A 72,089-nucleotide genomic window follows, 5' to 3' on the forward strand; every position below is an offset into this window, starting at 1 on the left:
AATAGGCGGTTTAGCTCGAGATTTCCAGCCGTTCGTCCTCCGTCATCCGGCCACCATTTCCGGTGATCCAGGTATGGAAACTCATTTATTTCTCGAGCCCTAGCTGCTGGTTGGGTAGGATTTCAGAAATTTCAAGAGGTAGATAACTCGATCTTGGATCCAAAGTGTAGCCGGATTTCGGGTTGAGATTTCGGCCAGTTTTTGGGGTAGGTCCAAGAACAAAAGTGATTCCAAATAGGGTGTTACACCTAGTGTAGGAGTATTGAGCTTGATTTGGAGATTTTTCGGCGAAGCATTATCACTTTAGGAACCACACTCTACCGGCGCGTGTGGCGGTGCGTGGGCAGTATGGTGGGAACCACATTCAGTCCTAGAATAATCCCTTGGTCCTCACAAGCGTGTGGGTACTCGCGGATTCCAATTCGAATAACGTTTGAACCCTGAACGGATCTCGCCTAGGGTGTGATTTTCGGGTTAGCTATGTTTGAGCTTTCGGATCGTAGTTATTTTCAGATATATTGATATAGGTAATTCCAGGATCGTTTAGAATTCGACGGATTGTGAAGCGGAGTCCCGGTTACTCCAGAAATGCCAACTCTAGGGCTAGGTTTATAGTAATTGTCTAATTGTGCGATTAGGGGTAATCCGACCGTCTGATCGAGACCAAACTCCCGAGACATGTGTCCTAGGCATTTTGGAACCTTTAGGGGACTCCTGAGTCATGAGGTGCAAGGTTGCGGCCCGGATAGAAGCAGTATCTCCTAGGCCCGCGAGGAGGGTATTGACGGTATTAGTGAAGTGACGAATCAGAATTAGATGAAAGAATTACGTGTGGCTTGATCCCTCAGTAAGGGTACATAGGCAGCCTGAGGTTACAAGGTGCAGCCACGAGGTTAGGTAGTAAAAGGTAGTCTAGTTAAGTTATTAGGAAATCTAACACTGTTCTGGGGATGTTATAAGAATTGATTTGAGTGTCGTTAAGAGAATGATTTATTCGACTTTTTGAGTCTGGATGCCAGAGTATTAGGTTGTTTGATTTCTTAAATATCTTTAAGTGCATGTTGAACGATTGTGATACATTTATAAATGTTTGTTGACAGGTGGAAACTTTTGGGAAAGGTTCAATTTACAAGGGAGATTTTGCCAAATTTTCAGTAGAAGTCTAGCTAGTAGAAAACTTGGGTTTTTAGTTAGAGGGATAGTTTAGTCATTTGTGCCCGGCATTCGCCAAGTGTCGGACACACACAGAGTTCGGCTCAGATTCTGAAGTGGAATTTGGGTTAGTTCCTTTCATACACACACTACACGGATGCTATGACTCGAACCTAAGACTTTTCTTAGGGGACAATTGCTCCAAACCACTACACTAGTCGGTCCTTTGTATAAATTTCATAAATTAATTTGACAAAACTTGTGATTTGTACTTGATTGCAGACCAAAAGAAACTATAGGATAGACTTGCTGAAATTGAAATGATGACAAGCAAAATGAAAAGGATTTTTAGGTCTAATGGTTCCTGAACTTTGATCTGATTCGTATTTTGGTCCTTCAATTTTCAAAACCATTCCTGTGGTCCTTCAACTTCAATTTCATTAAGACAAATGGTCATGCCATCAATTTTGTTATCTTTTCGGTTAAATGCAGGGGCAAAATGGTTTTGTTTTTTTGGGTATTATTTTTAATTTCCACCATCTGAATATTCCTTTCACCCAAAAAATAAAAAATAAAGGCTAAAAACTAAAAAAATTTATTCTTATCCTCGCCATAGCAGCCACAACCTCTTCAACCCAATCCCACCTAAACACACACAACCCACAACAACCACCAAGGCTTCCTCACCCTCACCATCCCACCCAGTGCCAACCCCTCTTTCCCCATGATGAAATATTCAAAAAAAAAAAAAAAAAAAATTCATCAACAAAATCGAGGATATGATATAGAGTGAGAGGCAGAGAGGGTGGGTATGGTTTAGGCGGGGGTGTGGGTTGTGGGAGCGCCATCAGTTGTTGCCAGGATAGTGGGTTCATTAGCTCAGGGTGAGGTGGAGGTTGACCATGGCTTTGTTGGATTGGAGGAAGGGAGATATATCATTGCTCGATTGTTGGTGGGTTTTCATGGGCTTGGCTTGGGAAAAGAGGGAGGGAGATATATATGTGGGGAGTGCGTGTGGGTTTGGGTGCTCCAGAAACTGCCCATGTACCACAGAAGTGAAGTAGTTTTCAATTTTGACCTTCAACAGTACACCATGTGCCATGCATATGCTCAAATTTAACATTAAAAAGTTAACAAAATTGATGGCAGGACAATTTTTCGTAGCGAAACTGAAATTGAAGGACCACGAGAATGATTTTGGAAATTGAGGAACCAAAATGCGAATTAGGTCAAAGTTCTAGAATCATTGAACGTAAAAGCCTAAATGAAAAATAAGTCAAACTAAAACGTAATTTGCCCAAAACTAAAAATTGCATTGATTGAGCCTTGACAAGGATTTGTGTGGCATAAAGGAAGTGGACTGCATGGATGCTAAATGGGGAATCTTTTTTCATATGGGCTCAAAACTTTAAGGGTATGCAAGATCTAATTCAATCCGTCCAAATCGACCGATTCAATTCAATTTTAATTGGTTTTGATGATTTGGCAGATTGGATTGGATTTGTAATGTTGAAAACTGAAATGATTGGATCAGATAATGGACTTATTTGTGAGAATTCAAACAAATCCAATCTAGTTAGTTTCATTGTTATTTTGCTCGTGTTAGTATTTATAATTGAAAATTTTATGAACATTTTAAGTCATTTGATGGAATTATGTTTAGTATATTATAAAACCAAAATAATTTTCTCTAGTATTTCATTCATATTTTACATTTACATCTATTAATATTTTTGTTAGATTAAATCTAACGATAAATGTTTCATATTTCATTATTGTCTTTTTTCATTATCAAAACTGATCATCCAATCCAATTCAATCTAATATCAATTTAATCATATTGGATTGGATTTAAACCTCTGATACGATTAGATTTGACTGGAAAAATCACAACCAAACTAATCATGCAAGCATCATAAATACATGCAGGCCAACGAGGTTTAGCTCAGTGGAAAAGAATATTGATTTGTTGATCAGTGGTCACAAGTTCAAACTCCTTTGACACTGGTAGTATATGTGAGAAAACTCACTCCCCTTCCTAACCCTTTCTAACTTCGGTATAAAAAATAAAAATAAAAATAAAACTTCTTTATGTTTTTTTACTGAACCAGAAAATAACTTCGTAAAAATAATTGAAAAAGCATGGAGACTTGATGGAACAATTAAACTTAGCTGATTCCATGTGTTCAGTAATTGAAATTTCAGAAGAAAAATACCTTTGTTCTTGGCCAGAATTGCAGCATGCAATGGGGACTTCCCTTCCACCGCCAAGTTCCTAGGCGACCGGTACCGTTGACTTATACACTTCACAATTCGAACATCCCCTGCTCGAATGGCCAGATACAAAGGTGATTTGCCTTCCTTATTTGCAGAAAATGAAACCGGACGGTCATGATCTGGATCGGCCACGATCAAATATGTTGCCACTTCTTTGCGGCCATTAATCAGTGCTTCATGCAAAGCCATGTTTTCCTCATCATTTTTCATCCTCAGCAACCGGATGCGGTCGTTTTCAATATCTGTGGCATTGCTTTCACCTGAACCTGGATTCCTTGATGACATATCATTTTCAATATCCGTTGCTTCTCCTTCACCTGAGCAGAGATATTTTACCATATCTAGATTCCCATCTCTGGCCGCAAGATGGAGCGCAGTGTCTCCTTGAAAGTTTTTCTTGAACAAAAGGGGCTTGTGAAGTTTTACGATCTCAGTTGCTAGAATTTCATGGCCGAAGCTCACAGCTATGTGAAGAAATGTGTTTTTCAAGGGGCTTAGTTCGCAGAGTAGCTGGATGTCAACATTTGCATCATTTGTACTCTCACGCTTGCCCACAGTCACTAGAAATTGATCTAGCCTCCCCTCAGATGCACACTTGTACAGCTTCTGGTACGGGTCTGCTATTTCGTCAAGGTTCTGGAGTTTATGTGCTTCTTTCTTCAATACTCCTGTCCACAGGCTAGCAAATCCGTCCGCCAACAGTATCCATAAGTGTTCGTGATCCAAGAGGAGCGGCGACCCCAAACCCCAGTAGATTTTGCGAACAGCATTACGTACAAGAGTCAGCGCCAATTCGAGGGCGCTTTCGAGAGTCAGCCCCACTTCGAAGAAGGGCTCCGCCATGAATGCCTTCCTAAATATAATTCTTACCTGACGAGTGAGGGCGACACTCCTTAAGTATATAGCTAGAGAACCCTTCAACCTTTGCACGGGGAGGGAGAGGGAGAGACAGAGAGAGTCTCTAACTACTAGGGGCGTTTTCGGGTGCGGTAACCGTCGGTATGTTCACGCTTCTTTCTCTGATTTGTGTTCTGGTACAACTTTTGTCCTTACGTGACCAACACATATATTATTATATTACAGTAATCAACACCCACACCCCCCACCACCACAAGAAAACCCATTTTATTTTGGAAAAAAAATTTGTGGTTAGGTAATTTAATAATATTATATTTAATTTGTTGAATTTTATTTCCTCCCAACCCCCCCACTCCACCACAGGAAAACCCATTTTATTTTGAAAAAAAAATTGGGGGTTAGGTAATTTAATAATAGGGTAAATTACAGTAAACCCCTCAATTTATAGGGTGATTTACGAGTCCATATTTGATTTTAGGGACTTTTATGAGTACATATTTAACGTCAAAAAACCTCAATTTTCCATCCATTAGCGAGATAGTTAGAAAATTCGTTATCTGCCTACATGTGGGACCCATTTTTTAATTGAGTGGGATTCCACGTGAACAAAAAACTAATAAAAAATTTATTGTTTAAATTATTTTTAAAATTTTTAATTAAAATTAAAATTAAAAACCTTACCCAGATTCTCTCTCTCTCTCTCTCTCTCTCTCTCTCTCTCTCCTGATTTCTTCCCCTTCCTCCCAATTTTTTCCCTTCTCAGATTTCTTCCCCGATTTCTTCAACTGATTTTTTCCCCTACCCAAGCAGAAAACAAAATCGTTTGCTTTTTTGTTCGCACTAAAAATCAAAACTTGAAGTCTGAGACTCTCCCATTGAAACTACAAAGAAGCCACCCAAGGATATTGAAAAGCGATGACGAAGAGGAGCAGCGTTGAAAGCCTCAGATTGGACGGTTGTCTTATTCACGCCCTAAACAAGAAGAAAATTTCTTGTTCAGATCAAGCGAAGCCACATAAAGCTCCTCCTTTGATTGAACAAAGCCTGAAATTGGGGCTTTTTAGTGTTCTGCACCTATCCTTTTTTATTCTCCGTTTATGAAACCCTTGTTTGTTTTAATAAAACAGGATTTGGCTCAGGATCGCCCATTTTTAATTTCAGGGTTTCTCTGAATTTGAAAGTTCTATCACTTGGTAGGTTTCCATACCAAGGCTCAATCCAATTAAGTCCGTAGCGTCTACCAATTTCGCCATATCCCTTTTTTTTTTTTTGTGATGTGATTAGGATCACATTATGATGCCGTCACCCTTTTTTCTTTTCTTTCATTTATATTATCTGGAACCGTTGAATTCATTAGATACCGGTTCCTATATTGAAAAGTGTTTTCTACTATTTGATTTCTTGTCTATTTTCTTTGATCTCTATCGGAGACCAGTATTTGGTCCAATCAGAAATGATTCTATCATTTCTATATCAGAAATTCAATATAGATATATACCGCATAACATATATATTATACTATATATAATATATTTATTATACTTAGATATGCCCCTATTTCTATCCGTGCAATTTTGAATACTTGAACGGTCGATTCTTCTTCTTCTTCTTTTTTTCATCTTAGCTTTCGCCTTTTTGAATGAAACCAGAGGAGTGTTTCATTATGATCTGAATTACACTTTTATCTTTCATTTTATTCTTATCCTTTTCTTAGGGCAGACCCTCTATAACATAACAAAAAAAAGGAAAATTTGAGTATTATTAATTTAAAATTTAATTACTAGCCATAACTAATACAATGGCTTTCCGTTAATTTATAATTAGAAGATAATTCTAAATAAAATATATAAAAAAAATTAAAATATATTTCATATATAATATATATGAAATATCAAAAATATCAAAAAAACATAGTACTATAGAATAGTAAAAAAAAAATTCTTACTATTTAATTAAGCTAATTAAAATATTAATTATCGATAAACATATATTTGAGAAATAGATCGAAATTTAATATTCAAATATCCAATATTTTTGGAAATATTCTTTATATATATTTTTTATATCTTTATACATATATTTATTATTTTTATATAAATAATATTTCTTATGAAATAGCTAAGAATGAACAATTAATATCTCAGTAGTTTACTAAATTAGTATATGTGTACAATTTATGTTATGCGAGCCCGCTTAGCTCAGAGGTTAGAGCATCACATTTGTAATGCGATGGTCATCGATTCGATTCCAATAGCTGGCTTTTCTCCATTTGTTTGATTTTTTACACAATTTAATTGATAATGTGAAATCAAAGTGAAAAACTTCTTTCCCTTTTCCCAAGGGTCACTGATCTATTTCTATTATTTTGTAGGAATTTCCAATTATGAATAAAAATTGGATTGGAGGAGTTCGGTCTCTGTAGAACAAATCAATTAAGATAAGAAAAAACCCTAAATTTTTATTATTTTAAATTCTTTTTATTTATATAATACAATTATTTATATACAATAAGGTACGGATATTGATACAATTCCTCTAATTATTTATTCTTTGTAATACTTCAGTAAATTTCGCTTAATTTATCATATTTTAGTTTAGTTTTAATTTTGTTTTATGAAATTTCGTAAAAAATAAGGAGTCTTTATGTCACGTTATAGAGGACCTCGTTTCAAAAAAAAATTCGTCGTCTGGGGCTTTACCGAGGCTAACTAGTAAAAAGCCTAGAGCGAAGGCGATCTTAGAAACCAATCGCGCCCGGCAAAAATCTCAATATCATATTCGTTTAGAAGAAAAAAAAATTGCGCTTTCATTATGGTCTTACAGAACAACAATTACTTAAATACGTTCGGATCGCGGAAAAGCCAAAGGGTCAGCAGTCGGGTTTTACTACAATTACTTGAAATGCGTTTAGATAACATCCTTTTCGATTAGGTATGGCTTGACTATTCCTCAAGCCCGCCAATTAGTTAACCACAGACATATTTTAGTTAATGGTCGTATAGTAGATATACCAAGTTATCGCTGCAAACCCGAGAAATTATTACGGTGAGGGTGAGCAAAATCTCGGGCTCACGATTCAAAATTATCTTGATTCACCCCCGCATGAGGAATTAACAAAACATTTGACTCTTCACCCATTCCAATATGAAGGATTAGTCAATCAAATAATAGACAGTAAATGGGTCGGTTTGAAAATAAATGAATTGCTAGTTGAAGAATATTACTCTCGTCAGACTTAACCATAACTAAAATAACAAGGGTTCGGGCAATTTTGCCCCCTTCATTTTGGCTTAAGTAAAGGGACCCGGGGTAAGTAAGGTAAGGGGTTTCATCTGGGGATTTTTCTCTTATTCATGTATCATAGATCGGTAGGGTATTTTCATTCCTTGTTGATTTTGTCTAGTATTTTTCGTACCACATAAATTCGGGGTAGGAATAGATAATCCATATCAGAGAAAGGTCTAACTGTTGGAGTATCCATTCTTATTTGATGCATTGCAGTCAGTAACATTGGTGAATTAGTTGTGAGTACGGAAGAGAGGATTCAACCCTCGGTAAACAAAAGTCTACATAGCAGTTCCAATGCTACACCTTGAACCACTCGGCCATCTCTCCTACATAATGATTATGGCCCAAAAATCGAGTGAATAGTGAGTCATTCATATTATTTTGGATAGGTATTATGTACATTCAATTTTAACTCTAAAAATAGAAAACTTTTCATCAAAGAAAAATCCTTCCTCCGGTGGGATAAAGATAAATCCTTTTTGGGAAAAATTGTAAAATAAGGATATATATCTATTCATGTTTGCGAAGATGGTGTTTCCGCCCTTTCTAATATTTATACCGGATTAAATCACTCAATTGAAACGAATCAATGATCGATATATATTTTTAGACTGTGTTTAATGGATACCTTTAAATCATGATTCTATTTAGTTTACAATATTATTCAATTTTCATAAAAATTATAAAATTTCTTTCCAGTTTAGATTTTTCAACAACAACTCTTACTCCAACTTCTTAACCCATAAATTTATTCCAAATTCATGAACACTTGGATTTTTTTTATTGATTCCTGTAAAAGAAACAATTTGAGTAAAAGGTCTTCCTTTTTAATGAATCCGTTTTTATGTTATTTAAATCTTGCACAATTCCTTTGTTTATGGGATCATTTTCTCACGAAGGGAATTAAAATAAATTATAGAATGGATTAATACACCTATGTCTAGATCGGGATAAATGGAAATTTTATTGATAAAACTTCTCAATTGTAGCCAATATCTTATTACGAATAATTCCGACAACCGGGAGAAAAAGAGGCATTCACCTATTACGAGAGATGGTGCGATTTGATTATTTTTTATTTTTTTTATTTTACGCTCTCGGTTTTAAGAGAAAGACAACATTATTGGAATAGGAAGAAAAAAATTATGGAAATAAATCTACACTTGTTGAAGGTGAAGTTTGTAAATAAAACAATAACATGCGTGTATCCCGATTAATGCAGCCTCGGATGCTTCAATTGTTGATTCTAGAGTATTGAGCGAAAGGTTACACCTATGGGTTAGGTCAACCCTACTCCACTAGTACCAATAGGGTGCATAGGGGAAGAAGCACTACTACTAGGAATCAACACACGAAAACTTTGTTATAAATTATCCATTTTCCTTATCGGGATCGGGACTAACAATGGTTGGGACAACAAACATCCATCTCGTTCGTATTTTGGATACCCGTATAACCATTGAAGACTGTTGAAGTGACTAATTCCTGCAAATTTAAGGCGTTGAAGACAAAGAAATTGTTGGAGTAACTTTTTTTTATCTAATACCAACATGCTTGATGTTAAGGAAGGATCTTCTACAAGAAGGTTGGCTAGAGATTTCTTGTAAAAACACTAGCCCCGCTTAGTTTATAATGAGAATATTTCAGTCTTTTTGATTCCATGTATTATTATCATTACGCACATAAAGGAGGAGCCGTATGAGATGAAAATCTCATGTACAGTTCTGAAAGCGGAGATTCTTTGAATCGAATGGCCGTAACGGATGTCGGCTGAATCCGAAGAAATTATCGGAAGCTTTCTGAATTATTATGAAGCTATGCGACTAGAAATTGATCCTTATGATCGAAGTTATATACTCTATAACATAGGCCTTATCCACACAAGTAGCAGGGAACATCGAAAGCTTTGGAATATTATTTTGGGCCTAAAGCGAAACCCATTCTTACCACAAGCTTTTAATAATATGGCCGTGATCTGTCATTACGTGCGACTATCTCCACTATAGAAATAAAAAAAGGAAAGAAAGAAAAAATCCGTTAACGTTAATAAATACTAGAAACAAAGAGTAGGCTTTCTACATATGTATCGTTCAAAACAACGATTGTTATCAGCTGTAACAAAGAAATAAACTTCATAAAAGTGAAATATGAATATGAAGAAATAGGTATGCCTAGATACTTTACTTTTATTCTATGGATAAAGGATCTAATTGATAGAGGCGCCGTAAAGATCTATTGAGGTTTTGGTCGATACAATAAGAATTGCTTACTTATGTCATGATATGAGATAAAAGTTAGGAATCCACTTATGTAATAGAGTCGATCCCCTAAGGTATTGAGCAGCAGTGTAGCGTCAGATCCCAAAGATGGTAAGTCTTTTCCTTCTTATGAAGCTGCCTTTTTCAAAGATTCTATATAAATTTATATATGAAACCGAGATAGTTACCTTTCAGAAAATTCGAATAATAGTGAAAACGCTTATGCTTTATTTTTCTGAAGGTGGGAGAAAAGATAAAACTGATTATAATAAAAAATTTAGTTTGAAACTCATGTAATTAACCTCTTTCCTTTGGTTAACTCGAGAAAAAAAAGGGATATATCTATGAGAAATCTCATATAATTAGTATAGGGTAATGAAAAAATAGGACACCAAAAGAATTTGACCGCTGAGCCGTATGAGGTCGGAAACTCTCAAGTACAATTCAAATTTGATCAATAAATTGACCAAGTACAAATTAGGTTTTGAAATTGATTTGAGTTTGGTGGGTTATGGAGACTGCCCTGCTTTTTATTTTTATTTTTATTTTTTTTGTAGGGGAAGATGGGGTAGTCAGCGAAGTTCATGGGGTTGGCTGGGTGTGTGGCGTGGGTTCCTAGAGGAGGGTTTCAAAAGATCAAACTGTGCAATAAATAATTCACTAATTTGGCAGCTGGTTCTACACTTTCTTTCTTTGTTGCAAGTTGCCCAAACATAACAGAAGAAGAGAAAAACAAGAGGCCATTCACGGGCATTATTCTTCTCAGCGAATTGGGGGGCAATTTTGGAAGTGACCCAGCGAGCTTGTTGAAGCTCAGATCGAGCCTTCTCAAATTGGGAGTGAATTCATGGCGTCATCAAATCTCCTCACGAAGTAATCGAAGGATTAGCCTTCGATGCGATTGGCGTAGGTCCATGGAAGATTGGAGGCATTTTCATCGAGGCTCGATGGATCATCTGTAACTTCTTCTTCGTTGTCTGGGACGAACAAGAGCAAAGACTCAAACGTTGGCCCAGATCAACCCAGAGAGAGAGAGAGAGAGAGAAGATGAGTTTTTTTTGTGGTTGGGGTTTTTAGATTTTTTTATTGTTTTTCATTTATTTTATTAATTTTATGTCTTATGTGGAGTCCACGTCAGTTAAAAAAAGTCTCAAATCTGCGTAAGCGGATAACGGATTTTATACGATCTCATTATGAAGCGAGTGTAGGTTTTGCGACGTTGAGTATGTCTTCATAAATGTCATCAAAATCGGATATGGACTCGTCAATGACCCTATAGGTTGGGGGGTTTACTGTAGTTTGCCCTTAATAATATTATATTTAATTTGTTGAATTTTATTTATATTCAAGAATATGAGTAATCTGGATAATAATGCAAGTACTAATGTTAATCTTACTACTGAGAATAATGAAATCAAGGTAGATGATCATGCTTTATTGTAGAAGTATGGTAAAATGCTTGACAAGTTAGGGAAAGGAGCAAAAACTATGTTTGAATCAATTATTATCATAATACTTACAAAGACTCCTATTCTAGAGTCAAATTTCATTTGTTGAAAATGTCGGGAAATTGAATTGCATCTTGCAAAAAGGTTATTGATGAAGTTTTTTCAAAAATTAAAAAACTTGTGAGAGAATGTGAATATCGGTTAAAAAGTGTAGCTCTAAGACAAGTGTCTTTGCCTAATACGGGTTCTGCCTAATATTGCGTGCAGAGGGGAGACGAAACCCATTTTGGAATGGGAGGGATATGGGCTATCATTTTGGAAAATGTAGGAAGGGCGTTATGGGAAAAATGAAAAAATCATTAAAAGGAGCCAGCTGTTTTTTTTCAAAGCAGCTTTGAGAAGTTGGGTCCAACCTGCTTTGAAAAATTGCTTCGGATGACTCGAGATTTTAAAATAAGATGACTTGATTTCTTTCACCAAACACTTTCAGTTGCAAAAATTATTTTTAAAGCCGCTTATTTTTTAAGCACGGCCACCTAAGACTCGTATGATTAATACTCTTTAGTTATAATTTAAGCAAAAATTATGATATTCTTGTTATAATTAATAATTAAAGAGTATTTTAGGAATAATGGCGAGTGGAAAGATAGAATTGTGTTTTTTCAAATTTATATGATAAGTGGGAAAATAGGATATATAAAGGTCTTTTATTGCTCAAAATTATTGTAGCAATGTGGTCTTTTATTGCACAAACACATAGGGAATTAGGTTCTTACATGGGTCCGCATGAGATTTTACGTAGGAAGTAGCTAGCTAGGAAAGACCCTGAGAGAAGTAGAAACTATACAAACAGTAGAGACAGGGCTTTTATATTATGTTCTAAAGAGGTCTGGTAAGGTCTGAATTTTTTGTTGCTCCTTGCCATAAACTGCTGCAGATACAGGGATTTTTATAACAGAACAAGAACATCCTAGAATATGGGAGTAAATGCTAACCACCAACTACTATCTGAGAGAAAACTTAATTACCAGCTGCTATCTTAAACACAAGAGGAATGCTAATCAAAGTAGCTCAAAAGCGACTGTTATCATAATCTCCGCATGAGTTTTTATTATTATTGAACTTTCACATTGGAGTTACAAAATTAATTAGCTCATTACATGGATTCGACGAGAAGTACCATCAACATCAAGACTGAATTATTGAATATGGACAACATTCTACTGCCTTCCCGCTTTGTTGTCAACACTGCATGCATGGACCCAACACTCTCTCTGTCTCTCTCCATAGGGCATCGCTTGAAAATTGGGTTTTTGTTTTTGGCTAACTTTCGAGCGTAAGTTTGGAAATTGTATTGTGCAAGTTTAATTGGGCATCACTTTCTTTCACTTACTTCCTTTACTTGGTTTGATTTCTACCCTTTGTTTTCTTTGTGGCTGGATGGTCACCCTTTCATTTCCTTGTGTGGTTTGGGGTCCTTGTTATGTATTATCTCTTATCTTTCTGTGATGTAAGGTCATCTTCAAGTGGGGAGGGCTATATTTAGCCCTTTAATAAATGATTTTATAAGGAATAGTGTGAGGTTACATTTTAATCATCTCCAGCAACAAAGGGCTAAATTTAATATTTTAATAGTTTTAGTATATTATGTAAATTTATTAGTTAATTTAATTAAACTACTATTTATATCATATTTAAAATACATTTTAGAAGATAAAATTATTTTGGGATAGAATTTTTGACATTCACGTGTTGGCACGTGATTAGCCCCATAGATTTCTTATTATTATTTTTTTCCTTGTTTCAGTCATTCTCTTGTTTTAAAAACAACTTAAAAATTAAATTAAATGGAAAAAGATGAAGGATAGTTTGTAAAAGAATGAAGAGAATGTGAGAAATTATGTAAAAATATGAAATTGATGAAGGATAATATGTAAAATGATGAAGATCTTGTGCGAAATTATGTAAGAATCAAGTAGGTATTTATACAAAAAATTTAGGAATTTTTTAGAATTTTCTTTTTTAAGAATCTTGACATGACCTTTGCTTGATGCTAAATGGATGGAAAGATGCCACGATGATCCACTTGATGAGAATCGGAGAGGTGTCTTTCTAATTAGAAACGAACCCCGTCCAGATAACCAATTGATGCTGCACAATGTATGGTTTAGGGGTCCTTTGTTTCCACGGCCTAGAATTGCACCGTGCAATGAGGACTTGCCAATGACAGGAATTTTTTCCTTACTTGTTTCTTCTTGCATTAGCTTCACAATCTCAGCAAACCCTTTCTCAGTGGCCAGATACAAAGAGGACTTTCCTTCCGTATTACAATCAAAATGAATGAAACGATGGGCCTCTATCAAACACTTTGCTAAAGAGGTCTATCAAACACTTTACCATGAATTTTCTTACTTTTCCAATTTCAACACTCAATATCGGAGAAAAAAAATCCCAACATGCATTTCATATCTTATTTCTTCTTTCTCTTTGTTCTTATTGGTAACTCTATATTATACTATGTTTTTTTTATTTAGTTTTTAAAAATCTATCTATAGTTGAGATGAAGAAGATGACGAAAATAGTTGTGGGAGCAAATATTTCCGTCTCCAATCAGGGCACGCCACGTGGAAAGAAGATTATCTCTTAAATTAATTAATTGAACCAGTTTATCTGGCCAATTAATTAATTGGGATAAATATCTTAATTAATGGGATATTATCTTTATTTAATGAGATAATACCATTAATTAAGATATTATCCTAATAAAGAGAAGATAATATCATTAATTCAGATATTATCTTCATAAAAAGAGATAATATCGTTTAATTCAGATATTATCTTCAATAAAGAGAAGATAATATCATTAAATCAGATATTATCTAAGTCCGACTCGATCTCTACGAAACCCTAGCCCCGAGGCTCCTATAAATAGACTGCTTCATTCATCATTCAAGAACATCTAAACCTACTCCTTATACCCGAGAAAAATACCCGAAGCTCTTTCTCCCTCTCCACTCTCCATATTTTCTCCACACGGCTCCGGCCACCACACACGGCTCCGGCCGCCCGGTTCACATTCTACATAAACACTCGCCCACTTCGTACCCTTTGCTTACGACTGCGGTCGGATCTAGCAACCTCCGTGGCACCGCCACCGAGCATGGTGGAACCTCCCATCAAGGTGGGCTCGTTACCACCACTGACTTAGGCCCGGTCTTGGAGTAACTTCAAGCATTCCCTCCATTGCCTCCACGCTCGATGCATGCTCCTCCATACACATCCAATGAAACCCTAGCCCATGTGCAATTGGGCTCCACACACTTCTCTCCTCCCGATCCACGAAGTCAAGCAGATCTTAATATGAGAGTTAACCAGCTAGGTCAGAGGATGGGACGACCAAACCAATCTGATGAGGCAGCTTCTCTACCAAATAAACTTGGTTCAAAACCTTGACCTTGGACAACCGGGCGAAGAGAGAATGATGGATGAACGCACCTATCGGCAGCTCGATGGGTACCAAGCGGTCGGCGGAATGGGCGGACAAGGAGAGGACAACAAGCGTGATCAACATGCGTCATGTCACAAGCATCGCAAGCCACACACAAAAGCAGCGTGCGAGAAAGACTCGGCCCACGACTTGGCGTTTGCGCTGGGCGAAATGTTCATGAAAGGCTAGGTTCCCGGGAGGTCAAGCGACAATCGCCTGTCGAGATCATGAAGAGGTGCTCCGCTACCCGCTCGAGAAATATTCACGAAGGCTAGGCCCCAAGGAGGTCAACAGTAACCCGCACAATGAAGGCCGTGAAGAAAGGCACTCCAGCGGCCGCTCTAGAAGAACCAATTCTCATCGCCAAGTTCAGAAAATTCACTGCATAAGCATGGTCACCAACCGCGCCGCCTAGCAGCCGCGGCCGAGAAGATCAGCCCTTGCAAACCAGCGAGGAAGTTACTCGGTCTCACCCAAATCATAAAGGTCATCAGCGTGACCGACTAGCCATGTGCGGAAGGCGTTGAAAAGCTTGTGAATAACCGACTTGAGACTTAAAGGTTGGTGGAAATTTGAAGATGCACTCGTGTTGAGGTAGCGAGCAAACTCATCACCTTTCACCGTCGAAATTGAGCGGCTGCTCCCGAAAGCGATTCTCAACGCCCTCTTTTACATGCTTCAAAGCGATTCCGATCCCAAAAGCCATCTGAAGCATTTTAAGAGCCTTATGATCCTCTACAAAGTCGAAGACGTGCTAATGCAAGGTGTTTGCGATGACTTTGCAAGGCGGCTCGGGGCTGGTTCCACACACCGCCATCCGGGTCGATCAGACTTCAAGGAGCTTGCTTATATCTTCACTAAAAATACACTTCTTATCGGTTAATCAAGAAGAATCCTGACCATCTATTCAACCTGCACAAGATGTCAATGAATCCTGCGAGACTACATCAAGAGGTTCAAAGCGGAGAGGGCAAACATTGTAGGATGTGATGACCAAATTGCGTCCTCTGCCTTCAAGAGGGGGTTGTCAAGCGAATATGCTGTATCGATAGCTGACCATTTATCCTCGCCAAACAACGGTAGAAGTCTTCGCTGTGAGCACTACGTATTATGGGATGGCGACCGGATGCCACGAAGAAGGCTGATCAAGTAGTTGGCGAGCAAGCCAAGAAGAGCGGCAAGCGCGGATCACGGACCTCGGAAGGTGCTTGGCGTGAGCTACACCAAGTTCACTATCCGATACACGGATCTGGCCCAAGTAAAGACATGCCTTGGTTGAAGAAACCATCACCTTTAAAGAAACCCAACCAAGAAGGATACTAGTAGATACTGCACATTCCATGAAGGGCATGGTTATTACATAAACGACGCCGGCTTGGAAAAGGCACCTTGAAGATCTAGTCGAGGCGGCCATTGCATGGAATTCATCGCAAGGAGGGCTATCCGAGCAAATCAAGGATTGTGACGCAGACTAACGATGAACCTCCACGAAAAATGTCTTATGGATCAACACGATCCTGGCTGACTCAAAAGCCCAGGCCCGACCACCGGGGGCAAAGAAAGATCAAGCAGGCGACTTCAGTCTCCTAAGCCGTCACTAGCTACCAAGTTGTGGAAGACGAACCTTTCTTCATCTTTCAATGGAAGGAAGTTCTAAGACAATGAAATACCCATCACCTCCAAGGGTACTATCCATGAAGCTCTTCACTTATCAGCTCGGCTCTAAGCAGGCGACCAAGCCTTCCTCACCTCCATTGAAGACAAGTTACTTTTGATGTTACTCATGCACTCATCTTTTTTGTTCGATAAAGCAATGTAGTCACACAGACATCAATACAAGTTCAAGCTTTTCTTTCCAATGAAGTATTCACAAAAGCAATCGACACGTTTACGGGACGTAGGCCAAACGGGCCACTCTCAACGACACGTCTGCGGGCGTAGGACAAGCGGGTCACACACATCGATCGTCTCGGGCGTAGGCCAAATGGGCCACTCTTATCGACACGTCTCGGGCGTAGGCCAAGCGGGCCACACTCATTGACACTTCGGACGTAGGCCAAGCGGGTCACTCTCGCCGACACGTCTCGAGCGTAGGCCAAGCGGGCCACTATCGCCGACACGTCTTAGGGCGTAGGCCAAGCAGGTCACACACGCCGCGTTTTGGGCGTAGGCCAAGCGGGTCACACATGCGACCGTCTGCGGGCGTAGGCCGCGAGCCACTATCGCCGACCGTCTTTGGACGCCGGTCAAGCGGGTCACACATATCGACACGTCTGCGGGCGTAGACCAAGCGAGGCCACTATCGCCGACCGTCTCGGGCGTAGGCCAAGCAGGTCACACACATCGACATGTCTTTGGACGCCAGCCCAAGCAGGCCACTATCATCGACACGTCTTTGGGCGTAAGCCAAGCAGGTCACACCATCGCATCGACCGTCTCGGGCGTAGGCTAAGCGGGCCACACACATCGACCGTCTGCGAGCGTAGGGCACAGGCCCTCTCATCTACATGTCTTGGACGTAGGCTAAACATGCCCGCAGCCAGTGAGCGAGAACACTCCTCCTATCTAGCGGCGGATAATCGGGATCAAGACCATTCTGCTCATCCCTCGACATTCTTAGCAAGGGCGGACCATTGTCTTTTTTCGATACTCGCTCAGCGACAACTAGCGGCCACTCTCGCTCTAACCTTCTTATTTGCCGTCACGATGTCACCAGTGGTCCTTGCCTCGAAAAGAAGCGAAGAAAAATATCGTGCTCAACACCTTGGGATGCACGGCAACTCCTCTCTTCGACAAGCAGTACAAAATTCTCCAAGATCTTTCTCAAGCTAGAAAGTAGAGAAGTTAAGTTTGCAATGTAAGAAAGAGTGAAGAGAAGCCCTGTATTTGTACAAGTTGGACAACTCAGGTCAGAAGAATCCATAAGCTCATTCCTATTGGGAATCCAACTCCAGAACGATTGAAGCCTCGCCAATTAGTAATCCGATCTACAAAAATCCCGAACAGTTGGAGAGCCGAAAAAATAATTTCATCTCCTACATGCCACACAGCGCCATGCAGGTGAGGGCATTTGTAGAAACAAATATTTCCGTCTCCAATCGAGGGCGCCACATGGAAAAGAAGATTATCTCTTAAATTAATTGGTGAACAGTTTATCGGCCAATTAATTAATTGGGATAAATATCTTAATTAATGGGATATTATCTTTATTTAATGAGATAATACCATTAATTAAGATATTATCATAATAAAGAGAAGATAATATCATTAATTCAGATATTATTTTCATAAAAAGAGATAATATCGTTTAATTCAAATATTATCTTCAATAAAGAGAAGATAATATCATTAAATCAGATATTATCTAAGTCCGACTTGATCTCTACGAAACCCTAGCCCCGAGGCTCCTATAAATAGAGTACTTCATTCATCATTCAAGGTACATCTAAACCTACTCCTTATACCCGAGAAAAATACCCGAAGCTCTTTCTCCCTCTCCACTCTCCATATTTTCTCCACACGGCTCCGGCCACTACTCACAGCTCCGGCCACCCGGTTCACACCCTACATAAACACTACTCTGTACCCTTTGCTTAGCTATTATTTTTCTACAAACACTCGAACTAACTTAGGCATCGGAAGGCCTTTGGCCAACACCCCCCGGGTGTGGTCTATTTACTCAATCATTTTACAGGAATTGAGGAAGAGAGAGAAGGAAGATCGAAGGTTGAAGGATCTAGAAGCGAATATTCTCCCGTGAGATTATTTGCACAAACAATAGTGTCAAATAAAAAAACCCAGTTTTGTCCCTTTGCTTTTTCTGTGAGAAATGGTTGTTTCAACTTCATAACATAGTTGATCTGAAGAATAAGAGGAGAGAGAAAACTCTTGAAAGGAAGAAAGGAGCTGCATTCAATGCTCTCCGGAAGAAAAAAGGGTAAAAATGAGAAAAGGGTAAAAAAGGGAAGAAAGGAGACTGCATTCTTTAGCAGACTTTTTTTGAAAATTTAAAATTTCATAATTTTTAAAATTATTTATCAACATACTATGTTAACGAGATAATTATGTCAGATTATTACTAGAGATAAATATGGTCAAATTAATTATCAACATACTATTTGTGCAAATAATCTCGCGGGAGAATATTCGCTTCTAGATCCTTCAACCTTCGATCTTCCTTCTCTCTCTTTCTCAATTCCTGTAAAAAAGATTGGAGTAACAGACCACACCTAGGGGTGTTGGCCAAAGGCCCTTCGATGCCTAAGTTAGTTCAAGTGTTTGTAGGAAAACAATAGCTAAGCAAATGGTACGGAGTTATATGTATGGTGTGAACCGGGCGGGCGGGCGGAGCCGTGTGTGTAGCTGAGTCGTGTGGAGAAAATATGGAGAATGGAGAGGAAGAGAGAGCTTCAGGTATTTTTCTTGGGTTTAGGAGTAGGTTTAGATGTACCTTGAATGATGAATGAAGTAGTTTATTATAGGAGCCTCGGGGCTAGGGTTTAAATAGAAAATATGCTGAGTTTATTCTCTACCCAAATTCGTTGGGATCGAGTCGGACTTAGATAATATCTTATTTAATGATATTATCTTCTCTTTATTGAAGATAATATCTGAATTAAATGATATTATCTCTTTTTATGAAGATAATATCTGAATTAATGATATTATCTTCTCTTTATTAGGATAATATCTAAATTAATGGTATTATCTCATTAAATAAAGATAATATCTCATTAATTAAGATATTTATCCCAATTAATTAATTGGCTAGATAAACTGGTTCAATTAATTAATTTAAGAGATAATCTTCTTTTCACATATTTTGAGATTAAACTCACTTAATTCCAATATTTTCATCAAACCAAATTCATAAAGTACCCAATAAAGTCACACAACTTAATAAGATTTTCCACAAACATAATAAAACAAAGATTATTTTTGAGGTTATTACATAATTAGATTGTAATACGTTTTAAAAAATAATAAGTATCAAAAGGATATATTTTTTTAAAGGATGGTATAAATAAATATGTAAATGTTTGGTGATGTGTTCAAGAAAAACATGATTATATTTGGTGGTAGTAGTACGATTATGTTCGTGATATGATTATATTTAGTGATATGATATATTGTTCATCTTATTTATATATATATAATTGTTGTATTAATAATTGACACAAATTAATGTGCTAATCATCCAATTATAAACTAGGAATGAGTAAAGAAAAGTAAATGAAATGAAACAAATTATATATGTGATTTAAGTGATATAATCCTAATCCTAAACTCTTATTTATACATAATTATATATGTATGCAGGCCTAAGGCCGGGCTTTTATGGGTGGGCGGGTCGGGCTTTCTTGGGCTTAATTGGGTGAGGCCTATAGGGCAGACCAGACTTGACAAGCCCAAGTCTAGCCCAGGCCTAAAGGCGGGCGAGACCATCTCAAAGCCCATAGCGGGCGGGCAGGCTTTTTCCAATGGGCAGGCGGGCCCCATCGACCCATGAGCCCACAGCCAAATGATGAGGCCTATCTCCAGCTAACTTGTACAACACACGCAACCAACACCAATGTATAATGAGTAGCATTTTTACTCATCTAACCACCAATTTCAAGAGACTTGACATATCAAGGGACGCATTTACATTCTGGGCTGTATGGGGTGTAGCGACAATTTTTAATTTTTATTTTTATAACATTTCAAATATCCATGTAGTCTTGAAAAAAAAATCTCAACCCATCCCATTTGAAACCAGTCACTCAATGAAACTTTATGCAAATGACAAAATTCACCTTATTGAATGTATTTGCAATATAATATTAGGGGCAAATTTTGTCATTTGAATAAATTTTTTTATAAATAAAATCATTAATTTTTAGACGAAAAATCAACGAAAAAGAATTTTGTTAAAACAATTTAGAGAGAGAGATATATAGCTTGGTTCAAGTCAATGTTGGGTACGTGCATGATGCATGCAATGTCGAAGGCAAAACAACGTGTTTCTCGTGTATGTCCAATAATTCAGTCTTGACGTTTAAGCTTATCAACTTATGTTGTACCAATATTCAGTCAAGTGATAAGTAATTTATATTGTAATTAAGGTCTCCACCAATGTATAATGGGTAGCATTTTTACTCATCTAACTACCATATGTTTAAGGCCTGACATATTCAGGGATGCATCTACATTCTGGGCTATATCAGTTGTAGCTACATTTTTTTTTTTTTTAAAACATTTCAAATATCCATGTAGTCTTGAAAAAAAACTCTTGTAACCATGTAGACACAACCCATCCCATTTGAAACTAGTCCACTCAATGAAACTTTATGCAAATGATGAATGTATTGCAATATAATACTGGGGGCAAACTTTGTCATTTGAAGGAATTTTTTTTATAAATAAAATCATTAATTTTTTGACAAAAAAAAAAAGAAAAAGAATTTTGTTAAACCAATTTAAAATCTCAAAGGTTGTTGGTGTAATTCTTATTGCTGAGGCATACCAATACATGCTTCGGTGGAGAGAGAGAGAGAGAGAGAGAGAGAGAGAGGGTAATAGCTTGGTTCAAGTCAATGTTGGGTCCATGCATGCAGTGTTTATCGAGTATATCCAAAAATTCAGTCTTGATGTCAATGCTTATCAACTTACGTTGTACCAATATTCAGTCAAGCGATAAGGTAATTAATATTGTTATTAAGGTCTCCAGCTAACTTGTACGGCACACTTAACCCCAAAGGGTAAGGGTAAGGCAAAGGTAAGACAAAGTTTTTCACTATTTATGTGAATAGTGGCAACCTTGTCTTCTTTGGTTCCACCCAAAAGGCAATGGCGAGAGTAATTACTATTCACTTTAATTTATTTTCTATTTTTATACTTAAACCATTAATTTTGATGAGCTTTTCGGATAAGATTTTCAATTGCCACGTGTCAATATTTATTATAAAATTCTCACCTGAAAATTCAGATAACATTTTCGGATAAATTTTCAAATTAAATTTTTGGATAAGATTTTCGGTTGCCACGTGTCCATATTTATTATAAAATTCACATCTCACTCATCATACAATTGAAATACCTACTCACTCATCATACAATTAAAATACTCCCGATCCTCATAGTTCGACACAATCGAGTATAAGGGCGACTCAACCATTGGCGAGAAGCGGTTCCACGGATCATGATGTGGGCGAGTTTGGAGGTATATGAGGGCTGAAGGGGCCTGGCCCCCCCAAAAGTTTCATAATATTTGATTTGTGGTCTTCTGTTCCTACAGATTTTAGAAAGTAAATATGATAATTTTGCTTATGGCCCCCTCAAGATGTGTTTCTCTTTCCAATTAAATATATATAATAATAACCACTTGCCACTTGACTGAAGGTTGTGAATGTTTCTATCCTCACGCCATAATTTTGGTTTTTTAAAAAGTAGAATCTCATGTCCATCAATATATTAATAAAAAAAATTAAAACAGCCAATCAAATAAAGTTTCAAAAAATTTCCTTTATCAAATAGGAAATAGACTTTTACCCAAATAAAAAAGGATTGAGATTTTAATTTTTGTTCCTATATAAAGCAACATGAACTTAGTTCAAAGCAGCCGCACACAACAAAAGAAAATATTGAATTTGGTTGTTTGCTCTCCAACCTCCTACTTCAGAATTTCTAATTCCAGGTTAGATAACTTTACATAGTCATATATTTTTTTTCCTTTGTTTATTTACTTTTTATGAGAATATATTTGTATATGTTCTATGCATAGAATATGATTTTATTTTTTTATTTTGGTTTGTGGTATAATTTATCATGTCCTTAATAAAATTTGTAATTGGTTTGTAGATGAAGAAACAACCTAAAATTGATGGATTTTTCAAAATAAAACATATTGAAGTTACCTCATCTGTACCTGATTATAATATTGAGACAATAGCGTATGAAAATCGTTCTGGATCTCCAAGAATTGAGACTACTGATAATGAAGTTGATATTAGTATTTTAGGCGCGACCCGAGGCTACGTCCGCAAATATGGAATTATCCTGTTAATCAAGCGTGACGAAATTCGACGAGCTTACATTAATGTCGGTCCATACCAACCTATACTTTCCAAGTATCCAAAATCTGGATCATTAACTCATTAGCGTAGCTTTCAAAGTTCATGGTTCAAATTATTTCCTTTGTGGTTAGAATATTCACCTGTGAAAGATGCAGCTTTTTGTCTACCGTGCTATCTTTTTAACAAACCATCTGGACATTCTGTAAAAAATGCTTTCACTCTTGAGGGATTTCAAAGTTAGAAGAAAGTTAGAGATGAAAAAATTGTTCTTTTCTAAATTACGAGGGGAAAGATCCTAACTCCCCCCATAAGATTGCTGAAATATCATGTTTGGATTTGATGAATCAATCCCAGCATATACAGAAATCGTTGAGAATTATTCTTCCCAACAAATTGCAGACAATCGACTACGACTTAAGGCAACAATTGAAGCAGTCAGGTGGCTTGCATTCCAAGGATGTGCTTCTAGAGGCCATGATGAAAAAAAGAATTCAATCAATCGTGAAAATTTTCTTCAAATGTTAGAAATATTGGCTGCATATAATGAAAAAGTTGTTGGAGTTATCTTAGATAAAGCTCCCAAAAATGCCTTTTACACATCACCACAGATCCAAAAAGAAATTTTACATGTTTTTTCAACTAAAGTGAAGAAAGCAATCTATGAAGAAATTGGGGAATCAAAGTTTTGTATAATTGTTGATGAAGCACATGATGAATCCAAAGAGAGCAAATGGCTATAGTGTTGCGATTTGTTGACAAAGAAGGTCTTATTCAGGAGCGCTTTTTTGGGCTTGTTCATGTGTCAGACACTGAGGCATTAACTCTGGAAAAAGGTATATACTCTATATTGTCTCATAATTCACTAAATATTCAAAATATTAGAGGACAAGGATATGATGGTGCAAGTAACATGCGAGGTGAATGGAATGGGTTACAAGCTTTGATTTTGAATGATTGCCCATATGCTTACTATGTTCATTGTTTAGCACATTGATTACAATTGGCATTAATTGCATCATCAAGAGAAGTTATTCATGTTCACCACTTTTTCACTAAATTGACTTCTATTGTCAATATTGTTGGTGCTTCATGCAAGCGTAATGATGAACTGAAAAATGCTCAAGCTGCTGAAATTGAGCACATGATTGCAATTGATGAGCTTAAGACTGGGAAAGGAATGAACCAAATTGGCACCTTACAACATGCTGGTGATACTCGTTGGGGTTCTCATTTGAAATCAATTACTAGCTTGGTAAATATGTTTAGTGCAACATGCATAGTTCTAATTAATATAATTGATAACGGAACTACTTATTCTCAACGAGGAGATGCTGATGCAGCTTATGAGGCAATGACTTCATATGAATTTATCTTTATCTTACATCTTATGAAAGAACTTATGGAGATCACTAATGATCTTTGTCAAGCTTTGCAATGTCAATCCCAAGACATCATAAATGCCATGAATCTTGTTTCTTCCACTAAAGCACTCATCCAAGAATTAAGAGATGATGGATGGGATTCTTTGCTTACCAAGGTGAATTCTTTTTGTGAAGCATGGAACATAGATATCCTAGATATGAATGCTCGTTATGTTGCAAGGCGAGTGTAGAGCTAGCCATCAACAAGATGATTTTACGATTAAGCATTATTATATGATAGATATTTTTTATGCTACAATAGATTCTCAACTTCAAGAATTAAATAGCAGATTTAGTGATCAAACAACATAGCTGCTTATTATGGGGTCGGCTTTGGATCCTCGTGAAGTGAATAAATCTTTTAGGATTGATGATATTTGTCAATTGGTAGATAAGTTCTATCCACAAGACTTTGAAGATCATGAGAAGATAGGTTTGAGAAGACAACTTCGACATTTTGAGAGTGGCGTCGTTAGACTTCCAGAGTTCAAAAACTTGTCAACAATTTCTGATCTATCTCAATGGATGGTAATGACTAGAAGATCAACGACATATCCACTTGTTTATAGAGTGGTTGTTCTTGTGCTTACTCTTCCTGTTTCTACAGCAACTACAGAGCAATCATTTTCTGTTATGCGTATAGTAAAAACTAAGCTCCATAACAAGATGGAAGACGAATTTCTCACAGACTCTTTGATTATGTACATCGAAAGGGAAATTGCAGAAAAGTTTAGCGTTGACTCAATCATAGATGGTTTTCGAGATATGAAAGAACAACGAGTGTTATTTTGATACCTAATTGAATAAACAATTATTTTTTGCCTTTAATTTTTCCAAACATTGTTAAGGTTGAAAATTTGAATTTTTTTAATGTCTTGTTTGGTTTATATATTGGCCCCCCAACACATAAATTCCAGCTCCGCCCTTGCATGTGGGAGTATTTTCCTTCGGATGACGTAATAGTGCCATTATTTCTGACACGGAATGCACCACTGGAACCGACTATGGGCAAGAAATGAAATTGGAAATTCAAGAAATATATATTAAAAATGACATTAAATTGAATAAAACGGTAACTAATCTTTTTTACCTTGTTGCCTAGATTTGACCTCTTCGAATGTTTGTCCACGACCCTCCGGCTTCGATGGAAGAAACCATTTGTATTTTTGCACAAATAGAATTTTGTAGTAGAAAATTTGGTGTAGAAAGTGAAAAATATTGGAAGGAGATGAATTTATATATGAAGATTTAGTATGGAAAGTGAATAATTGGTAGGTATTTATAGAAAAAATTTCAAAATTTTTTTTTATATTTTTTTTAAAATTGTTTGATATTTTTTTTCAGCCTTTGGATTGGGCAAGACTTTTTGATTTGAGGCTCCAGGAGAAGCCACATGGCTTGTTGCCATTGGGCTATGTGGGTTGGTGGGTCAGTGCTAACATCACGCTAGTGGGTCCCATGCCTTGCTCGGGCTGGGTTTAGTGCTTGTTGTAGGTGGGCATTGCTAGGGCAAGGCCCTAGTGCTGCACTTGCTCTAATGGGTAGCATTTTTACTCATCTAACTACCATTTTCAAGGCCTGACAAATTCAGGGATGCATCTACATTCTGGGCTATATCAGCTGTAGCTACAATCTAAAAAATTAAAATACACATATTAATCTTTCGACAAAAAATCAACAAATTGTGAAAATAATTTAAAACCTCAAAGGTTGTTCGTGTTATTCACTACTACATTTTAGTCTTTGCGCGACGAAAGGATATTCGTCGCGCAAAAAAAATTTTAATCGCACATCATTATCTTGTGAAGTTTAAATCGCGCACGATCCGTCGCGCAAAGTTCGTGAAGAAAGGATTTGCGCGACGAACAAATGTCATTCGTCGCGCAATTTCGCTCATTATAACAACTTTGTTTCAAAAAACATTTGGGGCGACCTCATTGTCCGTCGCACAAATATTTCTTGCGACGAAGCGATGTCGTCGCCAAACTTCTTGACGGAATTGTCGTCGCGTCATTGAGCTATGAACCTTGCGCGACATCTTATTAAATCGCGCATACATCTTCGCATAGCGAAATTACTCGTCGGGCAAGATTAAAATATATTTGTCGATTTGTTATTTAAATGTTTTTGCGTGACGATTTACGTTTAAATCATAAGCAATATATATTATTAAAAAATTTATTATTATTTGATTTTTAATTTTGTAAAAAAATAAATTTGGTTTTTAATTAAAATGAAATTACAATAAAAAAAATTAATCGTAAAGAAAACATCTATTATATAAAATAAAATAAATGTATACAAATTGTAAAAGTAATTATAAAAATAAAAAACTAATCAAATAATGTTCCGAAATCTACTTGGTCATCTGCCACATGCGGCTCGGAGGTATGGGTGTCTGCAGGGGCCGTGGTGTCTTGAGGATGCTCGGGGTGGGCGGGCTCGGAGTCGGCGCGCAAAATTCGGGATTGGAATGCGGACGGTGCGAGGCTGCGAATCACCGACATCGACCCTTAAGCTCGGCAGCGGCGATGTCAAGCGATCACATTGTTTGCTGCGGCGATGACGCGGTCGAGGTTCCCTCTCTCGGGCATTCCCCATCCCCCTACAATCGTTCGGCCTCCTCCCGAGAGTCGATCCAGCGTCTGCGTCAAAATCTGAAATCGGCATTATGCGGAGGATCCTGGACTCGATCAGTCTCGGGAGGAAGTTGGGAGGCGGACTCTTGAAGAACCAAGCTGGCTCCTCTCCACCATCGTCGTAAATGTTTAACATTACATAAAATATAAATTCAAAAATGCATATAAATTGAAAGTGTAACATAAGAATTAAAAATACATAATACTTACATGAAGGGACTCGGCCAACTCATTCCCAGGTCGAACATAAAGCGTCACCAAAGGCGTCGATCTCTGAATTTCGACTATAATTGAACAAGAGATGAAAAATATTAGTATGAACAAGAAATTAATAATAATGACGTATTAAAAATTAAATATAAATTATATTATTCTTACACGCCGTGCATCCATCCTATATGAGAAGGGCCTAGGCCGGAATGGTGAAGAAGAGTCTTCTTCTTCCTATTGCCCTTATTCACTTGGGCTTTATTCTGTTATACAAAAAATAAAACGTAATAATTGAACTATAAATAAATTAAATAATAATGAGATATAAAAAATAAAATAAACATTAAACAAATATTATTAAAAAAATACCACATAATCGGGCGCCTGAAAATGAGCGCAGAGCCACGCCCAACTATCCTCCCGCCCCTCAAGCTCCTTCGGGCAACCCTCCTGAAGAGCGACTTGCGGATCATCAAACGCCTGGAAATGGTGGTGCAAGTCGCTCTTCCACTGCTTGTACCTCTCACCGAAGAGTCTGTTGACGTACGCCAAAGTCTCCTCGTTGATGTCCTCTAAGTCGTAGTTTCGTCTGCAATAAATTGATTACATACATTAAGTAATAGAAATATATAAAGTTTGAAAGAAAAATAATTAAAAGATAGGAAAAATACCGACAACTGGCCGCGAACTTGCATCTTGATCTCGTCAGGTATGACCTTCCAAGACTTCCATTGCATCGGGCAATGGGTCCGAACGACAGTGCCCAATGTCGTGGGCCAAGGAGCTATGCAAGTCCGCCGTCGGTGCAGCCCGATGGCGCTCGTCATATCCGATGCTTGATCGATGACTGTTGGTCACCCGGGTGACCTTCGCCGTCTTCAGCTGCCGACACGGCCCTCGGGTGTTCCTCTTGGCTGCAAAGGGATATGACAATATTGTTACATATACAATCAAATTGAACCATAAAATTCCCAATTAAAAAAATGTTAAAAAAATGAAAGGGGAAGGGTATTACCTGTAGGTGCCCCGAGGCACCGATCGATCGATGGATGTGGTGTCGGTGGTGGTAGCGGGCCGGTGTCGCCGCCTAAGCGCTAAGAGGCTGCACCACCGAAGAAGATGATGATGCAGCCGCCTGGGATCCCCCAGGATCAGCTACGCAGTCTGCTCCATCGATCTTTGGGCGATGGCGGTGATACGGTGAGCGAGAGCTCGAACTTCGGTGTAGCCGTCACCGCCCTCGACGTCTAATCAAGTCGACATCTGCACAATTTCATTAATCAATGTAGCACATACAATGTCAGTATGGTTTGCGATTTTGGAGTATCCGGGACTCCGATCCACAATCCGTCGATTCCTAAACGATCCTATAAATACATGGTACCACATACGTGAGTTTCATTTCGATCAAGCGGTCGAACATATCAAACCTAAAATTACAATGAGTTGAACCGTTCGACACTCAAACGATAACCAAATTCCAATCCGAGCACACCTACGCGCTCGTGACAATGAAATGTTTGCACTTGGGACAAAATGCCCTATGCCCGGATGCCAGCGCCACCACCGCAGCGCCCGGCGTGGCGTGGGTGCCTAGCGATAACAATCCCCGGGAAATCCTACAAATTAAGGGGCAAGGTTCCTACCCTAGGTTTAAAACATCAATTGGAGGCACTTTTGTTCTCGGACCTACCCGAAAGCGGGCCAGTGGCGAATTTCAATTTCAAAACGGCCGAAACCTAGGGTTTCAAATTGACTACCCTATGCACACAATCAATCAAATCCTACACAACCATCAGCTAGAACATGAAAAATAGCCCGAAAGCATACCTCAATTGCGGTTGGTGCCGGAGGAGAAGAACAGCGGCGAAGAGTCGGCCTAAGCGAGCAATTCACGGCGGCGGGATGGGCGGCGGAAGCTCACAGGTTCGAGGTGGCGTGGCGGGAGTCGATTTAGGCGGAGTAGGGGCTGAGTCACGGCGGAGAGAAATGGAGGTTTAGGGTTCCGTTTGAGAAATTGGGGAAGAAGGAGAAGATCGCGATTTTCAGAAAACTTATTCGACTTTGCGCGCGAATACAGATATCCGTCGCGCAAAGTTCATTAAAATAACCTTTGCGCGACGCCAAAAGTAAACTTTCGTCGCGCAACATTATAAAAATTTGACCTTTGCGCGACTTAAAAACATGATTTCGTCGGCGCAAAGTTGTGAAAGATATACCTTGCGGCGAAACAACTAGTGTCGTCGCGCGCCATATATCGGCCGCCCAAAATTTTGGGATTTGATTTTGCGTGGGAAAAGCAATGCAATGAGAGTTAGCGACGAATGCGTATTAAATCGCGCATGCTGCTATTGCCAAAAAATTTTCTTGTGACGGTGGACCTGAGTTAGTCGCGCAATTTGGCTTTGCCAAAAAAATTTAACCAAGTGTTGGAAGCGGAGAGGATGAAATTTTTTTATTGATTTTCTTGCGACGAATGGGCACATATTAAATCGCGCAAAGCGGCTTTGCCAAAAAAATTTCACTAAGTGTTGGAGCGGGGAGGAGGAATTTTTATTGATTTTCTTGTGACGAATAGGCACATATTAAATCGCGCATAAGCTAACTTTGCCAAAGATTTCACTAAGTGTTGGAGGCGGGGAGGAGAATTTTTATTGATTTTGCGTGACGAATGGGCATATATTAAGTCGCGCAAAGCGCTTTGCCAAAAAATTTCACTAAGTGTTGGAGGCGAGGGAGGAGAATTTTTTATTGATTTTGCTTGCGACGAATGGGATTATGTTCGTCGCGCAAAACCTACCTAGTACCTAAACCTAAAACACGTACCTAAGCCCTAAGCCGAACTCTGAACTAGTTTCAATGATCCAACCGACAATCTTCTTTTTTCATAGTTCAAGATCGTATACGTCAAAAATCATAATGAATGAACATTCAGAGATTGAGTAACGGGACAAAATGTTTCGACGGATTCTAAACAAATTGTCTCGATTCAACGGTGATTTTAACTCGATCTTTAAAATTTTTACAGCTGCGGTTCTTGACCCTATATGAATACAGAGATGTAATTCGATCTTCAATTTCAGATATTTACAGTACAAGACATCACATAATCTTATGTTAGAGTGAAGGAATGTATAAAGAAATTATTGATTTTATGAATATTGTGTTTTTATGGAATCGTATTCTAGAAACTAGTTTGATAATCTAGCCGTCAAATATGTTTGTTTATACTTGAGATCTTATCGTCAAAAATGAAAAAAAAAACATTGAGCTCAAATGCGTAAGGACAAAGCGTTTGGCGGTTATAAGCGAAAAGTCATGATTTACGGTTATTTTGACTCGATTTTGATGATTTTTACAGCTATCTTTATTCAACCTATGTGAATACGTGAACTACTTGATCGTCAATTTCAACTATATCGTGTGTATATTTCAGAAATATATATATGTATATGTTTGCGGCAGTCATTGTTCGTTAAATCGCGCTAAAGGCACTTAGCGCGATATTATTGTCGCGCAAATGATAGAATATCTTGCGACATATCGTTATCCGTAGCAAAAAATTGCTTGCGACAATTATGCTTTAAATCGCATAAGATTATTGCATTCACATATTATTAATCTGAAGTATTCATCATTACATATAATTAATTGTATGAAAGTATGATTTATTCTATTTTCTTTCGATTTGAGAATGGAAGGATTGTTGATAATCTTATGTTCTTTGTATTCATTTTTTCGGTTATATGGTTTTCATTTTGTAAAAGTTTTTGTGAAAATAAATTTAAACTTTATGATACAAATTAGTTGGCTATATTTATTTACCAATGGTTTATAACTACAATTATTTTAATAATGTTTCACTTGGTATCATATATAATGTTTGGATATAACAAGTACATATATGAAAACATTTGCATTACACAAAATATGTCCACTAACATAATAAAATTACAAAAAAAATTAATCATTCATCATCTGAACTATAATAACTTTCGTTATCGTTGCTATCATCACTTTCGGTCTCCCAATCCTCTTCCTCCTCCTCCTCCTCCGCCTCCTCTATAACTACATCATCGTCGTTGCAAGACAAACTGCAACATCATATCGTGGAAGATCACCGAGGTCAATTGTAATTGAGTGAATCGGTATTTCGATTGAAGACACTCCTTGTATTTGAAATGGCTCTTGTATAACATTAGTATCTCGAAGTGTTTCCGCATCATTTTCCATTGAAGATTCTAAACGTTGGTCAGCTACATTGTTGACGTTGTTGTCAGTTGGGTCTAGTTCTGGTATAGCATACACGTTCCTGTGATCCATCTTTTGAACAACGTTCCAACCTTCGGCTTTAGGGTCATCTAGATACACAATTTGTGTTGCCATGTTTGCCAAAATATAAAGTCGTCATCATACCAAGTTACTGTTCATGTTCACGGATAGTAAGCCATGATCGATTTTAACACTTCCCGGCCTATTTGGGTTGGTGTCAAACCATCGACACTTAAACATGATCACTTGGTATCGATCTTTGTAAAGCAATTGCACGACAGTTGTGAGTTTGCCATAGAAATCAATGTCCGTACTTTCGCCTCCACCTAGGACATGGACACCGCTGTTTTGCGTACACAACTTGTCATCTCGTGCTTCGGCCAAAAATTTGACACCGTTGACATTACAACCCGAGAACAATTCAGCGCGAATCGGGCCGAACGCGTAAGTTATATAACTCATCACTGTAAGTTGGGGAATTCGATGATTTCAACTTATTCACCTAATATTATACAAAACCATTCATTTGTTAGTCTGACAAAATTTATGAAAAAACATTTATATTTCTCAAATAACAAACACTGATAACTTACAGAATCCAAAACCATTGTGGAAACAATTCACGGTGTTTACAGGCAGCCAAATGTGATGGATGTTCTCGCTTCATCATCTCTTCATGCTCATATAAGTATCCCATGATCTCATCACAATTGTTCGATCTGAACCAATCGCTACCTCCATGTCATTTCTAGAAAAGCGACTCTCCGCGTCCGGGATCTCCGAAGGGTCGTGCGCTTTGGGCAAAAACAGAAAGTTTTCATTTCTCATACCTCCATCATGATTGCGCTGAGGCGATTGAAAACCGTCTCTACATCTTTTAAATACATTCCATGAAAGTAAGCGACTCATATTGAACCCAAGCCTCTCGATTGATCCTTGGGCCATGTTCGCCCTGTTGCGTACACTTTTTTTCAGCTCTCCGAGAAGCCTGCCAAAATAAAACGATATGATTGAAATTAGCAAGCATGTGATAATGATGCATACACAAATGATAAGGATTATATACCTTTCTATTGGATACATCCAGCGATAGTTGACAGGACCAGCAAGTAATGCCTCTTCTGGCAAGTGAACCATCACGTGCATCATACTTGTGAAGAAAGCTGGAGGAAATATCATCTCAAACTTGCATAGGACTTGGACAATGTCATGGCGCAACTGAAACATGTCCGTTTTTCGCAAAGTTTTCGCCGTCAGTTGGGAAAAAAATCTGGACAACAAAATGATTGGCTTCACTACATCTTCCGGCAATAGGTGTCGAATACCAACAGGAAGTAGGCGTTGCATAAACACATGGCAGTCATGGCTTTTAAGTCGATAAATTTACCCGTCAACATTCACACAGCGTGCGATATTAGAAGCATACCCATCGAGAAACTTTCTTGTGATACAAACTTTAGAAACTCTTTCTTGTCATTCGGTTTCATAGAAAGAATGCAAGATCCTTCTAACTTTATCATTGTCCTATTCATCCATAAACCCCTTACGTATGCCCATTCTTTCCAAATCAAGGCGAGCTTTGATCGTGTCCTTTGTCTTCCCCTCGATATCTAGAATCGTGCCCACCAATGTGTCGAATACATTTTTCTCAACATGCATCACATCTAGATTGTGCCTCAATTTTAGTTTCGACCAATATAGGAGCTCAAAAAACATAGGCTTGTGCGTCAGTTCATATGTGTAGAAGGTACGTCGACTAAGCTATTTTCCCGAAGAGCAAAATCAAGCCCAGTTAAGCTGGTCAATATCTCATCACGGACCATTCTCTGGGTCTAAGCGGCCTTCAGTGTTCCCGTCGAACTCTTTATCTTTTTCCCTCCACTCATGGTCCCATGGCAACCATCTCCGATGACCAAGGTAACAAACTTTTCCAGCATGCCAACCAGAAGTTACATCTTCCTTGCATACAGGACATGCCATATAACCTTTTGTGCTCCACCCAGAAACCATTGCATATGCTGGGAAATCATTCAGATCCACATAGCGCTGCTGCCATAAAGTGAACATCTTCGATTGATTTATAAATGCGTGCGAACACCGTTTGTCCGAAATCCTTGACTCATCAACGGCGGCCTTAAGTAAACATCGATTGACCTCCCAGGATCCTCAGTTATCAAAACAGTCATCATCATGTATTCTTTTTTCATGCATTTCCAAGGCGGCAAATTATATGGGAATCAATCGGCCAAGTCTTTGTGGTGTTGGTTTAGAACCCCATGCAGTTGAATCCGTCGGTGGCAAGTCCCAATCTAACATTTCGGGGATCAGCAGACAAACTCGGGGCGTTCGATCGAACTCTTTCCATGCCTCCCATCTGCGGATGCTGCATCACATCATCGTCTACGTTTTCTGATGCCATCTCATGTCTGTGGCAGTATGCGTCGACATATACAATCATTTGCAACCTAGGTTTGAGGGCAAATAACATGACTTTTTGTGGGATCTTAGTCGTCCTATTCTGAGATGTCATCTTGAACCTCGACTCATTGCATATAGGACATGTATCCAACGATTCATGCTCTTTGTAGAATAACATGCAATTGTTTTTGCAAGCATGAATTTTTTCATAACAATCCAAGACCATTCAACACCTTATGCGCTTTGTTTATGGTCTTTGCAAACAATTGTCCGTCGGGCATTCTCTTGAAAACTCCCAAAAAGTAATCGAAACACAGGTTAGACATACGATACTTTATTTTCCGTGCATTAGCTCCACAATGGCGTGAGCGGAAAAGCTCTCGCACCGGGTATAACTCTTGGTTGGCATTTTTTAACAATTTCTCATATTGTTCAAACTCCGCATTGTCTATTGGTGTAGGCACATCATCTTGCTCTTCTTGATTCATGTTGGTCGATGCAAATGGAAAAACATCCTGTATAATATCCATGACTTCATCATTAGCATCCACAATAGGTTGAACATTGTCCACTCTTGTAGCATTTGAAGACGAAGCATGCTCTAATTGTTCCCCGTGAAGGTTCCAAATGCTATATGTCTCAATCATTCCATTCCTTACTAAATGAAATCCAACATTTTCAATTGTCTCCCATAGCGTGTTGTTGCACCTCCTACAAGGACAACGGATTCTAGTTGCACCCGGGTTGTGTCTCGTGCAAACTCAATAAAATCCTCGATTCCATCCAAGTATTAATCTGCGCATCTGTTGGGTTTTGTATCCACCTTACATCCAATTCACGAAACGAGAATCACAACACAACAATCACAACAACTTCATACGAAGTTATAATGTCACCATATGCCTCGGTAAGTCCTATCCCATTCGGAATGCATACTCCTGCCACGTAACCTCGACTACATGAGATTAGATTTGGCGTGGATGAATTTAGCAGACATCTACGCTCTGATTCTTGAGGTGGCCATGGTATAAATACCTATGCCACCGAGCGTACCGAGATGACAACGAAAATATCTGTCGAAACCTAATCCTGTAGCCATAGATGCGTGACAACATATACATTACCAAACTGTCCAAATAATAGGACAATTCAAGAATTAATTGGACATGATCATGCATTACGCATCCATGCACAATCAACTAATCTCGAGCGGGAAACTAAGTGTTACTAAACATAAAAATAAAAGCACGAAGTTAATTTCAATTAACCGTACATCATAACAGATTGTACTACGTTACGCACAACATAATATAAATATACAAATTTATAAATAAACCCAATCCTGGACATGTATTTATAAAAAAACCCAAGCACTATTTAAACATAGAAACACACCCAAAATCAACCCCAAAGTCAACTTTTTGGGTGTGTTTATAAATGGAGTTTTGAATGTGTGTAATGATGAGTTTTGGTGTGTTTATATGTTTAAATAGTGTTTGGGTTTTTATAATTTCAACCCCATTTTGGGTGTTTTAGTGAAACTCCCATATAAATATAACTTCACAAGAACATTTTAAACATATATAAAACAAATAAAATACCTTCTCAATCGTTCTCCACCAATCGCTAATTACAAATATCCTAACGAAAACAAATTAAAAAACTGTAGCAAATACGAACCAAATTAATACTTTTAAACTAATGTGAAAAATACTTACCCAATCAGTATTGAAATCCCGTAGCCGAGGTTGAGAGAAGCGAGGCCCGAATGCTTTGTTTTGCGTTACCGCCTTTGCAATCTGATTCTAAATGAAGAAGAAGGACTTTGCGCGGCGAACATACTTATTAAGTAAGCAAACTCGTCATAAAAGCCAAATCATTAAATCGCGCAAACCCATTTTTACGTCAGCAAACACCTGCCGACATCTAACTTTCAACGCGTTTGGAACTTTCCGTCGCGCAAAATTGTAGCGCAAACAAAATTCCGTCGCATAAAACAAGATATTAAATCGCGTAAGCGTTGAACTACTCGATGAAATGTAATTCGTCGTGCAAAAAAATATCCACGGGTCATTTTGGCGCCAAAAATAAAATATCTCTTGTTCTCTTCTGCGGCGAAGCGTCTTTCCGTCGCTAAAATGAGGGGCTTTGTCCTTTTTGTACGCGTGGAGGAGTTGCCGTCGCGCAATGTTGCCTTTAGCGGCGATATTTCGTCGCGCCAAATGTTTGGCGCTAAAAAATTCCCCGCTTTTTAACTTTGTTTTGCGCGACGAAAAATTGTTTTGTAAGCTTATACATTTCTTGACGAAAAGTTTGGTGGCGCAAATTTTGATGGATTGCCGACGAATAGTTGTTTTCGTCGCGCAAGTATGGTTTGCACCGACGAGTTGTTCTTCGTCGCGCAATATTTCGTCGCGCAAATAGTGAAACGTAGTAGTGATTCTTATTGCCGCTGAGGCCTACCAATACAAGCTTTGCTAGAGAGAGAGAGAGAGAGAACTCAAAAGTAATTAGGGTTTAAACTGATATGTTTATTCTTCTCTCAATGAGCGATATATATAAGGTAAAGAGCCAAGTGTTGAAAAGAAATAAGTTTGGGGGTATTGGTAACTAATCAAAAGAGGTAATGAAGTGTGACCAATGTCATTACTACAAAAATCGAAATAGACGACGGGAAACCACCGTCGTATATAAGGTTTTCCAACCATTATGAAATCGACTGCCATCTTTTGTATTATCAACAACGACGGTTAATAACCGACGTTGTTAAGGAATTCAACGTCCATATTTATTACTAACCAATGTGTAATTACTATATAATTAGCCTAAAATGAAATCTCTGACAACATTAGACGACGGTTTTATGAAAAAGGAGACGTCTAAAGACTATTACATGTCATGATCCAAAGGAGAACCGACGTATAGATAATTATCCACATCTCTAAATGAAGGGAAAAAGACTTGGATAAGCTAGAAACCGTCGTGGTTAATATTTACAACGTTAAACTTTAAAAAAAACCAACGTGTGAACCATAAACAACGACGTACGCACAAACCAACAAACATTTAAAGAGTATTACATGTCATTTGTCTTTCAATAACTGTCGTAAAATAAAATAACTACATCCTGCACCAGGCATCATAGACGCTTATGTATTTATCCACGTCGCGAACTATAATACAAACCGTCGTGTTAACTCATTGACACGTCTGTTTTTTTCGAGAATCGTCGTTTAAATAGAATAAAGAAGGCCCTTTAACAGAGGTAGACGTCACTTTTTCTAAATAACCGACGTCTAAAATATTTAAAATGACAGAATATTACTCAATATCGACGTACAAAACTCTTCCCCACATTGGTTTATCTCAAGGGATGGCGTTATAAATAGTATTTAAGGCGTGGATAGAAACATAACCGCCGTGGATTATAGATTCAATGTCTGTTGCTTTAAAATAAAGGACGTGGTTAATTACTTCACTACGTCTAGAGATCCACCTGCTTGACGTTGTAATTACTTACCACGTCGGTTCTTATTACATGATGACGTGGTTGTCCTTTTAAAAGTCGCTTGTTTGACCTACCGTGACGTATGTATGCGTGGAGACATCAGTTGTTATAGACTAGCAAACGTGCAGAACATTTGTCACGACAGTTAATTGAACTGAAAGGCCTTTGTTTTGAGGTTTAGATGACGGTTTATTTTAAGCAAACCATCTTGATTTTTTTTTAGATGTCTGTTTTTTTTGTTTTACGATCTGTTGCCTTTTGAAACCCGACGTTGTTTTTATCTTAGACGCATGTGTTTCCAATTTTTATCCCTGACCGTCGTACTTTACAGCTTTAACCAAGCTTTTTAAATTTTTGATTTGTCTTGCCCAAAGCCTGCATAATGAAAATGTGATAAGAATTAAAATGTTGTACAAAATTATTAATTAATGTCATACAATTAACTGAATAACTAAGGTCATACATTACAACAATCAATCAATCCATATATCTTCACATCCATCTCTAATATTTTCATTCCCAAACTCACCCACTAGGTCATCAAATGTGTCAACATTTGGTATCCCTCTAGTAAATGGCTCACACTCAATTCTAGTATCACCTAGCACATCATCACCAATAACATCATTATATTCTCTATTAGGCATTGATAACACTACCGACCAACCACGATGCATTGGGTCGTCAACATAAAATACTTGTTTGACTTGAGAAGCCATAACAAATTGGTCATTCCTATGTCCAATTTTACTCAGATCTACAAGGGTAAATCCAAGTTCGTTGACTACAAGGCCCGAAGTGTTATCTATCCAATCACACCTAAAGACTGGGATTCTAAACTTTTGGTAGTCAATATCCCAAATTTCTTGAATAACACCATAAAACCCCATACTGGAGACAATAGGGTGTAACTTGCATAGTATGTGCAAGTAAATAAACTCTACTATTTTGGACAGTTCGCACGTCATCTTGTGCCTTGGAAGAAATAAACCCTGCAAATTAATCATATATACCTTAATTCAATCTAACATATAGAATGGAAGAAACTTAAAAGTTGATGCATGTCATTCAATAACATATATATACCTTAAACTGGAGCCATTGAATGAAAGTGCAATTGTGCTTATCTTGCAGCCACTTTATTCTCTTTCTAAATTTTGGATAAGTGGTCTTGATGTGGATCATATGTTCCCGACATTGACACCAAAAAGTCAAGCATTATGATTCCTTGTATATAAGATAAATATAAGGAATAATAATGTTTAAAATGGCTCCATATGAAAAATAAAAGTCATACGTACTCGATATAAGGCAGGACTTCCTCCGTATTCTCCAAGACAAATAAATATGCCTGGTTTAACAAGTCCCGATCAACTAAGCTTACTGCGAACTTGATAATGGCTTCGAAACTCCCATCTTCTGACTTGAAGGCACTCCAACTCAGTATTAACTTCAGATAAATGTTCGGTGCAAAGCTCTACAGCTTCTTTAGCTATATACCGCTCAGCAATGCAACCTTCCGGACGAGTATGATTCTGAACATACCCTTTTAGCACTTTCATATACCTTTCAAACGGATACATCCATCTAAAATATATTGGGCCACATAGACAAACTTCTCTGACAAGATGTACTACTAGATGAACCATGATATCAAAGAATGAAGGGGGAAAGTACTTCTCAAGCAAACACAAAGTAACTACTACATCTTCCAACTTATCTAGCTTGGAAACATCCACCGTCTTTGCACATATACCATTGAAGAAGAAGAACAATTGAGTTATTACATACCTTGCATGCTTCTCCAAAACAGAAAGAATTGTCACAAGGAGCAATTGTTGCATCAAGGTATGACAATCATGAAATTTAAGTCCAAAAAGTCTTGAATCTTTTAAAGATACAATATTTTTTATATTTGTACAATAACCGTCAGGGACCTTCATACCATAAAAAGAATTGCAAACCACTCTCTTCTCTGCTCTTGACAAATTCCAAGGCCCTGGAGGCAAGCGAGTACGTCTTTGTCCATACTTGGGTTGCAAATCAGTTTTGACCCCCATGTTCAATAAATCTAACCGAGCAGCAATCCCATCTTTATTTTTTTCAAGGATCTCCAGCAATGTACCAATGATGCTATCACAAACATTCTTCTCAATATGCGTAACATCTAGGACATGCATCACATGAAGGTATTTCCAATACTCGAGATCAAAGAACTTTGATTTTTTTTTCCAACAAACTCTGTCACCATCATTCTCACCAACACTTCCCCCATTTTTAGAGCCCCATATGTAATTAATATCTTCAACAATGTGCAACACTTCTTCTCCATTTAATGGCTCGGGAGGCGTGCCATATTCAGGTTTCCCATTAAAAGCTACACGCTGCCTCCGATATGGATAATTGATTGGTAACCATTTTCTATGCCCAATGTAACAAATTTTGTGGTCTTTTTTAAACCTGTGACTAGATGTATCATCGCCGCATATTGGACAAGCTTTATATCCTTTAACAACATAACCAGATAAGTTCCCATAGGCAGGAAAATCATTAACTGTCAACAATAATACACCTATGAGTGTAAAGTATTCTCCTATATGTGCATCATACACTCCTCTAATCCCATCCCACAAAGATTTTAAATCATCAATCAAAGGCTCTAAGTAGACGTCTATATCATTTCCAGGTTGTTTAGGACTGGAAATCAATAAGGTCAACATCATGAACTTCTGTTTCATGCATAGCCATGGTGGGAGATTATATGTAACTAAAATAACTGGCCAACAACTATATATGCTACTTAAAGAACTGTGGGGATTAAATCCATCAGATGAGAGAGTCAATCTCAAGTTTCTCGGCTCTTTACCAAACTCGGGTCATTTATCATCAACAAGTTTCCAAGACGGGGAATCTTTGATAAGACATTTGACTGTCAACTGATTTTCTAGCAGCATGCCAAGTCAAACTCTTAGCTGTCTTATGTGATTGAAACATCCTTTTAAACCTTGGAATGGGAGGAAAATACCACACCACCTTCGCTGGCACACCCTCTTTCAAGATTGAATCTTTGCCTTCCTTCCACCTTGAGACACCACATGTAGGATAGTTAGTTGAATCTTCATAATCCTTCCTATACAAGATGCAGTTATTGGGACATGCGTGGATTTTCTCATAACTCATCCCTAAAGCAGACAACATCTTTTTGGCCTCATACATAGAGGAAGGTAGTGGATTTCCTTCTGGAAGCAAATCTCCTTGAAGTATCAATAATTCTGTAAAACAAACATTACTCATCCCATGTTTTGCTTTCAAAGTATATAACTTAAACTCATAAGGATCAATTCTAATATCGCCTAAATCATTATCATCCATCCCTACTTCTTCAGAAACAAAACTGAACCCACACTGCTCATCCTCTTCCACATTTCTACTAGCATTAGTAGTCCATTCCAATGGTTCTTCGTGCCATGTCCAAATCTTATAGCTTTGGTCAATTCCATTAAAGTATAAGTGGTCCCTTATAATTCCAACTCCAAACAATCGAATATTCCCACATTTAACACATGGACAACGAATACGAGTTGTATTTAAAAGATTTTCTACAGCAAAACTCAAAAATCCTTCCACACCTAACTCATATGCCTTCGATCTTCTATATGTATGCATCCATGACTTATCCATCTCACACACTATAAAATCATACATATAATAAAGTAAAAGGACCAGCAATGAAACACTACTATATTAACAGAGAAGAGAACAAAGTACAAAAAATGAAAACAAAAATTGCACAATAATCAGACGATGGTTTGTACAAAATAATCGTCGCGTAACCTATATTAAGATGACGGTATGTCTATTTACCGTCGTCTTTAAGCAAACAACAAGATATCTGTATTCTTTTTGAAGAACAGGGCTGGGTTATGGTCGACTAACAACGACGGCGATAGTAAATAAAAAGCCGACGTATAATAAAAATTTAGGCGACGGTTGGTGAAACCAACTGTCATCGTGGTTTACAAAAAACCAAAGCCTAATTCTTCCATCCCCATTCCATTTCAAAGAACCCTTAACAGAATGCAAACATCAAAACATAAAAGAACCCATGTATAGCTCCTAATCAAGAACCCATAGCTCCCAAAACATAAAAGAACCCTTATTAAGAAACCAAAGCTGAGAGAATATATAAACTACCAAAATATTTAGAGAGATCTAAGAGAATATACAAACTAAGAGAATATTGAGAGAGTGCTAAGAGAATATATACAAACTAATAATAAGAGAATATTGAGAGAGAGCTGAGAGAATATACTTACATGGATATTCAGAGAGAGCTGAGAGAAAATATCAAATGCTTGAGAGAGCTCTGAGAATATACCCAATGCTTTGAGAGAGAGCGAAAACTTTAAGACAAATTTACGTTGAAGAGAGAGAAGGAAATACTTTAGGGTTAAATGAAAATTCGGAAAATTTTAGATCCCGGTCAAAAATTTCAAGGGCCCGCGTTTATTAAAGACGACGGTAAATGCAACTCAGTAGTCGTTTAATTTCATATTTATAACAACGGTTATTTTACATTTACGACGTTGTATTATGTTTTGACATCGCCCATACAAAAACCAACGTCTAAAATATTAAAAAATTAGCTTTGTGTGTGCGTTTCCGATTCAACGCGCAGTATTGACCAAAAAGAGCGAGAGCAAACCGGCGTCGTTTCAATAAAACCTAAACCCTAAACCCTAAATTTTACAATAATTATAAAAAAAATATACAAATATGAGAAAAATGAACCAAAAATTGCTATGGGCTCCTTACAACAATGCCTTCTATATTATTAGGCTAAAATCTATTTTAAAGAATTTTCAATTTTATGACCACCAATGGATCACATAAACCTTAGGGTTATATAATGGAAAGTATAATGACTATTATGCTTTGTCTCTAAATCATTTTGACTTTTGTTATCACTTCTAATTTTGAAATCTAAAATTAAAATTTTCAGGCATGTAGGGGATAGATATTGTCTCAATGAGTGCATAGAATTTGTCAGTTTATTTTTCGGATTTTTTATGAATATTCTATGAATATTAGTAATTAAATACAAATAAAATAATTTTAAAATTAAATTTTTTAAATATTTAGGGGAGATAAAATCTTCCAATGAGTGCGTACTAGTTGTCAGTTTATTTTATGGAATTTATTTTGAAATTATTAGGAATATTAGGAATAAAATATAAAGGTCATATAAAAATTGAATACAAAAGTACATAACCGACGTTGCATCAGTTTACAACGACGTTAAGTAATGCATAACGTTGTCCTAGTAAACATTAAACGTCGCAATGTAATAACCGACGCTGTTTAGTTATTTACAACGTCTATTACTATTCTAATGATGACGTTGTTTATGGATACAACGTCAGCATTTAACATGTAACGAACGTTGTATGTGTTAACATGTATTGTTACTGAGATAGAGTAGTCACATGTTTAGCACGTGAGTGTTAGTGAGAATACTTAGAGGAGAAGAAAGTTAGTTAGTTATATAAAGATGAGCTTAGGCTCTGCTTAAGTAAAGTTGCATTGTAACATATTTTAGATAACAGAAATAAACAGAGCTCTTTTCTTCCTCTCTCTCCTTTTGCTTTCTCTGTCTGAACTCAAACCCTAGATTCTATTTCTCCATGGTTATCATGATATCAGAGCTTCGGCTCTTTGATTCCTGATCCTTTTCGCTTCCGCTCCACTATATCACAATCAATTTATGAGATTACGGCTCGGCTTGAAATTACATCAATGGCAGTTCGTTGGATGAACACGCTTCTTTCCAGTCTGATTTTATTTCTAGCGATTCTGCAAGTGTTCTTCGCTAACTTTCTTCGTGCAATTGTTCTTCTTGACACGGTGATCTCTGGTATGATGATTTTGAATTCAATTGCCGTTTACGCATGATACAATTTTATTAGAAGCACGAAGCATATTCTGTATTTTTGTTTTGGAGCACGGTCGATTTCTCGCATAATTGAAGCACGAAGCACTTGATCTATTTTCTTCTCTGCGCACTTGAAGCACGAAGCATTTGCTCTAGTTTCTTGAAGCACGAAGCTCCTTTTCTGCTTCCGAATTCTGACGCACTAAGTTCTTTTATCGGCATATTGAAGCACGCATTTCTCCACTTTGCCATGACTATTCCTATTTCGAAAATTGAAACCTTACTAGGTGTTTTGACTATTAAGTTGAATGAAGATAATTTTGTGATGTGGAACTATCAGTTGGAGTATGTTCTTCAATCTTCAAGGATACGACCTATACGGTCATTTTGATGGCACATCTGTGTGTCCATCAAAATATGTCATCATTGAGTCTGACGGAGTGACAACGGAATTAACTAAGGATTATCGTCACTGGATTCAAATTGATAAATCTTTGCTTAGTTTGCTTATTGCAACTCTATCTGATGAGGCCATAGAGTATGTCATTGGATGCAAATATGCTAGGGATGCATGGTTAAGCCTCACAGATCGGTATGCTTCAGTCTCAAGAGCTTGAGTGAATCAACTCAAAACTGAGTTGCACACTATCCACAAGGGTGGTGATTCTATGGAGAAGTTTTTACTGCGTCTCAAACACATTCGAGACTAATTATTTGCAGCAGGTTTTAAACTCTCTAATGATGACATCATTATTGTAGCCTTGAATGGTTTACCACAGGAGTATGATATGATCAAAACTGTGCTAATTGCCAGAGAAACACCTATTGCTCTCAAGGAGTTTAGAGCTCAATTACTGTCAGTTGAGAAAAACATTGAATCCCAAATGTTATCACTGAGTCACTCTATGGCTGGTATGATGAGTGTCAGTCCATTTGAACATGGATCATCCTCTCATTCTCAAGATGCCTCTCAGTCTCAAGGTACTTCCTCTACAGTGGGTACTATCACTGCTCACTCTCGTCTTCTTTTCCTATGGGATTTACTTGGGTAAAGGCCTCAGACAGTTCTTCATGGATCTTATCAGCCTTCAGACACATCTTCTGCCTCTTATCAACCTAATCACTCAGGCTCTTCCAATCACTTTGTTCCTCGTGGTAGAGGCTCCAACACTGGTCGATTTTTTAATCACAGCAACCATATAGGTGGTTTTTCTCCCTACTCTTCTCGCCTAGATCCCAAGCTATTCTTGAGTGTCAAATATGCAATAAAAGAGGACACACTGCACCAAATTGTTACTACATGGTTCCAGATGCCTCTTCCACACCTATTCTTGAGTGCCAAATCTGCGGGAAGAAAGGACATATCACTTTGAACTGCAATCACAGAGCCAATTTTGCTTATCAAGGCACTCCTCCTCCACAGTCTCTTCAGGCAATGACTGCCAATTTTTCCTCTCCTTTTACTCCAAATGACCTCTGGATAGTTGACAGTGGAGCGTCTCATCACATGACGCCCAATGTTCATTGATTGCAAGCATCTGCTCCTTATTCTTCTGAGGACAAGATCACTATAGGCAATGGGGAAGGTCTGCAAATAGACCATATTGGATATTCCACTTTATCAGATTTACCTAGCACCTTACACTTAAAACAAGTGTATCATGTTCCTTAACTTGCAACCAATCTTCTTTCTGTATATCAACTGCATTGTTGTATTTGATGAATATCACATCTATGTGCAGGACAAGCAGACCAACAAGGTTCTGTACAAAGGTCAGAGTGACAAGGGATTGTATCCAATTCCACATATTCTTCCTCAACAGCTTCATCCTTCACTTTCCCAGTCTCACAGGTCACACTCAACTTCTTCAGAACCTATTCTAGCTAATAAAGCTGCAGTCAACGATAAGGATGTAGTCATCAATAAAGTTCAAAACAAGCTGCCTATAGCTTCACCAGCAGATTCAAGGCCTCTCGCACTGTTGGGCCAACACATCAAGATCAAGCTGTGGCTTCTTTGACTAGGCCATGTTTCCAATGATGTTCTTCATCACATGTTATAGATGTCTCATATTCCCTTGTTTGTAGATTCCATTCCTGAGATGTGTGATTCATGTTTACAAGGAAAGATGCACAAGCTGCCATTTCCTTCATCTTCTATCACTAGTCTTAAACCATTTTTTAAGTTGCACACAGATGTTTGGGGTCCTTCAGCTATTGCAGCTCTAGGGGGTTATAGATATTTCCTCACAATTATCGATGATTGTACACGTTACATGTGGGTATTTCCCTTGATTAATAAATCAGAAGTTGCCTCTGTTTTCATACGGTTCGTGCATATATTGTGACGCATTATCAGGCCCAAGTTCAGTTTTTGCAATCCGATGGTGGTGGTGAATACATTAGTCGACTGTCTAAAGATTTTCTAGCCTCTAAAGGCATTCTGCATCAGCTCTCTTGTCCATACACCCCACAGCAAAATGGACTAGCCGAAGGCAAGAATAGACACCTCATTGAGACAACTCTTGCTTTACTCATGAAACTTTTTTGATCAATCGCATGCCAAGTAAGGTTCTCACTGTGCTCTCTCCTTATTATAAACTCTTTGGTACTCATCCAAATCTACTTTCTCTCAAAGTCTTTGGATCAGCAGTTTATCCATTACTTCACCCATATAATACTCACAAACTCGAACCACGATCTCATCGGCATGTTTTCTTAGGATACTCCATGGGTTATAAAGGTGTTTTATGTTATGATCTGCAAAATCAGATGATTCTTATTTCTCGGCATGTTATACATAATGAAGACATATTTCCTTTTAAGAATACTCAATGCTCATCCTCAGCTTCAGCTTCACAAACCGCTCTCTCGCCGTAAGTCACTGCTATTGTTATGACATCTATGCCACAAGCCCAGCCTTCTCATTCCTCTGCTTCCTCTTTGTCTACTACATCAGGTTCAAATCCCAGCCATAATGAGCAGATGATTCCTATTTTTACAGATGCACAGTTAGAGGTGCTTCTTCCTCTTCCCACTTCATCTTCACAGATGCAGTGTGCACCATAGTCTGCAAATCCCAAGAACACTCATTCTATGCAAACTCCGTCCAAATATGGTATTGCGCAAACTAAGTCTTTTCCAGAGTTATCTAGTTTTCATACTCAGCTAGCTACCATTACAGAACCAGATACTCCCTCACATTTTAGGCAAGCTGTTGGTCACCCAGCTTGGCAACAAGCTATGACCGAAGAAATTCAAGATCTTGATCAAGAAGGTACTGACTTGTTCCTCCTCCTCCTCCAGATACAAACATTGTCGGCTGTAAATGAATTTTTAAAATAAAAAGGCATGCAGATGGCACTAAATCTCGCTATAAAGCCAGATTGGTTGCTCAGGGATTCACTCAAGAATATGGCTTGGATTATGATGAAACCTTCATCCTGTGGTATGCCATACAACAATTCATCTCATTCTCACCTTAAACTTCAAAGGGAATTACGACATGGATGTGAAAAATGCCTTCCTTCACGGTGATATTCAAGAAGAGGTGTTTATGAAGCAACCCCAGTGGTTTATCGACTCTCAATATCTTGATTATGTATGAAAACTTCAGAAATCTCTTTACGGATTAAAACAAGCGCCTCGAGCATGGAATGCTAAGTTTATAGGCTATTTACCCACCTTAGGGTTCTCTGTCTCTCATTCTGATTCTAGCTTGTTTGTGAAGAAAACTGGCTCTGATGTTGTCATTTTATTACTATATGTCGATGACATTATCATCACAGGTTCAAATCCCACATTAGTGACCTCTGTTATTCATGCACTTGGTGAAGTGTTTAAACTTAAGGATTTGGGCAAGCTTTGTTATTTTCTCGGCCTTGAGGTATACTATCAGCTAGGGGGTATGATCTTTATTAATCAACACAAGTATGCTAAAGATCTCATCAAAAAGGCATCTATGGACACATGTAGGCCTTGTAGCACTTCTTCTAAACCACATCATCAAGTCTTAAGGGATGAAGGTATCCCTCTTTCTGATCCTACACTCTTTCGAAGCCTTGTAGGTGCTTTGCAATACTTAACGCTCACGAGACCCGACATTGCTTTTGCTGTTAACACAATCTGTCAATATATGCACAGTCCCACAGATGTTCACTTTGGTCTTGTTAAACGCATCCTCAGATATTTGCAATTTGGTGTCACATTTCACTACTACAAAAAGTGAAAAGATTTACGACCAGAAAAACACGATAGCCTAAGTGAAACTCGTTAGTTTTAAAAGACGACGGTTTTATAAAACCGCCGTGTAATAACACATTAGACAACTAAAAAATGGAGTTTCAAATGGCTGTTCATAAAACACGACGTACTTAATTTAAAAACCGACGTCTTATTGAAATAGGATTTTCAAGAGGTAAAATCATTACACGACCAAGTTTTCGTGTAAGGCGCCGTATAATTACAAATAAATCCACGGCGGTAAAATACAAAATACCGCTGTATTAAATTAATGTACAACTACGGCAAAGGTAAATATAACGACGCCTTTCTCGTATTTCTACGCATTTACATCTTTAAATCTTACCAAGTTGGGGTTTTCACATAACGACGATTATAGAATTTAACGTCAGTATTTGTCCACTTTATATGTCATACATTATATTTAAACCGTCGTCTGAATAAGAATTTTTTTTAACAATTTATTTCTTGGATTTTGTTATCCTACGTCGGTAGATCTACTTAACGACAAGAATTGAAATAACCACGACGGTTTATATAGAAAACCGCCAACATAATCAGATTATTCTGAGATCACAAGGGTTAGGAAATCTTACAAGATGGAACTCTGTTGCTCATCACAAGGGTTAGGAATTTGTCAAGAGCAGAGAAGAGAGAGGTTTGCAATTCTTTCTATAGTGTGAAGGTCCTTGAAGGTTATTCTTCAAATATAAAAAATCTTGTATCTTTACAAGATTCAAGACTTCTTGGCCTTAAATCACATGATTGTCATACCTTAATGCAACAATTGCTCCCTGTGGCAATTGCCTGTTTTGGAGAAGCCTGCAAGGTATGCAATAACTCGTTTGTGCTTCTTCTTCAATGCTATATGTGCAAAGACTGTTGATGTTTCCAAGCTAGATAAGTTGGAAGAAGATGTAGTAGTTACTTTGTGTTTGCTTGAGAAGTACTTTCCCTTCATTCTTTGATATCATGGTTCATCTAGTAGTACATCTTGTCAGAGAAGTTCGTCTGTAGGCCAGATATTTTAGATGGATGTATCCGTTTGAAAGATATATGAAAGTGCTAAAGGGGTATGTTCAGAATTGTACTCGTCCCAAGGTTGCATTCGAGCGGTATATAGCTGAAGAAGCGTAGAGTTTTGTACCTAGCATTTATCTGATGTTAGTACAGTTGGAGTGCCTTCAAGCCAAAAGATGGGAGTTTCAAAGCCATTATCAGGTTGTACAGTGAGCGTAGTTGATCGGGACCTGTTGAACCAAACACATCTATATGTCTTGGAGAATACGGAGGAAGTCCTACCTTATATCGAGTACGTATGAGTTTTATTCTTTAAGTTTCCATTTTAAATTATTTCTTATGTTTATCTTATATGTTTGGGACCGTAATACTTGAATTTTGTGTGTCATGTAGGCAACATATGATCCACATCCAGACCGCTTATCCAAAATTTAGAAAGAGAACAAAGTGGCTGCAGGATAAGCACAATAGCACTTTCATTCAATGGCTACGCTTCAAGGTATATGTTATTGAATAACATATTGGACTTTTAATTTTCTTCTTTCTATGTTAGATTGAATTAAGTTATGATTAATTTGCAGGTTCAAAGTGAACTTAATAAGGAAGACAATCATGGCGTATCAGAAAATTTAAGGTGGCTAGCATTAGTCCAAACATGGCAGTGCCATTATATAGGAGCTATCTCATTAAAGGTATTAAATTCAACATCAAGGCACAAGATGATGTGCGGACAACTCAAAATAGTGGAGTTTATTTACTTGCACATACTATGCAAGTTGTTAGTGCCAAGGATAAAAACCCAATTCTCTCAAATATGGGTTTCTATGGTGTCATTCAAGAAATTTGGGACCTTGACTACCAAAAGTTTACAATCCCAGTCTTTAGGTGTGATTGATTGATAATACTTCTGGTCTTGTAGTGGATTTAACTTAGATTTACCCTTGTAGATTTGAGTAAAATTGGACATAGGAATGACCAATTTGTTTTGGCTTCTCAAGTCAAACAAGTATTTTTTGTTGACGACCCGATGCATCGTGGTTGGTCGGTAGTGTTATCAATACCTAATAGAGAATATAATGATGTTATTGGTGATGATGTCTTAGGTGATGTGAGAATTGAGTGTGAGCCATTTACTAGGGGGATGCCAAATGTTGACACATTTGATGAAGTGGTGGTTGAGTTAGGAGTCAAAATATTCGAGATGGGTGTGAAGATATATGGGTTGAATGATGCTTTAATTGGCAAGTATGACATTAATTTTGTAATATATTGTAATGTGATTTCTTCACTTTCATTATACAGGTTTTGGCCACAAAACAATCAGATACAAAAATTACTGGTTCTGTGATTACAAAACACGACGGTTTTGATAAAAATGTGAAAAACAAACGTCTGTTCTAATAAATAACGACGTTTTGGAGCATTCAACGACCGCAATATATTTACCGACGTCTTAAAGCAAAGTAACAATGAAGAACCACGACGCTATTGTGAAACAATAATCCTGTATAACACGTCGGACAAACATAAAGAACCGCCATGTAATTCAAAATAACACGACTCCAATCCCATAACATCGACGTCTAAAAGACGAGAACTTTAACCTGAACGTTACAAAAGACGACGTCGTCATGAATTTACCACGTCGCATGTTCTTTCATAAACGAAGTGGAAAAGGATGAATTCACGACGGTATTTGAAGTCCATTAAACTTGTCGACGTTAAGATATATGAATTAGACGACGTCAATTTTTTAAATGAAGACGTATAAATTATTAAAGACGACAGTCTTTTTAATGGTGATGACGTTGTATATAGACTACAACGTCGTCATTATAAATTACTGTGTCGTAATTAATGACACCATCTTTTTTCATGTCGTTTATTTTCAAAATATGACGTATAAATTCTGTAATACGGCTCTCATTTATTTGGAACCGACGTTATTTATCAAATTCAACGTCGTCTCTGTAAATATATGCGTCGTAAGTAATGACCCTGACATCTATTTCCACGTCATAATTCATAGAAAAATCGAAGTGGAAAATTTATTTTACGACGGTTGTGGGAAATGTTGTGACGTAGTAGGTGTCAATAATGTCGTCTATTATGATTGTAAAGACGTCGTATTTATATTTGTCATTTGTTTCCTTTTTAACGACGTTTTTTTTGTTGGAGTTGGTCGCCTATTCTCATCCTCGATCGTTTTTTTATGTCTTTTGTGGCACAAAGACGTCGGTTTTTATTTTTGATGACGTTTTTTGTTTTAACAACGACAGTTATTCACCGTCGTGGTTTTTTTATGGAAAAGATGTCGGTGGATTCCACGACCATTTGAAAATAGAATACACGACGATGAATTCCCGTCGTGGTTTTCCTTTTTTGTAGTAGTTTTCTCCAGGGACTATGGTCTTATCTGGATATTGTGATGCAGATTGGGCTGGTGATCCCAATACACGCAGATCCACTACTAGTTATGTTGTGTTTCTTGGTTCCACTCCGATCTCTTGGTCCTCCAAAAAGCAAGCCTCTGTCTCTCGCAGCTCTACGGAAGTCGAATATCGAGTGCTTGCACCTGTGCTGCAAAAATCTCATGGATTAGGCAAGTCCTGTGTGATTTGCATATGATAATTCCTGAAGCACCTTTGCTTCACAGTGATAACTTGTCTACTCTAGCCCTCAGTGCCAACCCCGTATTCCATTCTCACATTAAGCATTTGGATGTGGATTTCACTTCATTCGAGAACGTGTTCAAAATAAAGATCTTCTTGTTCAATATGTTCCTGACCAAAGGGCTTCACAGCCCAATATTCACTAAACATTGCTCCAATCTTAGTTTGGTTCTCCTCACCTGAGCTTGAGGGGGTGTTACAGTATTGTTACTGAGATAGAGTAGTCACGTATTTAGCACGTGAGTGTTAGTTAGAATACTTAGAGGAGAAGAAAGTTAGTTAGTTATATAAAGATGAGCTTAGGCTCTGCTTAAGTAAAGTTGCATTGTAACATATTTTAGATAACATAAATAATAACAGAAATAAACAGAGCTCTTTTCTTCCTTTCTCTCATTTTGCTTTCTCTGTCTGAACTCAAACCCTAGATTCTATTTCTCCATGGTTATCGTCTCTACAAATTTTTTCGTAGATTTCAGTTTTTTAAAGAAACCGACGTGTATATCAACCTTAAATGTCGTTTTTTAGAAATGCCGTCGATGTTTTGTTTCCAACTATATATAAGAGACGTGTAAAGATGAATGAGACGTTGGATTTTGGGAATTAATTTATATTTTTATGATTTATTTTCATTTTAGTTCAGTTTAACACATTTTTACAATATGTTTATATACATTGTCAAAAAATTAAAATAAACCTATACATTTTTAAATAAATGTATATTATCAATTATTGTTTTGTGACCACCAATGAATCACATAAACCTTAAGGTTATGTAATGGAAAGTATAATGACTATTGTGCTTTGTCTCTAAATCATTTTGACTTTTGTTATCACTTCTAATTTTGAAATCTAAAATTAAAATTTTCAGGCATGTAGGGGATAGATATTGTCTCAATGAGTGCATAGAATTTGTCAGTTTATTTTTCAAATTTTTTATGAATATTTTTTGAAAATTAGTAATTAAATAGAAATAAAAGTAATTTTAAAATTAAATTTTTAAAGATTTAGGGGAGATAAAATCTTCCAATGAGTGCATAGTAGTTGTCAGTTTATTTTATGGAATTTGTTTTGAAATTATTAGGAATATTAGGAATAAAATATAAAGGTCATATAAAAATTGAATACAAAAGTACATAACCGACATTGCATCAGTTTACAACGACGTTAAGTAATGCATTAAACGTCGCAATGTAATAACCGACGTGTTTAGTCATTTACAATGTCTATTACTATTCTGATGATGACGTTGTTTATGGATACAACGTCAACATTTAACATGTAACGGACGTTGTATGTCTCTACAAATTTTTTCGTAGATTTCAGTTTTTTAAAGAAACCGACGTGTATATCAACCTTAAATGTCGTTTTTGAGAAATGTCGTCGATGTTTTGTTTCCAACTATATATAAGAGACGTGTAAAGATGAATGAGACGTCGGATTTTGGGAATTAATTTATATTTTTATGATTTATTTTCATTTTAGTTCATTTTAACACATTTATATTTTATACCAAAAAAATATTAGAAACAACAATATATTTCATTTGATTTTTTTGATGAATGTTCAAATAATTACTAAACATATGTTTATATACATTGTCAAAATAAACCTAAATATTTTTAAATAAATGTATTATATCATGAATTCTGCCCATTCCATGACTTCGTAAATATGTTCTTAAGTATACACAATTGATTCCGTTTTCTTGTCAAACTGCAAATAAAGAACAAAAACCGACGTGTTACAAGTAATAAAACGACGGTTTTTAAAGCAAACGTCGTGGTATTAAAATAAAGAAATTATATATTAAATTTTACCTTCTTCTCAAAGGCTAGGGCTGGATCATGAATTATATCTCTCATGAAACGCATCACGTCATAGCCACACTCCACATTTGTTGGTTGTCTAGGAGTGCCTTGTAGATTTTTCCATATGGGTGATTTACGCGATGATTGTTTCCCTGTGTGAGAGTTATACATTTTGATTGAACTGTATTAAGAAAACAAAAAGTGTTAATGACAAAACAAAAAATCAACATCAAAATTATTAACCGTCGCTGTAAATAATTGAAGACGACGGTTTTGTAAAACAAATGACGTTGTATTTCATATACAACGTCGAAAAATAAGAACCATCGTTGTGTTTCATTCTAACGTCGGTGAAGAAGAAAAACGATGTATAACCAAAGTTAATTTTAATTGAAAGTTTAACAGAAAAAATTAAAAAGTCCTAAAATTAAAAACAAAATCGATGTGGTATTTCAATTAAGACGATGGTTTCAAGAAAATACGAACGGTGTAAATGATTCGCAATGTCCGTTATAATATACCATCGTTGTGTTTTCACTACAACGTCGGTATTGGAAAAAGTCGTTGTATCAATCAAATGCAGATATAAAAAATCATAGGTTTTCATTAAGAAACTTACGTATTCACTATATTTCTCATGTCCTCGTCAACAGAGCGGTTTGGCAATGAATTCATGTAATAGATAGTCTCCTTAGCTAATCTCACAATTATTAACACCGAATGACCCCTACACAAAATTATCCATATATATTAAATATACTACAAAAAAATATATTACAAGGAACCAATTAAGTGTAAAAGGGGACTAACCTTGGATTATAAGGCACCAAGTAAAATTGATCTCCATCTGCCTTTTTAGGCTTTTTGAGAGATGTTTTGAGCGGTGAGATAACGTTCCAGATTGAGAGTTGACTTGTCCAGGGTCCACGAGGCCAACAAGTTTTACCATATTTGCCATTTTTAAATAGTCAAATAGGTACCTAATTAAATATATGAAATCCAATTAAATGAGATTTTAATTTAAAAGAAAGAAAATGTAAAAAAAACAAAATTGGATTTCTAGAATTACCTCATGGTATACTGCAATCATTGTGGCTCCAATCTCAACCATGGAAGCAAACTGTAAAATATCTTCACTCAAGAGCCAGGTATCATGATCAGTGCCAAACATTTCCTCAAGCATGTGAACTATAATGGTCTTGTTAGCAGGCTTCAACTTGGTCTCGACATATTAGCATAGGGCTAACAGAGGAGCTGGCATGTCAAGCTTTGAGAGATCTTGTAACAAGAAATAAATAGAGAAATAAAAGTTAGTGTGTTCATGAAGTAAAATAAACGACTCCAACAAATCAACAAAATCGACGTGGTATATAATATCAACGACGGTTTCTAGAACATATTGATAGGTTAAAGGTTATAGACAACGGTAAATACATAACAGTCGTTGTATAAAAGTTATAACGTCGCTACACAATAGAAAGGTCGTCTATGTTAAACTAGACGACGGGTTTTAAAATAAATACAGACGTCTATTTAAAATTTAAACTTCAGAAAAAGCAAATGTCAGAGATTTTACTGTTTGATCTGGACGGTTTTTAGCAGCATCAACATCAGCGATCAGCATCATTCATGGATTATCTTCATCCAATCCAAGGGCTCTCACATTAAAGCAAAGCTTGCTTTGTCGACATTGATTTTTGGGCTTTGCTCTTGGGGAATTGGAGGAATTGGAGTAATTGGTGTAGTTGGTGTAGTTGGAATTTTACTGAGCATGTTGGGATCAACGTTGGGAATTAGTTGACTGAATTGTTTCAACATAATTTATCTCTCTGCCTGACCGCCTCCATAACACTTTCCTTGCCCCGCCTCCATCGCTTTGGTTTCTCTCTCACACCGCCATAACACTTTCCTTCAATTTGTTAGCAAATTTTACTCTGCCTCGCAAATTGAAGAATTGAGTTGGGGAAACCCCACCCAACACTCTAACCCTCCCACCATGCTCAGTGTTCCCAAAGCCATGGTCAAAACATCGCTGTTCCCAGAGACATGAGTGCCCTTGGAGACTTATTTTTCAAATCATCCTAAAAGTGAGAGAGAGAGAGAATGTCGTGTGGTGTCCGCTAAGGCAATGATGAAGACCAACCTGTTCTACATCCATCCCGATAGTGAAAGTGTGGTGCCGCTTAAGGCAGATGCCAAGTACCCGATCTCTTTCATTGATAGGTATGTGAATTTCGGGAACGAAATTTTTTATAAGGGGGGTAGATTGTAACACCCCAACTCCAATTTATTTCATATTTTAAAACTAATTAAGTGAAATTACGAAATTAACCTTAAGGTAAGGGTAACTTGGTCATTTTCTTGTCCGGAAGGATTTTGGGACAACGAGTGGTTTGGTTGCGTAGGTGGTACTGAGACGAATCCGTAGACATGCGGTAGGCTTGAATCGAAATTGTAATGAAGATTTGGTGATCAAAACAAGTTCAGTGGCGCTACTGTAATTATTTTGAAATAGTTAGAGTAAAAATCTGATTTTTTTTCACTTTCTACCTCACCCTCTCTCTCCTCCGCATCTTCTCTCTCTCCCGCGAGCCCTCCTCACATCGCTCACCCAAACAATCACCCACGCCACCACCATCTCCTCGCCACCCCGATTGACGGACCGATCCCAAACGAACCGGGTCACTCTCCTCTTCCACTTTCGACTAATCTCCACCCTGGGAACTGTCGCAAACCACCGAAATAAGCTTGAGAACATACCAGTTTTTGACAGAGATCTCAAGCTCTCTATCTCTCTTCCCCGGCCACCAATTCCGACGAGTGAGGTATGGTTTCTCATCCATTTGGTGTTTTGGAGGTTAATTTTCAACTTAGGTTTTGGCCGAATTTCAAAGTGAAATTCCGTCTAGTTGTCGTCCAAATTGGACCTTCCCGTAGTTGAATAAAGTGATCATTGCCTTGAGAAGTATCTAGGATAGGAATGGTGAGTTGTGGTGTGAAGTTTTTCTGTCGCTGGAATTTACTCTACACACCCATGCGCTGCCGGTACGTGTGGCGGCACGTTGGCAAGGGTGGTGAAGTTACATTTTGTCCTAATGAGATCCTCAGGTTGTCACGAGTGTGTAGGATTTCGCGGATCTCGATTCGGACGTCGTTTGACTATCGAACGAATTTTGCATATTGTGCGTTATCCGAGTTCGATAGTTTCTGACCGTTGGATCGTTTCCAAATTGAAATATGTTGATCTAGGTACTCCTAGAGTCGTATAGGAATTAGCGGATCGTGAATCGATTCCTAAACGTCTATTTGTAAGTTAACGATAACCATCCATTTCTGAGCTAACGATAACCGTCCATTTGTAAGCGTTTATTCCTAAACGTGTAATCGACCTTAGGATATCCCATTGACTTACACGCACCGAACTTAGGGATTTTAGTATTTTCTTTTGTGATTTCCGTTTTGAAGTGCATTGTATTAATCAATGGTTCATATTTTGAAATAGGTGCTCAGTTCGATCGATCAAGAGTGTGACCCTCGCAGGGTAGAGCAGCTTGGGATTACTTGTGAGTGGACTTTGTTTTCAAGCATATGCATGGTTTTATTGATAAAAGGTTTGTGCATATGTTTTAAATGGTATATGTGATTTAATAAATATTTGGTTGATGGATTTTGATATTCTTATACGTATTAGTAATACATTTTGGGTATAGATATATTCGAGTATCATGAGTATGTTGATATAGAGTTTTGGGCCGTTGATGTGAGATTGTGAAAACATTGAGTATGAAGGGGGTGTTGAGAGAAAATGTAAGATTACACTATGTTAGTCCCATTCCCTGGTTACTAGGCTTCCCACACGTGTCGTTGGCAGTGCCGGCGTGTGGGAAGAACATGTGATTGTGGGTCTTACACGCGTTGTTGACAAAGTGCCCTGGCAGTGTGAGACACTTCCCATACATGTCGCTGGCAGGCCTCGCGTATGGGAAGAGTACGTATATTGCTTGGAATCATCACATGTCATTGGTAGTGCCGGTGTGTGATGGTGTGGTCTGTGCGCGTAGGACTTGGTATTTGATATGTGAGCTACACGTGTCGCTGGCGCCGCTGTAAGCTATGGAGTTTAGTCCCCGATTGGACCGCTCATCCCTAGACGCTGGATAGCACTGAAACTCACAGACTAGCCAAACAATCCTGTTGGATTGTTTCCTCAGTACATTGTATTGAGAGAAGTATATGTTATATATATATATATATATGTAGTGGGTTAGTAAGAGCTGCATAATTTTGGGAATGGAGTTGTGTTTTGAGAGTTGGGCTCAATGGGTTTTTGAGATTAAGGTTTTGAGTATTTGGTTTATGAATTGTGAATCTGCATGCTTGAGCATTATTTTTACATGGTGGAGTTATTATGTTGTTTTAAATGCAAACCTTGTTTTGTCTACTCACATGTTATCTGTTTTGCGCCCCCCAGACAATAGTCGCTTCGAAGCTTGCAAGCAGTGTTCGAGGCTAAACCGTTTACTTCCCTAGTTAGGATTCGAGTAATTTCTTTCTACTCAATTGTTGTTGTAAACTAATTATGTTAGACGCTCTGTTATTGCTCATGTTAGGTTTACTTGAGGCCAGAGGCCATTTACTGTTGTATGTTGAAAGCATGCTGATGTTTGGGATATCTATTATGTAATTTACGCACGTTGAAATTTTGTTGGGTTGTGCATTTTACATGGGAGACTCTGCCAAAATTTTGGTAGAAAGTCTCGGGTTTTAGTAAGTGGGCCCGACATCGGGAGATGTAGGCAAAAGACGGGATTCGCTCCGGATTCGTGGTTATTCCAGGGCGGGTCCTGTCACTATAATTTTTCAATGTAACATAGTGTGATAAATATTTTACAATTAATAGCTTACAAGTGTAGTCGTTCTTCATCCGGAATTTTGTTCTGCTCTGGAAAACGGATCTAGCACATGGTATTTTGATTTATGTTTTCTTATTATATATATGTGGTGTACATGGATGAAGTAAACACTACGTTTATATTATTGAGGGCATTATGTCAATTTAGGAGAAAAATAAAAATAGTAAGCAGAAGTGTTGGGCCGTGGGCATGGAAGAAATCTGTTAATGAAAGAAAGAGAGGGAGAGAGAGGTGAGGAAGGAACTCAAAGCTAAAGGGATTTGTAATATCCACTCTCTCCCTATCCACCTATATTAGTCTCACAATCCCAGTTTAGGGTTTGTGAAGAGAAGATGAAAGTGTAGTAGGTTTCTTGGATTAAAAGGGGAGTAATCTAACAATAGTATGTGGAGGAGTTTGTGTTTTTCTAAAACTTAATATGAAGAGTGGTGGGGTGTGTGTATAGATGTATTAAGGTTAAGTATTAAGTTGGATGACCTTTTTCATCTTTTTATACAATAATAAAGCTTAATATTTTAATGACTTAAGTATTACGGTGAACAAAGAAAAGTGTCACTACTACAATAATCGAAATAGATGATGGGAAACCACCGTCGTCTAGTTTTCAAACCGTCGTGAAATCGACTGCCATCTTTTGGTATATAGAACAACGACAGCTATTAACCGACGTCTTTAAAACATTCAACGTCAAACTGTGTTACAAACTGACGTCTAATTACTATATATATAGCGTAAAATGAAATCTTCGACAACTTTAGACAACTTTTTGTTATAGAACGTAGATGTCTAAAAAGTGTTACATGTCAAGACCAAAAGAAGCACCGACGTACAGATAATTATCCACGTCCCTAATTGAAGGAATACAGACTTTATAACCTGGAAACCGTCGTGGTTAACTTATATTACGTTAAATGAATAAAAACACCAACGTCTAAAATGTCAAAGACAACGAACACACAGAAAAAAATACGTTTAAAGAGTATTACATGTCAATAGTCTCACAGGAACCGACGTACAATGACGTAACCACGTTCAGCATATATAGAAACCGTCGTTCATGTGCTTATCCAAGACACAAAGTAGGAGGAAACGCCATTTTAACCATATTCCACGTTTGTTTCTTGCCAGATTCATCGTTTAAATTATACAAAGAAGCCATTTGGACATAGTTAGACGTCTGTTTCTTGCGTTTAAACTAAAGATTGACGTTAAAAATTATATTGAAGGCATGGACAGGAAAAGAACCAATGTGGATTTTATCTTCAACGGGGTTTGCATACAATAATGGATGTGGTTAATTCAATCACTACGTCACGACGATCCAATTGAGTGACATTGTACATAATTGCTTACCACATCGATTTTTAATACAAGATGACGTGGTTGTCCTTTTAAAAGTCCCAAGCTTACCTTCACATTCCTTCATGTGTGTATACTCTGAGACCAGTTGTTTTAGACTAACCGACGTGTAGAATATCTGTCACGACAGTTAATTGAACTGATGTACCTTTATTTCACCCTTTAGACGATGGTATGTTTTAATCATGGAAGTAATATTTAACAAAATCGTAGGTTGAGACCCTCCACCGTCGTTTTGTAGCCGGTCGTTGATGTTTATAACTACTCACAGCTCGTTATTTAATTTTAATAAACCAACATGTTTTCATTTTCAGATGGTGGTTTTTGTTTCTTTACAGTCTTTTGCATTTTCTTTCCTCGACGCTCCTGAAAACCTGACATTGGTTTTGTTTAAGACGTCTGTTTTTTTAATTTTTTTACTGGACCGTTGTATTTTATACCTTTAATCCAATTTTTTTAATTTTTGATTTGCCTTGCCCAAAGCCTGCATAATGAAAATGTGATCAAAATAAAAATGATGTATAGAGCTATTAATTAATATCATACAATTAACTGAATAACTAATGTCATACATTACAACAATCAATCAATCCATATATCTTGACACCCTTTTCTAATATCTTCACACCCAATCTCACCCACTAGGTCACACATTTGGTATCCCTCTAGTAAATGGCTCACACTCAATTCTAATATCACCTAGCACATCATCACCAATAACATCATTATATTCTCTATTAGGTATTGATAACACTACTGATCAACCACGATGCATTGGGTCAACATAAAATACTTGTTTGACTTGAGAAGCCATAACAAATTGGTCATTCCTATGTCCAATTTTACTCGGATCTACAAGGGTAAATCCAAGTTCGTCGACTATAAGGCCCTGAAGTGTTATCGATCCAATTACACCTCAATACTGGGATTCTAAACTTTTGGTAGTTAAGGTCCCAAATTTCTTGAATAACTCCATAAAAACCCATGTTGGAGACAATAGGGTTTTTATCCTTGGCACTAGCAACTTGCATAGTATGTGCAAGTAAATAAACTCCACTATTTTGGACAGTTCACACATCATCTTGTGTCTTGGTGTTTAATTTAACACCATTAACAAGATAGCTCATATATGATGGAACTGCCATGCTTGGACCAGCTGCTAGCCACTTCAAATTTTCTGATACGCCATTATTCTCTTCCCCATTAAGTTCACTTTCAACCTGCAAATTAATCATATATATCTTAATTCAATCTAACATATAGAAGGGAAGAAAATTAAAAGTTGAATATGTCATTCAATAACATATATACCTTAAATTGTAGCCATTGAATGAAAGTGTTATTGTGCTTATCTTGTAGTCACTTTGTTCTCTTTCTAAATTTTGAATAAGTGATCTTGATGTAGGTCATATGTTCCCTATATTGACAAGAAAAATCAAGCATTACAATCCTTTATATATACGATAAACATAAGAAATAATAATATCTAAAATACATCCATATGAAAAATAAAAAACATACGTACTCGATATAAGGTAGAACTTCCTCCGTATTCTCCAAGACAAATAGATGTGTCTGGTTCAACAAGTTCCTATCAACTAAGCTTACTGTGCAACCTGATAATGGCTTCGAAACTCCCATCTTCTGGCTTGAAGGTACTCTAACTATACTAACATCATATAAATGCTCGGTGCAAAACTCTACAACTTATTTAACTATATACCGCTCAGCAATGCAACTTTCGGGACTAGTACAGTTCTAAACATACCCCTTAGCACTTTCATATATCTTTCAAAGGGATACATCCATCTAAAATATACTGGCCCACAGAGACGAACTTCTCTGACAAGATGTACTACTTGATGAACCATGATATCAAAAAATGAAGGGGGAAAGAACTTCTCAAGCAAACTCAAAGTAACTACTACATCTTCTTCCAACTTATCTAGCTTGGAAACATCTACTGTCTTTACACATATAACATTGAACAAGAAGCACAATCGAGTTATTGCATACCTTGCAGGCTTTTCCAAAACATAACGAATTGCCACAGAGAGCAATTGTTGCATCAAGGTATGACAATCATGAGATTTAAGACCAAGAAGTCTTGAATCTTTTAAAGATGCATGATTTTTTATATTTGAACAATAACCTTCCGGGACCTTTATACCATAGAAAGAATTGCAAACCGCTCTCTTTTCTGCTTTTGACAAATTCTAAGGCCCTGGAGGCAAGCGAGTACATCTTTCTCCATACTCGGGCTGCAAATCAGTTTTAACCCCCATGTTCAATAAATATAACCAAGCAACAATCTCATCTTTATTTTTTCCAGGGATCTCCAACAATGTACTAATGATACTATTGCAAACATTCTTCTCAATGTGCATAACATCTAGGACATGCCTCACATGAAGGTATTTTAAATACTTCAGATCAAAGAATTTTGATTTCTTCTTCCAACAAACTTTGTCACCATCATTCTCACGAACATTTTCCCCATTTTTCGAGCCCTATATATAATTAATATCTTCAACCATATGCAGCACTTCTTCTTCGGTTAATGGCTTGGGAGGTGTACCATATTCAAGTTTCCTATTAGAAGCTATACGTTGCCTCCGATATGGATGATTGATTGGTAACCATTTTCTATGCCCCATGTAACAAATTTTGTGGCCATTTTTCAACCTCTGACTAGGTGTATCATCGCCGCATATTGGACACGCTTTATATCCTTTAACAACACAACCAGATAAGTTCCCATAGGTAGGAAAATCATTAATTGTCCACAGTAATACACCTCTGAGTGTAAAGTATTCTCCTATGTGTGCATCACATACTCCTCTAATCCCATCCCACATAGATTTTAAATCATTAATCAAAGGCTCTAAGTAGACGTCTATATCATTTCCGGGTTGTTTAGGACTGAAAATCAGTAAGGTCAACATCATGAACTTTCATTGCATGCATAGCCATGGTAGGAAATTATATGTAACTAAGATAAATGGGCAACAACTATATCTGCTTTTTAGAGAACTGTGGGGATTGAATCCATCATATGAGAGGGCCAATATCAAGTTTTTTGGCTCATTACCAAACTCGAATCATTTATCATAAATGAGTTTCCAAGACGGGAATCTACCGATGACACATCCGATCGCCAACTGATAGCATGCCAACTCAAACTCTAAGCTATCTTATGTGGTTGAAACATCCTTCGCTGACACACCCTATTTCAAGATTGAATCTTTGTCTTCCTTCCACCTTGAGATACCACAAGTAAGAAAATTAGTTGAATCTTCATAATCCTTCCTATATAAGATGTTGTCATTGGAACATGCATGAATTTTCTCATAATTCATCCCTAAAGCCAGACAAAGTCTTTTTTGCTTCATACATAGAGGAAGGTAGTGTATTTCCCTCTGAAAGCATATCTCCTTGAACTATCAATAATTCTGTAAAACAAGCATCACTCATCCCATGTTTTACTTTCAAATTATATAACTTCATCAAAGCCGACAACTTCGTGTACTTACTGCAACCAGGGTACAAGGGTTGATCTCCATTCTCAATCATATTGGCAAACTCATAAGGATCAAATCCAATATCGCCTAAATCATTTTCATCCATCCCTAATTCTTCATAAACAAAACTGAACCTACTTTGCTTATCTTCTTCCACATTTCTACTAGCATTAGTAGTCCATTCCCAAGGTTCTCCATGCCATGTCCAAATCTTATAGCTTTGGTCAATTCCATTAAAGTATAAGTGGTCTCTTATAATTCCAACCCCAAACAATCGAATATTTTCACATTTAACACATGGACAATGAATATGAGTTGTATTTCCAAGATTTTCTACAGCAAAATTCAAAAATCTTTCCACCCCTAACTCATAGGCCTTCGATCTTCTATCCTCATACATCCATGACTTATCCATCTCACACACTATGACATAATATATATAATAAAATGAAAAGACCAACAATCAAACACTACTATATTCAAATAGCAGAGAATATATTGAAAATAAAAAATAAAACAAGAATCAAATGACGTTTTTACAAAATAATCGTCGTGTAACAGAGATTCAGACGACAACATATCTAGCTACCGTAGTCTTTAAGCTACCCAAACCCAGAAATTTGTATTGCTTTTTGAAGAACAAGGTAAATGAACATCCGACGTAAAAAAAAATTTAGACAACGGTTTGGTCCACCAACCGTCGTAGTGATTTACAAAAAATCGAAGTCTAAGGGCTCGTTTGGGAATGCTTTTGGAGCAGGGAAAAGCACTTTTAAATGGATGAAAGCACTTCTGTCTTTTAAAAATGGTGTTTGGCAAAAATTGCAAAAGCGCTTTGGGTGAGATCCAAAAGCACTTTGAGTGGTTTTGGAAGAAGCACTTGAGAAGTGCTTCTTCTTAAAAGCGTTGCAAGACAAAAAAAAGGGAAGCACTTAGCTCCTTTAATGAAACTTTTAAAATGCCGAAAATACCCATATTTAATTTTTTTCAATGCTAAAATACCCTTTCTTTTTTTTTTCTTTTTTTTTTTATATATTTCCTATGTTTATTATAATATTTTGAGATTCTTTATATTTTTTTAAGTACTTTTAAAAGCGGTTTTACTATGTTAGCCAAACACTCAACAAAATATCAAAAGGGCTTTTATATAGTATAAAAGCACTTTTAAATGTGACATCCAAACAACAAACTGCTTCTTTGTAGAAGGGCTTATGTCATAAACGCTACTGGCATAAGCGCTACTGACATAAGTGTTTTGAGAAGAAGCACTCCCAAATGAGCCCTAAATCTTCCATCCCCATTCCTTTCAAGAAACCTTAACATAATGCAAACACCAAAACATAAAAGAACTCATATATAGCTCCCAATTAAGAACCCATAGATCCCAAAACATATATGTGCTTAGTAGACTCTGTTGACCACGTGGGAACTTTCAAATAAAAATTGGAGGTCGTGTGAAAGCAAGTCTTAAAACTCAACCATGATTATAAAGAAGTGAGTGGACATTGGTTTAAATGAGCATTACTTTTCCAATATGGACTTGCATACTCAAATGAGATGTGATATACATATGTATTATTATTATTATTAGGTTTAATATTAAAATATGCGGATTGGATGATATGGGGTTTATGGATTGCTATGTAATTTTATGTACTTTGGATTATTTTTTCTTATTGAGACTGAATATTTTAGGTCTTTATGGAATTTATGCTTGTGAGAGTTTATTCTCTATACGATGAATAAATATTTGGGAAAGATTGAATTAAAGAAAGGTATACTGTTTTTATATAATATATATAGATGGTGAATCTCACCATCATGCGTACCTTCCTTGATTACTATACCCACATGTGGTGTTGGATTTTCCAGTGTGTGGGCTCCCTTGGGTACTAATTATTGGTTACTAAACCACATGTGGCATTGAATTTTCCGGAGTGTGGTAAAGAACCCAGACACATTTGATATTGGTTACTTTACCCACACGTGATGTTGGATTTTCTGGCTTGTGGTAAAGCAGTATGCACGAGTAAAACATGGTTTGGTTTGGCTTGGCCACATATGGCGTTGAATTTTCCGGTGTATGTGCTGTAGAGTGGTAGTCCTCCGGTTGGACAGCTCATCCCTAGACGTAGGGTAGAAAGTTGAAATCATGCGGGCTAGTCAAACAATCTTCGTGTTGGATTGTTTTCCCCCAGTACTTGTGATGGTTTGAGGTTGTCGTATATAGATATTATATGTATATTTATGAGAGTTTTCATGGTCTATATGTATATAATTATATATATGTATATGCTTAATTATTTCAAAGCTTTCCTTACATATTATGTTTTGTAAACCTATGTCTTGGGATATGGGGTTTAGTTAGAGTTAAGAGAGTTGAGTTTGTGTATTGCTATATTATATCAAGATTTTGGAAAGTGTTGTTCGGCAACATAAGCCTTGGATAAGGTATGGTTGCGGGGAAAGAACTGATAAAAAGAAAGGAACTTATAAAGTATCCAGTGTGCCTTGTCGAAATCTGATGTAAATGAATCTAAGTTTAATCATTGGTATTACTCACTACTACAAAAAGTGACAAAGACGACCAGAAAAACGACGGTCAAGTGAAACCGCCATTGTTTTTTAAAAGACGACGGTTCTATAAAACCGCCGTGTAATAACACCTTAGACACCTAAAAAATGGAGATTCAAATGGTTGTTCATAAACAACGACGCATACCTAATTAAAAACCGACGTGTCTATTTGAAACAGATTTCAGCATGTAAAATCAAAGCAAATAAAGACGCAGTAGTTATGAATCGAAACCGGACGTAGAAAGTAAAGACGGCGATTTCAAAAAAGCCGCTTATGCTGAAAATAACACGACCAAGTTTTCGTATAAGGCGCCATATAATTACAAATAAATCCACGGTGGTAAAATACAAAATATCGCGTATTAAATTAATGTACAACGAAGGAAAATAAAAATATATCGACGTCTTTCTTGTATAGTTCTACGACGGTATCTTTAAATCTCACCACGTTGTTTTTCATTTAACGGACGTATTATAAAATTTAACGTCGTATTTATTCCCTTTATACGTCATACCTTATATTTAAACCGTCGTCTTAATACGAATTTTTTTTATCAATTTATTTCTTTGATTTTGTTATCATACGTCATACTATATGTAAAGATGACGCTTTTTATAAAAATAAAAAAAATCGTCTATTATATGTAAAGATGACAATTTTTATAAAAACCGTCGTCTATTATGTGTAAAGATGATGATTTTTATAAAAACCGCTCGTCTATTATATGTAAAGATGATGATTTTATAAAACCGTCGTCTATTATATGTAAAGACGATTTATTTTATAAAACCGTCGTTCTATTATATGTAAAGACGACAATTTTTATTAAAACCGTCGCCTATTATATGTAAAGATGACGATTTTTTAAAAACCGTCGTCTATTATGTGTAAAGATGACGATTTTTTTTAAAACCGTCGTCTATTATATGTAAAGATGACGATTTTATAAAACCGTCGTCTATTATATGTAAAGATGAAGTTTTTTATAAAAAACCGAAAAAACCGTTGTTTATTGTATGTAAAGATGACGCTTTTTATAAAAACCGAAAAAACCGTCGTCTATTGTATGTAAAGATGACGCTTTTATAAAAACCGAAAAAACCGTCGTCTATTATATGTAAAGATGACGCTTTTATAAAAACCGCGCTCTATTATATGTAAAGATGACGCTTTTTATAAAAACCGTCGTCTATTATATATAAAGATGACAATTTTTTTTTTAAAAAAGGGTCGTCTATTATATATAAAGATGACGCTTTTTATAAAAAATGGTCGTCTATTATATATAAAGATGATGGTTTGTTATAATAACCGTTAAATCATGATTTTTCATTTATAACCGTCGAAATTTTTTGTCCCGTAACTTTATCTTTGAATGTTTATTTTTTTCGATTTTTGGTGTAGATGATCTCGAAGTATAAACAAACACGTTTGACGGTTGGATCATTGAAACTAGTTTCTTAGAATGCGTATGCCATCAAAACAATATATTCACTAACAATGAAGAGTTTATTTATACTTTCATTAAATATGACATAAGATTTTGTGGTATCCACTAGTGTAAATATTTTAAATTGAAGATCAAATTCAATCATTGTATTCATATTGGGTCAAGGAGTGTAGGTAAAAATCATCAAAATCGAGTTAAAATAACCGTTAAATCATGATTTTCATTTATAACCGCTGAAATTTTTTGTCTCGCATACTTGATCTCGAATGTTTATTTTTTCCGATTTTTATATGATCTCGAAGCATAAACAAACATGTTTGACGGTTGATCATTGAAACTAGTTTCTTAGAATGCGATGCCATCAAAACAATATATTCACTAACAATTAAGAGTTTATTTATACTTTCAAGTAAATATGACATAAGATTTTGTGGTATCCACTAGTGTACATATTTTAAATTGAAGATCAAATTCAATCATTGTATTCATATTGGGTCAAGGAGTGTAGCGGTAAAAAATCATCAAAATCGGAGTTAAAATAACCGTTAAATCATGATTTTTCATTTATAACCGTCAAATTTTTTGTCTCGCATACTTTATCTCTGAATTTTTTTTTTCGATTTTTGGTGTAGATGATCTCAAGTATAAACAAACAAGTTTGACGGTTGGATCGTTGAAACTAGTTTCTTAAAATGCAATGCCATAAAAAAATATTCACTAACAATTAAGAGTTTATTTATACTTTCGTTAAATATAACATAAGATTTTGTGGTATCCACTAGTGTAAATATTTTAAATTGAAGATCAAATTCAGTCATTGTATTCATATAGGGTCAAGAAGTGTAGTGGAAAAAACCGTTGTCTATTGTATGTAAAGATGACGCTTTTATAAAAAATCGCCGCCTATTGTATGTAAAGATGACGCTTTATAAAACCGCCCTATTATATGTAAAGATGACGCTTTTATAAAAACCGCTGTATATTATATGTAAAGATGACAAATTTTTTTAAAAAAAAGCGTCGTCTTTTAAAACGCGCTAAAAAATGGCCGCTTAAGTGAATTCACGCTCGATAAATTTTCAAATTTTCACCCGTCTTTGAAAATCTTATCTCTCATTAACGAAGCATCTTTTAAAACACGCTAAAAAAAGTCTACTTAAGTGAATTCGCACTTGTCAAATTTTCAGATTTTCCCCATCTCTGAAAACCTTATCTCTCCCTCCTTGAAACCCTCATGCACTCTCTAAAACACCCTCATAAAACTCTCTACAAAATCATCAAAAGATCGATATCAATGAAGGAGTTGAGAGATTGAGGTCTTAGCAAATCCATAAGATGTAGAGGGATGTTCTGCATTTTGAGAATCAAAGCTGGTTGAAAGGTTGATTTGAAAGTCACCTAATCTCTTAATACCCTTCTATATCTTGCTAGTGAATTCTGGATTAGTCTCTTTGCGTTTTTGGTATGTTCTTTGTATCCCTAATTTCAGATTTTGTCTTTCTTGATTTGTCTGATTTGTTTACATATTTTTTTTATTTCTGGTTTCTTTTTAGATTTTCTGATTTGGTTATCAGGAGATGAGGAGGAAGCTTGCAGATTTATAACTTTTTCTTTTGCAGGTTTTCTATGTGAGACATATGTTTTTTTGTTGTTGAAAATTTGCAGGTTCTCGATGGTCTTTTTTATGCTCATTTTACAAGTTTTCTATGGAAATATGGACCAATGGTAAAATTTCTCTTCCACCTAATTTTTTATGTTTATAATCTTAGCTTCTTTTTTTTTTCTCTCTTTGTCATTTTGATTTATTTACAGGGATGATGGAGGAGACTTCAGATTGTGCATCATTTGTATGTTTGGATGAGGAATGCTTGGATTAGGAGTACGTAGGTCTTGTTAGGAATTATGTTTGTTGTAGAATAAAGATTGGTTAACTATGTAATAACTATTGAATCTTCAAGTTTTATGAAAGAAACTATTTTTGATAAAGCATTATGGTTGGTTTTCTAGTTAAAATCGTTGTATAGTATCATAGGAAATCAAAAAGCATTATTGTACGTAAAGATGACGCTTTTTTATAAAAACCGTCGTCTATTGTATGTAAAGAGGACGCTTTTTATAAAAACCGTAGTATTGTATGTAAAGATGACGCTTTTTATAAAACCGTCGTCTATTATACGTAAAGATGACGCTTTTTATAAAAAAACCGTCGTCTATTGTATCGTAAAGATGACGCTTTTTATAAAAAAAACCGTCGTCTATTGTATGTAAAGATGACGCTTTTTATAAAAACCGTAGTCTATTGTACGTAAAGATGACGCTTTTTAAAAAAACCGTCGTCTATTGTATGTAAAGATGACGCTTTTATAAAAACCGTCGATTGTATGTAAAGATGACGCTTTTTATAAAAACCGTCGTCTATTGTATGTAAAGATGACGCTTTTTATAAAAAAAGGTCGTCTATTGTATGTAAAGATGACGTCTTTATAAACAATCCACGACGGTTTTCATAAAAAAATCGTCATCTTCACATACAATACACGATTTATTTTATTAAAAATAGTCGTCTTTCCTCCTATAATTAACGATCTTTACCTCTAAACAACGACGATTTTCTTTAAAACCCGTCATCTTTACTGATAAACAACGATGGTGAAAAGCCGTCGTAGTTTGAAACCCAAATAGACGGCAAGTCGATTTCACGACCGGCGAAAATTTTTACACGGACGGTGGTTTCCCGTCGTCTATTTCGATTTTTGTAGTAGTGACTTTAAATAATCTAATATTATCTGAATCATGATTATTGATATAAGAACTACGTGTGGCTTGTTCCCTTACAAAGAAGTACGTAGGTAGTCTGGGATTTAACCTAGGTGCAGCCGCAAGATAAACTGTTTGAGCTGTGCTTATATTGTTTTAAGTGTGGAAGTGAATTTTTGGAAGTAGAAAGGTTAAACATTACCGCGGCTATTAGAAGATACTTTTAGTAGGAGAAGGGAACTTCTCTTTTTCTGTTTGCCTGGCTAGAGCTTTTGGCTTGGCTGTCAACATGGTTACGACTTCTCTAGACTCCAGAGGTAATTTTAGATCATCATTGACTTGTCTCAACGTCCAAGTACTTTATTTTATTACTCATTATTTCTGGTCAATTCCTTGGTTTTCATGCAACCCATTTCGAGATTTAAATGAAAACATCCAAGTCTACGCTAAATTTGGTTACTATTCTGTCTGCAATTTGACTCTATATTTGGTTTTAGAATTTACATTTTGGTAATGACCCAATAGAAACAATAGATAGAGGGGACCAAAGATTTTATCTTTCAAATGAAACAACCTAGGAGGTTCCTAATTGAGATACTTTGCATCCTAATTTTGTAGAGTCATCAGTGAATAAGTAATAGTTAAAGGAGCTGAAAGATGAAATCTTCTATTTTATTTTAAAAAGAAATCTGAGGGTTCTTTATTGAATCCTTTACCTACTAATTGTAGAATCTTTGATGCTGAATTATTCAAAGGCTATGAGCATTGTGATAGAACTAGAGGCAAGGGGATGTATAGTATTGCATGAGGTGAATGTCTACAGCATAAGCCAGTGCCCTTTTCTGATTAGATTACACTATGATTGCGAAATCTACAATCTTCATCACGTCGGTTACTTAATTGGTCCCTCTTCTTCTAGATGCAATAGGTTCCAAAATTGGTAAAGTCCTTTTTTTTTTCAAGGGAGACTTTGCAGAAATTTTGGTAGAAGTCTCGACCCTTTTTTCTTTTGTTTTAGCAGAAGAGGATGTTCATAATTAGTAAGTGGTCCCGGCATCAGTTGGATGTCCTAAAAACCACAGGCTCCATTGTGGATTCAGAGGAATTCGGGGTGGGTCTTGTCACCGCCATTGGGCGTGGGTGTTTAGGTACTTTGTTGGGATGGCTACAGGGTATCTTGGATTGGTGGGGTTGGGTGTGCATTGGGGGTGGCGGTCCGTGGGTATGGTTATGGGGTGAAGGTGGCTAGGTGTAGTGGGAGTGTTATCAGTCCTTTGTGGTGGGGATCATATTTGGACCATGGAATAGAGCCAGGGTGTCAACATGGGGAGGGAATGGTGGCCACGAGTTGAGGGTAGCGGTTGGCGGGGGGAAAGTTTGGGTTGTGGTGAGAGTGGGGGCGATGGGAGGTGTGGTGCTAAGGGTTGTCGGGTCCATAGGGAATTTTTCATTATTTATTTGTCTGTATGGAAGTCCATGTCACTAAAAAATAAGGCACATGCTTGACATATCAGCATTTAGAAAGGGTTTTTAGGTTCAATGGTCCTTAAACTTTGATATGATTCGCATTGTGGTCCCTCAATTTTCAAAAATCGCTCATGTGGTCCTTTAAATTTAGTTTCGTTAGGACAAATGGTCATGCTGTCAGTTTTATTAGCCTTTCTTTTAAAATTGAGCATGTGCATGGCACATGATATACTGCGGAAGGTCAAAATTACAAATTTCTTCACTCACTGGGGTACAAGGATAATTCCTAAGCGCACCCAAACCCCACCCATGACCCCACCGCTGCCACTTAACTCTCCCCATCTATATATCTCCCTCCCTTCCTAAGCCAAGCCCATTAAAACCCACCACCAATCGAGGAATGATATATCTCCCTTCATCCAACCTAACAAAGCCATGGACAACCTCCACTCAACACCAAGCCAATTAACCCACCACCTCAGCAACAACTAATGGTTCTCCCACAACCTAGACCTCCACCCTCCTTGCGATGGCGACTATTGGAAGAAGATTTTTTAGTTTCTATTTTTAGTTTTTGGGGTGAAAGGAATACTCAGATTGTGTAAATTAAAAATAATACAAAAAGACCATGTTGACCCTGCATTTACTAGAAAAGATAACAAAATTGACGACATAAACATTTGTCCTAATTAAAGTGAAGTTGAAGGACTATGAGAACGATTTCGGAAATTGAGGGACCAAAATGCGAATTAGGTCAAAATTTAGGGGCCATTGGATGTAAAAACCCTAATAGATTTATTAATGGTTTGGCTAACGGAGTGGGTAAATTGTAGGTTTTCCAAGAGTTTGAGTATGTACTTGTAAATGTCTTCAAAGGCAATTATGAACTTGAAAATGTAACACCTCGACTCCAAATTTTAGTCATATTTTAATTTATTTAAGTGAAATTACGAATTTACTCTTGGGGTAGGGGTATTTTGGTCATTTTCTTATCCGGAAAGAGTTTGGGGCAGTGACTGGTATTTTTGGGTAGGTCGTCTGAGGTGAATTCGTAGACATGCTGTAGGCTTGAATTAGAGC

The 72,089-nt window shown here is 36.9% G+C and overlaps 4 protein-coding genes and 2 pseudogenes across 4 annotated transcripts in view; 3 read left to right on the forward strand and 3 right to left on the reverse strand.

Annotated features, from left to right (window-relative positions):
* LOC148917637 (protein ACCELERATED CELL DEATH 6-like) overlaps positions 1-4,323 on the reverse strand; it is an 8,473-nt gene extending 4,150 nt beyond the window's left edge. The window contains exon 1 of the mRNA XM_089051036.1: positions 3,369-4,323. Coding sequence (XP_088907162.1) covers positions 3,369-4,272 — 904 coding nt within the window. The 5' untranslated portion in view covers positions 4,273-4,323. The remainder of the gene's footprint in view (positions 1-3,368) is intronic.
* Positions 4,324-8,529: 4,206 nt separating this feature from the next.
* LOC107881939 (uncharacterized) lies at positions 8,530-9,208 on the forward strand. Its single transcript, XM_089049887.1, is given in 3 exon segments — positions 8,530-8,632; positions 8,835-8,940; positions 8,942-9,208. Coding segments are annotated over 3 exon segments (306 nt in total). The 3' UTR covers positions 9,039-9,208.
* Positions 9,209-23,552: 14,344 nt separating this feature from the next.
* Positions 23,553-24,434, forward strand: LOC148917638 (uncharacterized). Its single transcript, XM_089049888.1, has 3 exons — positions 23,553-23,655; positions 23,705-23,727; positions 23,919-24,434. Exons 1-3 carry the CDS (start codon positions 23,553-23,555, stop codon positions 24,432-24,434), a joined length of 642 nt encoding a protein of 213 aa, XP_088906014.1.
* A 130-nt stretch (positions 24,435-24,564) lies between these two features.
* On the forward strand, positions 24,565-25,035 carry LOC148917639 (uncharacterized). Its single transcript, XM_089049889.1, has one exon. The coding sequence runs from the start codon at positions 24,565-24,567 to the stop codon at positions 25,033-25,035; it is 471 nt and encodes a 156-aa protein (XP_088906015.1).
* A 766-nt stretch (positions 25,036-25,801) lies between these two features.
* On the reverse strand, positions 25,802-40,662 carry LOC148917640 (uncharacterized; annotated as a pseudogene).
* Positions 40,663-60,306: 19,644 nt separating this feature from the next.
* Positions 60,307-61,623, reverse strand: LOC148917641 (uncharacterized; annotated as a pseudogene).
* Between the last annotated feature and the right edge of the window lie 10,466 nt (positions 61,624-72,089).

The sequence above is a fragment of the Prunus mume genome, linkage group LG4, assembly GCF_029339155.1.
Source record: "Prunus mume cultivar Tortuosa linkage group LG4, ASM2933915v1, whole genome shotgun sequence".
Taxonomy (NCBI): Eukaryota; Viridiplantae; Streptophyta; class Magnoliopsida; order Rosales; family Rosaceae; genus Prunus; species Prunus mume.

What these genes read in the sequence shown, in the direction of transcription:
- LOC148917638 (XM_089049888.1), top strand. Translation starts at nt 23,553, where the DNA reads ATGGCTATAGTGTTGCGATTTGTTGACAAAGAAGGTCTTATTCAGGAG. An exon ending in GGCATTAACTCTGGAAAAAG is followed by an intron (nt 23,656 to 23,704) that starts GTATATACTCTA and finishes TCAAAATATTAG; the next exon opens with AGGACAAGGATATGATGGTG. An exon ending in ACAAGGATATGATGGTGCAA is followed by an intron (nt 23,728 to 23,918) that starts GTAACATGCGAG and finishes GCTTCATGCAAG; the next exon opens with CGTAATGATGAACTGAAAAA.
- LOC148917639 (XM_089049889.1), top strand. Translation starts at nt 24,565, where the DNA reads ATGGGGTCGGCTTTGGATCCTCGTGAAGTGAATAAATCTTTTAGGATT.